We start from the raw sequence: 54,401 nt of genomic DNA on the forward strand, positions 1-54,401 counted from the left end.
GAGGATGATGTGTTCGTGTTCTTTGGTACGCAGAGACATCACAATATGCAAATCAATCATAATCATTTTTTTAATACCACCTCCCTGCTGATGTCCAACCATCTGCGTCTCACCGCTATCAGAGGCACACTGCTCAGCTCTCCCTCCTGCCCTGCCTCTAAACCCATACATCACCCAGCGCCCCCTCCCAAACTATTCTTCCCATCTTTGAGCACTTTTCAAATTTGAGCTGAAATCAGGGGGTTTATTGGTCCTTTAAATAGCACTTATTTGCATGAGTCAGAGAAGATTACATTTTTTTTCCTGAAATGTTGTTTGCAAAAGGCAAAAAAAAAAAATCTATACAAAATTGGAACAGAATTGGTTTCAATTATTAAAATTCCACACATTCATTAACCCTTGTGTGGTGTTCGGGTCTGTGGGACCCATTTTCATTTTTCATCAAATGATACTAAAAAATATTTTTTCTAACTCAAACTCAAACTCAAATTGGCATTGGCTCATTTTTTGTGAAAAAAAAAACATTTATATTACATACAGTATGTTTGGCTAAGGGCTAATAAACATTGCTTCATTTGTAAATTTGAAACTAAACAAATTTTCTACTCATATCTTGAGTTTAATTCATTTTCTTTTACATTTTATTAAAAAAACTAATAAAAAAAGAGTAGCACTTTTTGAAAGAAATGTAACATAAGAAAGGTAAAGGGCAAATATTAACCATGTAAGCTGTTTATATTGCTTGCAATTTAGGTGAAGCAAGCATGTGTAAAGCATTTTAATGTAAAATTGCTTAATTTTGCTGAATTAAATACAAATAACAAAGTAAACGAGTAACAAAAATATGAACACCACACAAGGGTTAAGCCTTCTCTGAAGACCTCTACTGCCTAAATGGCAGATTTATTACACAATAACTTTGTCAATGTAACAAGATTTTATTGCAAAAGTATAGCTGGATCTCTCCGCAGGGAAGTTACCAAACACCAAACACCTCTTTCTGCTGCACTCAAACATCTCTAATAGTTGCACAAGCATGAAGAGCCTATCTCACAGCCTTCTCCCAACATGTACCCACACGTCCACACTGTCCCAAACTATTTTCAGCCCTGGCTTCCCTACCAGTGCGTCCTTCACCTTCTTCCGCTGGAGAAGAAGCTCTAACCCTGCATTTAATAGGATACACATCTCCTTCAAAGAGATTAATCCACTATGAAGGAGATCACAGAGGACATACAGAAGATTTTTGAAGAAGCACCAGGAGCCAGGAAGGCTCTCCTCGACAACCACAGCAATCTCAACAAGGTGGCCGACTACTGCGAGAACAACTACCTGAATGTAAGAGGCATTTTACAGGTTCTGAGCTCTGCTTTAGCATGTGTCTATATACAGTATATACAGTAGATTTAGACTAGTGTTGTTCAGATTATTTATTGTCCTAAAAATTATTTCAATGAATGATATTTTTGTCATTTTAGTCATTTTATTACATTTTATTCCACTGATATCATAATAATATAAATAATAAAGGGCATTAAATAAAAATAACTTTTTGCTTGCAATACATATTTTAAGGTTGATGATGGATAAACCTTTAAAAACCTTTAAACAATCTTTATTTAATATTGCCTGATAGGCATCATGGGTAAGTGTTGAAACTGAATTGAATCTGATATTGGAGCTCTTAATATTAATTATCATTATTATTTAAATGCTTCTTTCTACACTGCAAGACCAACACAGTACACCCTATAATAAATATAATACAAACAGGATATACATATATAATTTAAGTAAAGTTTAACACAAACTTCAATATTATAGAAAACAATTAATGGTGAATAAATATAACATTTAAAAGTTGGAGATTAACGTTGTTACAAACCTTTTAAAGAGCAATAATTTTTATTAAAATTATTAAGAATATTCAGAAAAGGAAATTTAAAAATATCATCCATGAATAAAACCTAAATAAAATCAAATCACTTTTTTAACTATGAGACCCAGACGTTTGCTGGTTGTGCATTTTTTATTTATCCTACATATTTGTGATTAGTAGGATCTAACAAATGTAACAAAAATCTAAACTTTGATCTTTTTGTAATTTTTTGCAAAAAAAAAAAAACTTTCTCATATAGCGACAGTATTTTATTTTAACATTTAACATCAAAATTATCCTTGCCATTTGGGATCAGAAGGACCCAATTAGTCCAAAAACTAACTACAGAACTACCGTTCTACAGTAAAGTAAATAAAGTAATTTCAAACATAAAATTGGATGAGAATTTTTACCTGGCCCATGTTTTTGTCTGAGCTGGCTGTAGAAACCTTTGACTGGGATTTCCACCATCCTGTTTTCAATCAGTTGAGTGTAATGTTGTCATGTGACCACTAGACAGTACAGGCAGTGTTTCCATATGAGGCCAAAGGGTCAATGTTTTAAGTAATTAAGTATCATGTTGCAGAGAATCAAAAATATAATGTTCTTGTATAGAAAAATAAAAGATAAAATATTAAGTAAATATTTAATACTAAGGTTGTGTATTTATATATATATATATATATATATATATATATATATATATATATATATATATATATATATATATATATATATATTACAATAAGTAAGTAATGTAAGTAATTATGACATTCTCAATGTAGTCACTGAGAGCCAATTACATGTTATGTTTAATACATTATAATTTAATTGTTAGGAGTGTGAATATGAATTTAAACACAGTATAAGCTGATTTCACAGTTTCGCCTGCAGACATACTTTCTGGACTCACACCCTTCTTTCTCTCTCTCTCTCTCTCTCTCTTTCTCTTTCTCTCTCTCTCTCTCTCTCTTTCTCTTTCTCTCTCTCTCTCTCTCTCTCTCTCCTCCGCAGTTTGTATAGATTAGACTTATGCAAGCCTGAACACAGCAGGCCTGCCCAGGGCAGAGCATTTCTGAGATATTGCTGTTCCAGACATGCCCGTCTCCTGTGCTCTCAAACTTTACTCCAGGGATACTGTTTGCCTTAAAGCCTTACAGTGCATTTAAAAATCATTATTATACTGTATTTATTTTATTGATGTCTGTGTTAGCATGTTAACCCATGAGATTAATCTGGAAACGTTTTTTTTATATAAATTGTGGTGTTTCCCAAAGAGAATCAGTGGAAGACATTGTATTGTTTTTAGGAAGCTCTTTATTTTACTGGCCTACGTCTCACTTACAATACTTAACCCTTTTATACCCTGTGTTCATTACAACGGACATTATAAATTTCTTTTTTTTTTTTCAAATGTTTTGTTGGCAATAACCAACAAAAAAAAAACCTGAGACCTGTTGTGTTAATTAGAATAGACTATTAACGAGCCAATGAAAAAGTTTACAGCCAATAAAACAATAGCTTAGCCGCGACCACTGCATTGGAAAAACAACAGCACTAGAACAAGAGGCAAATTAAAAGAGATATTTTTTACTAACTGTATGTTATTTTTAATCACATTTTTTTATTATGTTATTTCAGTGTTTAGGGATGTCTTGTGAACAAAAAGGTCAATATCAAATCTAAAATCTAAAAAAACTGGGTTTAATGCTATACAGATTTTATATTAGAATATTAGCATCTTCCTTTGTGTGCATTACAGACAGAACACAGCATTATTATTATTTATATTTTTCCATCACTGGCAAATAATTCAGGTCTGGTTAAAAGGGTTAAAAGCACTAAAAGAGAAAGACCAACAATATCTAAACAGCATCCAAACCCAGCAAGGTGGACAAACCTGCCATGCATCAACATTATGGTTGGCACTCAAATATCTATCAACATGAATATCTATCAACATAACAGATTTAACATTGATAATTAGAAGAATCCCTCCCAATAGACCTGGGGGAAAGGCCCACAATGCCTATGGAAACACACACAAATACACACAAAGTATATATATTTGTTCCAAGGTGTTAAGTGTGTTTTCCTATTCTTTGTGCATAAAATTAATAGAAAAAGGTTATCATGACCCATAAACGTTGCTTTTGTGGTGAGCACAATGATAATTTTACAAATATTCAATATTTAATATTAAGACTTAATTAAGACCATGAGAAGCTTCTGGAACTGTGAGAACTAGCTATCTTTTTTCTTTTTCAATCATCTGTTTATTAATTTTCACAAAACAAGAACAATTATACAAAACATTATTCTTTATCAAAGTCTACTTTTTATCCGCCAAACTAAGCCAAGTGTGACACAATAAATATGTGTTAAATTAAATTAAATAAAAATACATTTAATGAAATTAATGCTCAGCATAAGCCAAAACAGAATCACATAGTTATTTTTTTCAAAATGAATATGTAAAAAATATCTCTTATCAAGAAAAAGCTGACTTCCATTAAACAGGCTTTAAGAACTGTAAATACGTTTCTAGAACTGCCCAGAAATGTACACGGTATAAATACAGTTACAGTTATCTTAAGCTAACTAATTTTACTAATGTTCTGCTTAATAAGTGAAGTTGTGTACAGCTACAGTTCATTCAAAGGGACATTTTAATCCATCTGTGGCCAATTTATAAAGGCAAGAGTTTAGAAGTTCGGAGGTAGATTACTTTTTATTTATATTAAAATATCGATTAAATATTAAGTTGCTATGTTTCCTACTCTCTCTCTTTTCCTCTTCTCCTTAAAGAGATTCCTTCTTCAATTTTTTTCATATTTTGCATTGATGTTTTTTGCAATTTAGTTGGTACTTGAATATTTACTTTACAAATTACATTGAATAGAAATTAAATCCCATTATTACAAATATAACTAATTCAGTTATACTTGCACAGATGGTTCGAACAAGAAAGTAATGCTCTTATGACAGCCTGTCCCAATACTGTACTGCAGGTGGAAGATACTACAAAAGCAGTGGAGGAGTCCAAAGCCTTAACCACGCAGGCTCTGGCCAGCGTCGCCTACCAAATCAACACACTAGCATCAGCTGTACTGAAACTGCTGGATGCTCAGACCAGCCAACTCAAAAAGATGGAATCCTCTGTCAATATCCTGACCAGGGTAGGTACAAAATTCTATAATATTTCAATTAAACTTACAGGAACACATGCAGAATTATTTAGTAAAGTAAAAAGTGTTAAACAAACCAGAACATGTTTTATAATTTAAATTATTTTAAGTAGCCACATTTAGCTTAGGTGACAGGTTTGCACATCTTGTCTGAATTTTCTCAGTCAGATTTATGAGCTAGAGTCATCTGGAATTCAGGCTTTCAGTTAACAGCTGTGCTGAACTCATCAAGAGTTAATTACTTGATTTTCTTGTCTCTTAATGTGTTTGAGAGCATCAGTTGTAAAGTAGTGAAGAGGTAGAGTTACAGGTATACAGTGAATAGCTCTATTTGAGTAATGTTCTAATCCATATTATGGCAAGAACTACTCAATTAAGTAAAGAAAATAATACTTTAGGAAATGAAGCTCTGTCAATCCAAAACGTTTCAACAACTTTAAAAAGTGTCTTTAAGTGCAGTCACAAAGACCATCTAAAATGTTATGTTGAAACTGGCAATCATCAGGACTGCCCCAGGAAAACAAGAGCAAAAGTTTCCTCTGTTGCACAGGATAAGTTCATCAGTTACCAGTTAACAGCTCCCCAAGATAAGAGTTAGAGCTTAGATCAGGCAAAACCAAACAGCCCGATTTAAACCCAACATGTTCTTAGTAAGTAGAGCATTAAAACTGATCATGAGCTAAATCTGTTTAGAATGTTAAGATGTTTGTTAACACTGCAACACTGAAAAAGCATAGACCTATTGTTTATGAACATGAAAACTTGAAGTTGAAGAGTTGCATGAATATAACACTCTAACTTAAAAAAAAACAGTTTAATTTGTTAGTAAGCTATTTTGTGATTATCATGCCATAGCTTTATGTAAAATAAAAATAGCATAAAAAAAGCCTATGTTACAGACATAGCCTTGGGTCAGGTCGGGTTCGGGCAGAGAATCGGGCAGATAATCTAGAAAGCCTAAATGCGTTACAGAGTGTTTTGGTTTGTTTAACACTTTTAAGTTACTACATGATTCCTTAAGTGTTTCTTCATAGTCTGGGTGACTTCAGTATTCATTTACTATTGTTGGGAAAACCGCACTACCCTCCAGTGCGTTCCCCTGGATTCTTTTTTTTTTTTTTTTTTTTTTTTTACTTTTTTTTTATTGGAGAAGTCCATCAAAGAGAAACAGATAATACAAAAACTTTCATTATGCTCTCAGTGTCCATACATCTCGATCAATTGACAATGTTGCACAAAATAAAATAACAATGGTAATACAATTTAACAGTGTAATCTGACTTCCCTAGGATGTAAATCACCATTTTTTAATCTATTTATTTATTTATTTTAAGGCAAATAATTATTTACAATAAAAGTGGGGAAGTTTCAATACAAAAAAAAGAAAAGAAAGATCCAAGTCAGAGGTCATAGAGTCTACAAAAAATCAGGTCGTTGGGGTCTTATATAAACTAGCCATTTAGACTAGATCCGATTGAATTGATCAATCTGGATTCTTAATGAATAAGTTTTTCCATTATAAAAATTCCCCTGGATTCTTTTGATGGAAGCCCGAAATAGAGATAAGTTATAGAGAGACAGGATACTTGATCTTCAGCAAAATAACAATTTATTAAAACAGAGCTCTGGGAACAACTTCCACTCCCAAGGAGTTCAAGAGAAGAAGTTCCAAGATTATTTCACAGACATAAGCATTTATAGACAAACCCCATCTCAAGGTCACGGAGGAAGACACCCTAGACAGTTCCCTAAACACTGGTTCTGGCTGGTCTTGATCAGAAGTTGTCTGTCTCAATTAATTTCTGTCTTACACATACAATTGGCCTAACAACAATTTGCTAACGGCCAGATCTTGCAGGTAACTGACAGTTAAAAAAGAGAAGTATTTTGGAGTACTCAGTGAGTTTGTGTCTACTGTCTCAGTTGCCTTCCTCCGCTCTGCCCGTAACATGTCAACATCTTACCTTTAGCTGGACGGACTCTTGGTCAGTGGGGCAGACTTTATATCAGGTCATGTTGCCTACCATAGTATCACACCTTTATTCACAATGCATTTGATTATACTTCCTTAGCTTGATTAATATTTGGATTATAGTAATGCGGTTGATTATACTTCATTAGCTTGATTAGTACTGATTATAGTAAAATTAATGATTATAGTAAAAAATTTAAGCATTTTTCCCACATTATGTAGGAAAAACATTGAATTGCTATTTGCTAGGAACCTGGGTGTTCTGGTTGATGACCAGCTCTCCTTCACGCACCATGTGGCCTCAGTTGCTCGATCCTGCCGCTTCGCGCTTTATAACATCAGAAAAATTTGACCGTTTCTGACGCAACAGGCCACCCGACCCCTGGTACAAGCAGTCGTCATCTCACGACTCGACTACGGCAATGCCCTGCTAACTGGCCTCCCGGCCTGTGTAGTAAAACCACTCCAGATGATCCAGAACGCAGCAGCACGTCTGGTCTTCAATCAGCCAAAACGGGCTCATGTCACCCCGCTGCTCATTGAGCTCCATTGGCTACCAGTTGATGCTCGCATCAAATACAAAGCTCTTACAATCGCCTACAAGATGATGACAGAACAGCTCCTTCCTACCTGCACTCACTCCTGAAGACTTACGCTACCTCCCGGCCTCTGCGCTCCTCCAATGAACGTCGCCTTGCTTTACCAAACAAACATTCACACAAAGCAATCCAGACTGTTCTCATACCGAGTTCCCCAATGGTGGAACAAACTACCCTCCACTACCAGATCAGGAGAATCTCTCACTATCTTTAATAAACTCCTGAAGACAGAGCTCTTTAAAGAGCACTTACTCTCCTAACACCTCTAACTAACTACCTTCTACTACCAGATCAGGAGAATCTCTCACTATCTTTAATAAACTCCTGAAGACGGAGCTCTTCAAAGAGCACTTACTCTCCTAACACCTCTAACACACTAACTACTTCTAACCTCATTTCCTCCTTTCCCTCCTTCACTCCTCTATCCCACTATTTCCCTTCGACCTCCTTTAAGCCCTATCTAAAGATGTTTTTACCTTTAACTTCTATTACTTTTGTACTTCACTATTGTAAGTCGCTTTGGACAAAAGCGTCTGCCAAATGTAATGTAATGTAATGTAATGAATGAGAATGTGTGTCCAAACTTTTGGCTGGTACTTTATGTATATCATTTCCACATTCAAATCAAATGCATGTCATGGAGTTCTTTTATACCAGTCAGTTTAAAAGTGTGTAAATGGTCTGTTTCAGACAGTGGATATATTTAAGGAAAAGGCAGCGCGGCATGAGATCGGGTTGTTGACCACGCCTCGGAAAATGACCTACGCCCTGCAGATGTCTCCTCCTGAGATCACAGAGAAACCCATCCTCGAGTACAAGCGCGTCCCAATATCCTACAACAGCCTGGACTCACTGGGACATGGACACTGGGATGGCACAAAACCGGTATGGATCATTTAGTCCAATTTATTGCATTATTTTGTGATGTAACATTTATGTTTACGCCCTCAGAAGTCGGTTATTGATGACAATTTGCTATACTATTTGAACGTATTTTTACAAGCAAAGTATTACAAGTACTATATATATATATATATATATATATATATATATATATATATATATATATGTTTTACATTTTGAACTAAATTACTGAAATAAAGTAACTTTTCAATGATATTTATATTAGTATTATGTGTACATTAGTATTAATGTACACATACAATGGGCTCAATGGGCACAATAGGCTCTTAGACACAAGCCAAATTGCAGTTTTTTGTATTATTTATAGCAAAATGCTTTTGTTTTTGTTGTGTTATTCTGTGCATCCTGCATAAAATGTGCTACAATTGTGATTTCCTTTTTATTTGATACACATATTAAACGTCAACAACATTATTTAAGTAAATCCTGTAGATCAGACTTTTAATGTTATGTATTTCTGAACTTTAGTCACAAAAGAAACCTGAAGCAGAGGCACCGACCCCACAACTGAGTACCCTGGAGGGAGGACATGTACATGGGTATGTGCTCTTAAGCATCTCTAAAGATGTTACTTGAGCTTTGTTCACATTACAAGACTGAATAACTCTGACTATGATCTGATTATCTGTTTTATAATGTGATGCATCTGATTTTTTTCAGAGCTGAGTGAACATGTCAAATCTTTCACTTTCATGAGTGGTTCTAGATCAAATAAGTATCTAATTAGTGAACATGTGCCATTGATGTGAACAGTCAGATTGGATTTCTTGCAGCTTTCATGCATTTTTCGCCTGTACACATTCAGTACGCATGCGATTTTTTGCTCAGATCAGATTTGTCTATCTGCAGCAGGATGATGTTGTAGATCTTTGGAGCTGGTCTGTGGGTTGACTATGACTGTTCTTACCATCCTTCTCCTCTGCTTATCTGATATTTTTTTGTTCTGCCACTTCAGGCCTTAACTAGAACTGTGTCTGTGGTTCTTCCATTTCCACACTCTGTTCCTCACAGTGGAAACTGCAGCTGAAATCTCTAAGATTTGAGCTTCTTGTATTATTCCTCTAAACCATGATGTTGAACAATCTTTGTTTTCAGATCATTAGAGAGTTAAGTTTTGAGGCCCCCATGTTGCCGCTCTTCAGAGAAAGATGCAAAAGAGGAGAAAAACTTGCAATTGAGGCCTTAACCCTTTCTCATAATTGGATCCACCTGTGTAGAGTATGTAGGTCAAGGGTCAATAATCTTAACAAACAAATTTTGTGTTCCAATAATTAGTGCTAAATATCCCTGTGTTCGTCTGCTATATGATATATTTAACTGAAATTGCTGATCTGAACAACCAATGATTTATAAAGGAAAACCATGAAAAACCAATGAACAATGCAAAGTTGTCGGATGCAGTTGTGAAAAGCACAGTGCCACTGGACTCTACAGTAGTGCGGTTTGATTGAGCAGGTGTGAAAACAGTAATCGCACTTGGCTGCGGATCAAAAGACCCGGACCGTGACCACCTAGAGTCCCAAGCGAACTCTGGAACGGTTTGCTTGTTGTGAGAACGTGATTCGGTTACGATCCGACCCAACTATTAAATATACTCCTTTTATTGGAGCTAACTGGCTGATAAGGCGCAGTTTAAACTGATATATTAGCCAGATAACGCTAATTACCACAGCTATGAACAAACGCTGCGTCCATGCATGCATGGTCTGTGCTGCGTTAACTGCGTTCACTGCTCACTGCTCGCCGCGTGACTCGGTTTCCTAGGCTCAGTTTACTACATCTGCGCTGCACGTTCAAACCCTGTGTTTGAAAGCGTAGCGTTTCAGCGTTCAGTGTTAAATTGATATATTCATATTTACTCCCACACCAGACAGCTCTAAACCAATGAGAGGACACAGCCTGCTTGCATGGTTTATTGGTGCGCATTTTGGTGCGTTTGGATTTTTTACTAAAACGCTCCAAGTAAACAAACTCATCAACTGATTCGGACTAGAGAAACAAACTACAGGTGTGAAAACCCCCTTAATCCTCACAAATGTGCTTCTGAAAGAACAATCAAAAATTCCCATAAACACACTCCTAAACCTTGTGGAAAGCCTTCCAAGAAGAGCTGTATTATAAGACTGTCTCTGTTGTCCATATTTCACTTCCTTATTAAAGCTACTCACATTCTTTCTCTCTTTCTTTATATCTCATTAATAGGTCTGGCTCAGGCATTGCTGTTCCTCCTCCATCAGTCCCCAACTGGGTAGGCCTAAGATCCACTGCTCCCCAAACCTGCACCACCCCTCAACCTTCTCCTTCAACCATGGCCATCTCCTCCCTACCTCCTCCAAGTTTCTCTTCCAGCGCTGCACCTCCACCACCTCCTGCTCCACCACTGAGCACTGATCCTGGAGCCTTTCCACCTCCATCAACTCCGTATACCTCAGCAGCTCCTCCTCCCCCTGCACCTCCTTCTCCATCTAACCCTGCTTTCAGAGACTCTTTCATGCTGCCACCACCTCCAACTCCTCAGTCTGACTTCATGGATTCCCTCCCACCTCCTCCTCCACCACCTCCTTCTGAGAACAGTTCCATGATTGCTCCTCCACCGCCTCCTCCTTCACCTCCAGGCTTTGCTTTTGGAGGCTCATCTTTGCCACCTCCACCACCTCTATCTCATGCCTCCATGGCACCACCTCCTTCCCCCCTCCTCAATCCTAGTGCTGGAAGAGGTCATGCTCCTCCTCCTCCACCAGTTCGTTCCAATAATACTGGTATAGGATGTCCTCCTCCACCTCCACCTCCTTCTGTTTTGCCTACACCTAGCTCAACCTTAAGAGGCTCACCTTTTGCTCCACCACCCCCACCACCACCTCAAAACACTTCTTCAATTCCACCACCACCTCCTCCACCTTTCCAGAAAACTTCTTCAATCCCACCACCTCCACCCCCACCTCCTCAGAGCACTTCTTCAGTTCCACCACCACCTCCTCCTCCACCTCCAACTGGAAAAGGTCAAATCCCACCCCCACCACCTCCACCTCCTCAGAACGTGTCATCAATCCCACCACCACCACCTCCTCCTCCACCACCACCAGCTCCTCCTGGAAAGGGTCACATTCCTCCACCTCCTCCACCACCATTTTAAATATTAAAGGTGGTGTTTTTTGGAAAAGGAACTTTTGGATCTATTATTATTAAAACATCTACAATTAAACTGTTATAAAATTCAAACATTATTTACATTGCAAGTATGTGAAAAGCCATGAGGTTGAAAAAGTATTCATACTCCTTGAACTTTGTCACGTTGTATTATGTCACACCCACAAACTTGTAAAATGTATTTTATTGTGATTTCACAGTAATAGTCAAAAGTTTAAACCTTAAATTCAGTGTTTTTTCATTATTCTAAAATGTTCTGCATGTTAGAATAATACTACAATCATCCAAACTATGACGAAACAGTGTCATCATTTAGTAAACAAAAAAGTGTTAAACAAACCAGAATATGTTTTATTTTTTAGATTCTTCAAAGTAGGACCTCTTGCTTAGATGACAGCTTTACGCATGTTGGCATTTTCTCAGTCAGCGTTATGAGGTAGAGTCACCTGGAATTCAGGCTTTCAGTTAACAGCTGTGCTGAACTCATCAAGAGTTAATTAAATGTCTTGAATTTCTTGTCTCTTAATGTGTTTAAGAGCATCAGTTGTAAAGTTGTGAAGAGGTAAAGTTACAGGTATACAGTTAATAACACTATGAGTAATGTTCTAATCCATATTATGGCAAGAACTTCTTAACTAAAAAAGAAAAACAATACTTTAAAAAATAATGGTCAGTCAATCTGAAAATCAGGAAAATCTGAAATAAGGAAGAGAAAGAGTTCCCTCTGTTGCACAGGATAAGTTAATCAAAGTTACCAGCCTCAGAAACCACAAGTTAACAGCTTCCCAGATAAGAGTCACCTAGCATTTTGGTTTGTTTAATACTTTCAAGTTACTACATGATTCCTTTTGTGTTCCTTCATAGTCTGGATGAGCTCAGTGTTCATTTACAATATAGGAAAAACTTTGAATGCAAAAGCATTTGACAACAATTGTATGTGATGGACCAACACAAGATGTCAAGTAATACGTACAGTATACAGTATGTTGCAATTACAGCTGCAAGTCTTTTGGGGTATGTCTCTACCAAAATTGTGCATCTTTAGACTGAGATTTTTGCTCATTCTTCTTTGCAAAACAGCTGAAGCTCAGCCAGGTTGGATGGAGAGCTGTTTGTCTGTGAACAGCAATTGTCATGTCTTGCCGCAGAAGCTAAGTGGTATTTAGGTCAGGACTTATTTTAGGGACTTATATTAGGGCATTCTAACACATCCACTGTAGCTTTTGCTGTATGTTTAGGGCTGTTGTCCTTCAAGAAGGTTAAGCTCTGCTTAAAGTCTCAAGTCTTTTTCAGCTTCCAACAGGTTTTCCTACAGGATTGCCTTGTATTTAGCTCCACCCATCTTTACACCCAACTCTGACCAGCTTCCGAACTCTGTCCCTGCTGAAGAATCCCTCAGCTGGATACTGCCTTCACCATGTTTCACAGTGGGGATGGTACCTTCAGGGTGATGTGCAGGGTTTTTTCTCTAGAAATAGTGTTTTGCACTCAGACCAAAAAGTTAAACTTTGGTCTTATTGTATCTGACATCTTCTACTTGTTTGCAGTTCCCCTTACATGGACTGATTGCGGTTTGCTTTTAAAAATGTCTTTCTTCTTGCCATATAGGCCATAATTATGGACTGCATGACATAGTTGTCCTGTGGACAGATACTCCCTCCTAAACTGTTGATCTCTATAGCTCCTCCAGAGTGACCATGGGCCTCTTGGCTGCTTCTCTGTTTAGTGCTCTTCTTGCCTGGGCTGTCAGTTTAGGTAGACAGTCACAATTCACAATTATGTGGTACTCTGTGTTGATCTATCACATGAACATCCCAACAAAAAACATACAAGTTTGTAAGTGTACATTAAAAAACATGTGGAAAGTGATATGAATACTTTTAAGGCACTGTACAATTTCTTATTTGTGTTGATTATGCTATTATAATATAATCACAGTTAGAATGCACAAATAACAAATTGTAATGTAAAATAATCTCAGAACACAAAGTATAAATGTAGTGTAAAAAGTATAAATCTGCATATATAAAATATATATATTTCTATTGAATCAATAAAACTGATATATTAGTTCTTTCCAAGCTCATGTAACCAAACAAACAACTTGTAAATAATAAATGGCTTATAATTAAAATTACTTGATTTTTTTTTTTTTTTTTACAAATTACCCATTACACATTTTGGGTAGTTGTTTTAGTATAAGTGTTGAATCACATAGATATGAACGTGCATGAATAAGTCAATTCTAAAATCAGAGATTGGCATTTCCTTTCCTGGGGCGGTCCTGATTTCATCATAACGTTTTTGATGATCTTTGTGAATGCACTTAAGGATACTTTCAAAGTTCTTGAGTATTTTTTTTTCTTTACTTAGTTCAGTAGTTTTTGCCATAATATGGTTTAGAACATTACTCAAATTGAGCTATTCACTGTATACCTGTAACTGTACCTCTTCACAACTTTACAACTGATGCTCTCAAACACATTAAGAGGCAAGAAATTTGAGTAATTACCTCTTGACAAATTCAGCACAGCTGTTAACTGAAAGTCATTACAGGTGACTCTACCTCATGAAGCTGACTGAGAAAATGCTCCAAGATGTGCAAAGCTGGCATATAAGCAAGAGGTGCTACTTTGAAGAATCTAAAATATAAAACATATTCTGTTTTTAATGTTCCATATGCTCCATATGGAAGCTGATCATAAAGCAAAAGTGTTACAAATGCCAAATGCTGGGGAGTGAGCGGTCAGAGAGATTTGGACACAGTAGGTGGCAGCAGTCAGCAAGCCTTTCAGTGCTCAGTTCTGCAGCTCTGAGTGGGAGAGATTCATCCATCCATCTGTAAAGGAGAGAGAGAGGGATAGAGAGAGACTGGAAGAAAGAGAAAGGGATAATAGAGAGTCAGAGAGAGAGAGGCTGGAAGAAAGAGAAAGGGATAATAGAGAGTCAGAGAGAGAGAGAGAGAGAGAGAGAGAGAGAGAGAGAGAGAGAGGCTGGAAGAAAGAGAGATAATAGAGAGTCAGAGAGAGAGAGAGGGGCTGGAAGAAAGAGAGATAATAGAGCATCAGAGAGAGAGAGAGAGAGGCTGGAAGAAAGAGAAAGGGATAATAGAGAGTCAGAGAGAGAGAGAGAGAGAGAGAGAGAGAGAGAGAGAGAGAGAGGCTGGAAGAAAGAGAGATAATAGAGAGTCACAGAGAGAGAGAGGGGCTGGAAGAAAGAGAGATAATAGAGCGTCAGAGAGAGAGAGAGAGAGGCTGGAAGAAAGAGAAAGGGATAATAGAGAGTCAGAGAGAGAGAGAGAGAGAGAGAGAGAGAGAGAGAGGCTGGAAGAAAGAGAGATAATAGAGAGTCAGAGAGAGAGAGGCTGGAAGAAAGAGATAATAGAGAGTCACAGAGAGAGAGAGGGGCTGGAAGAAAGAGAGATAATAGAGCGTCAGAGAGAGAGAGAGAGAGAGAGAGAGAGAGAGAGAGAGAGAGAGAGAGAGAGAGGCTGGAAGAAAGAGAGATAGAGAGTCAGAGAGAGAAAGGCTGGAAGAAAGAGAGATAATAGAGCGTCAGAGAGAGAGAGAGGCTGGAAGAAAGAGAGATAGATAATAGAGAGTCAGAGAGAAGTTTTTCTTCATTCCTGGCTGGAATGTACAGTAACACTCAGTATGGAGCTGCTCCACTGTGGTGCGTCTCCACTGTGTTGAGGGAGGTGACGGAGGAACCGAGCGGGGGAGTGTAGCTGCTGTAACTGCAGTTCATTAGTTCGGTTCAAATAGTGACTCGGTTCTGCTCGCTCTGAACGAATCCTCGGCTTTACTGCAGTCAGTAGGGCTCCACAGAGCATGGTGAGGTGTGCTGAGGTGGGACCCCGGGGTCTGTACAGACCGTAGCCGTGTGTGAGGGTTTACCGGCGGGGCTGGAGGAGCTGGAGGGGCGGCTGTGTGCCCGCCGCCTGTCCGGGAACGGTCTCACCGTTCTGGGCGGCGCCGTTATGGAGAGAGCCGCGGGCGGGGAGCCGAACAGGCGGCTGTTCGAAGCCTGCAGGAGCGGAGACCTGGAGCGGGTCAGGAAGCTGCTGAACGCCGCTAATGTGAACAGCAGGGACACGGCGGGCAGAAAGTCCACCCCGCTGCATTTCGCCGCAGGTAAGTGTTTTTTATGTTTACATTAGTGATGGAAATTCCTGCTTTTTTTAGAGAGAGTCGGTTCTTTTGACTCGGCTCACTAAAAAGAGCCAAGTGGCTCCTCAGAATATTTGTTGCTAATAAATTAAAGTTCTTAGAAATGTTTCAGATTGACTGACCTTCATTAACAATTATTACTTTAAATAGACCAGAAAAATAAACTACAAAAATAGATTATACAAAATTATTTATAAATATGTAATTATTTGTAAATATGTATTTGCAGTGAAACAACACACATCCCTCTGTTTACTTCAAAGAGTCGGTTCTTAGAACCGAATCGTTCGCGACCGACTCACCACTACTGTTTATATTAGCCTGTTAGATACGCCCACATACACCCGAAAACACAGCGCGTGCCAAACAAAGCGCCGCACGCGCCTTCTGGTGTTGATTGATACCCTTCTATATAACACACACACACACACACACACACACACACACACACACACACACACACACACACAAACACTGTCGTTTTAGCATAAATTACACTAATGCAAATTACACCACACAAAAACAATTTACATTACAGATCTGTTAAGCAGTTTCTTTATTATTTATTATCTCTTTATTATTTATTATTTTTAGAAATCAGATATAATATTTGTACTTGTAATAATATTAAACATACTGACATTTATGAGTAGTCATATATTTTATCGTTGTTTTTTTTTGTAATTTCACTCTCTATTAACTATAAAATCATTCTATTAGTAAACATTCCTGTTACAGATATCGGTAATTACATTTTTACTAGTATATATCCACACTGTTATTCTAACAAGCATATTATGAGAATGTAATTCTAACTCTAGTGTTATTATAAGTGTAGTTTTACCAAATTGAAAACCTCTGGAATATAAACAAGAGAATGATGGATGATCACAAGCCATTAAACCAAGCTGAACTGCTTGAATTTTTGCACCAGGAGTGGCATAAAGTTATCCAAAAGCAGTGTGTAGGACTCCAAGATTCATGAAAACTGTGATTAAAAGCTAGTTTTTTTTCACCAAATATTGATTTCTGATATCTTGAAACTTATAAATATGAGCCTTTTTTCTTTGCATTATTTGTGGTCTGAAAGCTCTGCATCTTTTTTGTTATTTCAGCCATTTTTCATTTTATGCAAATAAATGCTCTAAATGACATTTTCTTTTGAAATTGGGAGGAATTTTGTCTGTAGTTTCTAGAATAAAACGACAATATTCATTTTACTCAAACATAAACCTATAAATATCAAAATCAGAGAAAACTGATTCAGAAACTGAAGTGATCTCTTAATTTTTTTCCAGAGCTGTATATTAGAGATGTTGAAATCGATAAAAAAAGAATCTATTAATTACAGACTGTGATTAATATAAATTAATCACTTTTTCTAAGTAAGTATTTCAGGTGAATTTTATCTTAGGTTCAAATGACATAGTCATAGTGGTTCCTTGTGTAACAGGTTTTGGCCGCAGGGATGTGGTGGACCACCTCCTGAAGCACGGGGCTGATGTTCACGCCCGTGATGATGGAGGCCTCGTCTCTCTACACAACGCCTGCTCCTTTGGTCATGTTGAGGTGGTCAGCCATCTGTTGCGGCACGGAGCTGACGCCAACTCAAGAGACAACTGGAACTATACACCTCTCCACGAGGCTGCTATCAAGGGCAAGATCGATGTCTGTATAGGTAAGTTCTGCCAAAAACTGGAACCAAGAGTAATACTGTTATGTTCCATATGGTTCCATATGTTTTATCCAGCATGACTGCCATAAGAGAGCAACAACATTAAAACAAATCTGCATCATGTAGTTCATGTATGTAGAGCCGTGGTGTCTGCAGAGTTTAGCTACCCTCACACACCTCATCCAGGTAATTAAGGCCTTCAGGGACATGAGAACCTTTTAGACTGTGTGTTAGGTGGATATATATTCAGTATTCACTACTGGTCAAAGGGTTTAGAGCAGGGGTGTCAAACTCATTTTGGCCGAGGGCCACATTGGCATATTGGCTGTCCTCTGAGGGCCAGATGTAACTTATAAATGTAAGAAAATGTAACCAAATGTAATATAAAATGAATGTAATTACTCCTTAATGTTAAATAACTCTCAATATATTATTTATTCAATCAAATATTACAGTTGCATGGAAAAAAAAATTGCTTGTTGCTCTATTAACATAAATCCTTTTAATTTGTCATGTTATGAAATCCAAAAACTCCATCAATCAAGAACCAAACTATTCAAGTGAATAGAAATGACATCAAATACACGTTATATTAACTTTGATCAAAACGTTTGATACTGAAATAAGACTTAATAAATATAAAATCAAAAATTGGGGGCTGTTAAGAACATGTGACAGATTTAGCATTTCCTCAGATTTAGCAGTTCCTCATCCAACCACTAGTCGGAGCTGCAGCAGCAGCACAAGCCCGCAGTCTTTACTTAGTCAGAGCTACAGCCCAGCCACAGACTACAGGGCTCAGCTGAGCCAGTCTGGAGCGTTTTTAAAATTTCTTCCGTGTATGAAATAAAGGTTTTAACCCCACTAACCGGATAATACAGCTCTCTACAGTTCATCTTTCAGCCCAAGCAGCTAACAGCAGCAGTTTAGAGCAGCCGTCACGGAGTCACTGCTGGGATTACATTATAAACAGGTCAGTTAGCGCGCTGCTAACCTCATGATGTTTATAACTATGGAGTTTAGTGGACACACCACGGCAGCAAGGTTAGACTGTTGAAGGCTACTGAAGACTATTAAAGGCTATTGGAGGTTATTGAAAGGGTTATTGGGGGAAGAAATCAGTAAAGGCTGGTTAGATAAGTGATTCACGTCTTCGTCCTTTGCTGCGGTGAAACTGTGACTAGCGCTGTCACAGTGATGTTTATTAACATCATTAAAACAGATTTTGTCAGCTATTGTCTTATAAATATTTACACAGAACTTATATCTCTCCTAAAAAGCGTTTATTTTGATCAGTAACACTCTTCGTAACACAAAAGGCATACCGGTCTTTCGCCGTCCATCTGCATCAACTTCTCTTTTTCTGGACATTATGGGATAAACATTTGTATGTCTCAATTCCACCCACGAAGTTACACCTTCCCTCCGGCAGGGTTTCCACATTAATGACTACACTGCTGTGTAGTGGCAGTAAGCCGTAACTTCGTGGGTAATAAAATTGACAAGCATTGTGGGAAATGTAGTTTTTGGTCAAAGAACGCTTCTGACCTATTTATTATAGACACTAAGATTTTACAAGCTCTCGCGGGCCTTGTGTTTGACACGTGTGGTTTAGAGCACCCCTATTGTTTATTAGCCAAGCTTTTTATTTGATCATCTTAGCAATGACTTTATTACTACACTTTACCTGTCAGACCTCTGATTCTTCTCATCACTGCTGAAACTGAGAATCAGTCCAATGTTAATCTGGCCAGATGGGACTCTTCCTGTAGCAGTTTTCTCCAGTTTCCAATAGTCTTTTGAAGGTGTAGGAAACAGTTTTCACCACTCTCTGGCTGTAATCATCTGTACTTTCTCTAAAGAAAAGACTTCTACTTTTAATAGTTACTCTGTGTAACTCTGTGTTTCTGTGTCTTTTTCGAGTTATTATGATGTAAGTGTGAATGTTCTGTGTGTAAGTGTGTTGCAGTTGAGAGTAACAGCAGAAACACACTCTGTTCCAGCACTGCTTTACTACAGACAAAAGCTTATTTTGGTCCCACTGTATAATAAGTGTCCCTAAGTACTATGTAGTGACACAGAAACAATCCACGTAACTACAGTGTAACTACTGATGATGTACACATTGTTACAGATTAACTACAGAGGTACAGGTTATGTAATTACACATGTGTATTAAGGTTAATTTTGACTTGTGTAAGTACAAATGTGTACCAGGGTGAGTGTACTTACACACGTTTAATAGTGTGTGTAGTAGACAATAGCTGTTGGAACTTATTACACACACACTATTACACATGTGTAATTACACACACATGTGTTAGTACACTTGCTCTATTACTTGTGTAAGTACACTCACCCTGGTACACATGTGTACTTACAACAGTGGCGGATGCTGATCTTTCAAGGAGGGGAAGCTCAATTTCGGCCTACATCTTAACATATGTAGTTTTATTTATACGTAAATTCTACTCTCCCTGAGATTTTTTGTAAACAAAAGGCATTATTTTCAAGTTTTCACTACACAACAAAAAGGTACCCATTCTTTACATTGAACAATTACATAAAAAAGACGCTATGACATGAATAAACATAAAATGATCAGTAAAAAAAAAACACCACCAAATCTTTAAAGTTGGTAAAGGAAAAGATGCAGGTAAATTTATTTCCTTTTTGGACAGTTTTAATTTCCTTAAATAATCCCTTTATTAATTTAAATTATTTTAATGATAACACAATACGTACTACTGGCCCCTGTTCATAGTTCATAGTCCTGAGATAGTTTCATCAAGAGGAATGACCACATTTTATTTGTTACAGCACTTCCAGTCAGCCAGCTCACTTTATCATACCAGAACAGCTGAAAATACCTGTTACTTTTCCCACTTTTACACCAAATTAATCTGATCAGTTGATCTGCCCTGCTGTGTTTTACTTCATAAGGAAGACTATCAAATGGCTTCTCCAAAACGGATTTGTACACTAAAAGATCGCTGATTCGCTCATTTTGCTGTCAATCAAAAAGGGACTCCGCCTCAGACAGATCATCCAATCATCATGCAGAAGCTGAGCGTCCGGGCCGGCCGAGGCCAGCCCACTGCTCCATAGACCCCCAGAGATGCTGAGCGTCCGATGGGCGGGACAAAGCCCAGCGTTTATCCAATGACTCGTCTCGTTTCGCCGCGCGCTTTGCTCCGCTATTGAAGTCTGTAGGCGCTCAGCGTCCGCACTGTTTAAAGCAGCGCTGTGAAGCTGCGGGAATGAGTGAGAGGAAAGCTGCGTCGTTACCAGTGATAAGAAGCTGATTCTGAACTAAGTTCAGCGCGGTGTAGCGCATATTTAATCAGTGACATGTACACATAATAGTATATATTTAATCACTTATTTTTTACATTTTAGGGGAAGCTGAGCTTCCCTTGCAGTCTTAGAGCAATCGCCACTGACTTACACAAGTCGCAATTAACCTTAATACACATGTGTAATTACATAACCTGTACCTCTGTAGTTAATCTGTAACAATGTGTACTTCATCAGTAGTTACACTGTAGTTACATAGATTGTTACTGTGTAACTACATAGTACTTAGGGACACTTATTATAAAGTGGGACCCTTATTTTATTTCCATTGCTACTTACAAGGTGTGAACTGTTAACCAATTGTTGTTTTTAAACATTTTATTTTGTTTTTACTTTTTTACCTAGAAGTATAGTATATATAGTAAATAATTCACTATAAGGGTTTTGATCAAAGTGTAGATTTATATCTGTAATTCAAGGAATTTAACTAAATATTAGGGGTGGGCGATATGGCCCTAAAATAATGTCACTGTATTTCATGATATTTCCTCGATAACAATACTCTTGGCGATATGACAAAACACTGAATTTAAAAAAAATATTTCAAGAATACACTACTGAAACAAAATGAAAATAAAATAATTGCATACGATATGATATGGAATACCCGTTTATCAGATTTGTAACAGAAGTCAATAATCCAGAATTTCATGATATTAATAATGCACTCCACATATCTCCATATATCCAGGATTAAATTAAATAAATGATACTGGACAGATATAATCTGTCTCTAGTAGATATACTATGGGAAATGAGAACAGTGTGAATTTTTATTTTGCTAAAAACAGCAAAAAAGTAGTACCCTGATGTAATAATTAGGGGTGGGTGATATGGCACATATTACATATAGCTATAAATAATATAAGTATTTTTAAAACTCGGATACTAATTCTTTGCATTCTGTTACTAGTTCTAGTAGTAGTCCTAAATATATTAGCTGTAAATAAACTCTAGTAGGGTCCTGATTTGCACATTCATGATAAAAGGTTATTGTAAATGCTTTAACAGTAAAGTATTTAGGCTGGGGTATATCTTTAGTATGTAGGGTAGAGGTCTGTGTGTATTCTTTTATAATATGTGGGGTTTCTCGTTGGCCTGTGGTCTAAGGTGATGTTCAATATTGTGATTTGTCAGTGTTGCTGCAGCACGGGGCTGAGCTAACCATCCGAAACACAGACGGGAGGACTGCACTGGACCTGGCTGAACCTTTCACCAAGGCTGTTCTGACTGGTGAGTGACCAGCCCCCCTCCTTTCTGCAAAATCTCAGATTTGTGATATATTATATTGTTGTTGTTTGCAATACATTCTCAATATGTGATCAAATATGATTTTTTCATGGTTAAAGACTAGTACATCCCTCCTCCGACACATGTGAAGTCGGACTCCACCCCTTTATGAACTATTTGCGGATGCAGCATTGCCGAGTGTCATCAGAGGAAAGCGCAGCGACTGGGTTCCGATACATAAGCTCACAGACACCTTGTGCTGATCGACATCACCTTTTGGAGTGATGAGGCGAAACGCCATCTACCCACCCAAAGAGAGCAAGGACAATTGTGCTTTTTCAGGGCTCCAGCAGCTAATGTCAAGCTGCATAACCGGGATTCGAACCAACAATCCCCTGATCATAGTGGTAGCACTTTAGAGCACTGGACCACTCAGCGCCCAGATATTTTTATTTTTATTGAAACATAGATGCTCTAAACTCCCTAAGGTTCATTACTCCACATGGTGGCACTAATCAAATGAATAGGGTAAACCTGTAGTAAATAATATTGGTTGTTAATAGTGAAACTGACACGGCTAAATCCCTAAAAACACACAGTATTTCTAGTCAGGTGTTAAAAATGACTTGTGAGATTTATGCACATCATGTACACACGTGGAGGCAATGCTTTGACACAACGCGGCTGTAGAAACTGTTCATAGGTTGCCAGGTCTGTAAGATAGATTGCCAGTTAAATACAGAACCTTCCCCCTCACTGGGGGTCTGAAGAGACTGATGTGAGATCATACAGGAGAGAAGTTGTTTATGGTAAAACGCATTATATAGTCTGTAGTCTATAGTCCTCACAATATTGTTATTTTTATTGTTGAATATTTTCCGTTTTTATTTTGCTAACTCTCGTCTTTCTTTCTCAGGAGAATACAGAAAAGATGAACTTCTGGAGAGTGCAAGGTAACATGTTCTCCGTATGTCATTATTTCTGCAAAGGATCTGAACATGGAAGTGACTTAGACTTTGTGTGTGTGTGTGTTAGATTGCTGAATGCATTTAGTTAAATATGGATGTTGATTTGTGCAATTCAGCAATATTTGTGTCTTTCCTCCTCAGGAGTGGAAATGAGGAGAAACTGATGAGCCTTCTCACTCCTTTAAATGTGAACTGTCATGCCAGTGATGGAAGAAAGGTAAATGCAACCTATAAAAACATTTGACAATATAAATGAGCGAAAACGTAAAAATGTGTAAAAAAAAATAAAATTTTAAGATTTTAAAAACATTAAAATCTGGAATGCACTTTAATTATGTCTAAATTGTTGTATGATTTGTTTTCATTTATTATCTTACATTGTGAATTAATACTGAAGTCATCCAGACTGTGAAGAAATCATGTAATACATTTCAAAGTGTTTAAAAAAACAAAATACTCTGTGAAGCATTTAGGTGGGTCTTATCTGGGGTTCTGTTAACTTGCAGTTTCTGAGCACAGCTGTTAATTTAAAGCCATTCCAGGTGACAACCTGTAAGTAAGAGGTGCCTGCTATGAGAAATGTAAAATATAAAACATATTCTGGTTTATTTAACATTTTTTTAAATAAATAATTTCACGTTTTTCTTTATAGTTTTAATGACTTTAGTATTAATCTACAATGCAGAACGTTAATTATTAAAATTATTACAATTATTAAAACATAAACATTAAAATAATGAAAAAGCACTGAATTTAAACTTTTGACTGGTACTGTATATAATAATTGATTAGTTTAACATCACAGGGTCACATTTTGCAAAAGTTGATTTATATGTTACTTTTTTGTATTTTATTTTATTTATTTTTTTTTCAGTTTTTTTTTTTCTGAATCCCAATATATTTGTGTATTATTATTTGTGTATATATTTGTGGTAATAGTATTCAAACAGTAAAGCATTACTGCATGCACACAACCTTTGCTGTCACATTACATTAGTTTTTTCTTGGTTGCTTTCAGTCAACCCCTCTGCATCTGGCTGCCGGCTACAACCGGGTGAGGACAGTGCAGCTGTTGTTGCAGCACGGCGCTGACGTCCACGCTAAAGACAAAGGGTACAGCACTTTCATTCAGAGCACAGTAACCAAGAGCCTCTCTCAATTCACCATTCTCTACAAACCCAATTTCAATTTCTTATTTTTCCCTCTCAGTGACCTTGTGCCTCTTCATAACGCCTGCTCATACGGCCATTATGAAGTGACTGAATTACTCGTGAAGGTATAAGTTTCCTTCCTGTGTCCTGTGTTTTAATGTTTAAAAGTTGTAGCCAATTAAATATATTCAACCTCTAAACCATCATTGATTGTGGAAACGTCACACTAGATCTCAAGCAGTTTGGACTGTGTGTCTCTCCACTCTTCCTCCAGACTCTGATCCCTTGATTTACTAATGAAATGTAAAATTTACTGATGATCAGTGATGGTTTGGAGAGACATGTCATCTGCTGGTCTTAGTCCACTGTGTTTTATTAAGTCTAAAGTCAGTGTAGTTTTGTTTTCCCCAGAAAATCTTACAGAACTTCATGCTTCCCTCTGCTGAAAACTTTTATGAAGATGTGGATTTCATTTTCCAGCAGGATTTGACAAACTGCCCACACTGCCAAAAGTACCAATTGGTCTTATATAATATTCATATTTTCTGAGTCACTGATGTTTGGGTTTTCATTGGCTGTAAGCCATAATCATCAACAATAAAAGAAATAAACGCTTAAAATAGATCACTCCGCGTGTAATACATCTATATAATATATGAGATTCACTTTTTCATCTGGATTACTAAAATAAAATAACTTTTCAATGATATTCAAATTTTTGAGATAATATTTTTTGAGATAATAAACAGTGCTTGATATCACATGTATTGTGCTTGTCTCCACCCTTATAATATTGGGAGCATTGCAAGTTATACAGGTCGTCCTAGTGAGTGGGTTAATTAGCACAGCTAAATTGGGTAAACATTGGGGTAAAAACAAAAGCTATACGATAAAACATGTAATGTGTAAAACATATTCTGGTTTGTTTTACACTGTTCATTTACAAAATAAGTCTGCATGTGTTCCTGTATAGCTTAAATTTACAATGTAAAAAAAATCATTAAAAGAAAAAAACACACTGAATGAGAAGAGGTGTGTCCAAACTTTTGACTGATAATGTGTATGAGAATGTTGTTAACTCTGTAAGCAGTATGTTAACATTGACTTCCTGTTTCTAATCTAGCATGGTGCCTGTGTGAACGCGGTGGACTTGTGGAGGTTCACTCCTCTACATGAAGCTGCATCTAAGAACCGGGTGGAGGTGTGCTCTTTACTGCTCAGCCATGGAGCCGACCCCACTTTCCTCAACTGCCACAACAAGAGTGCCATCGACCTGGCCCCTACCACACTGCTGAAAGAGCGCCTGGCCTGTAAGAGCACACGTCACACCTCTTTAAAATGGATTTAATTTTAATCAAACAACAATCAGCCATAACATTAGCACCACCTGCCTAATGTTAAGTAAGTTATACTTAAACTTTCTGCCCAATATCAGGGTCCCCGTGGGTCCTGAAAAAGTCTTAAAATGTCTTAAATTAAAATCTTGAGAATTTAGATTAAAATTGTCTTAAATTTACTGTAAATTTGCTGTAGGTATTACATTTTAGATGGTGCGTTTAATGGCAGTGGGAAAGCACAAACTAACATTAGCAGCGAGTTACTGGGGAGAGAACTATGGTTAGTGGAGTGCTAGTTAATATTAGCCTCGAGCTAGCTAACGTTACTAGGGAGAGAACTAAGGTTAGCGTAGAGCTAGCTAACATTAGCCGCAAGCAAGTTAATGTTACTGGGGAGAGAACTAAGGTAAGTGGAGAGCTAGTTAACATTAGCCACGAACTAGCTAACGTAACTAGGGAGAGAACTAAGGTAAGCGTAGAGTTAGCTAACATTAGCCACAAGCTAGTTAATATTACTGGGGAGAGAGCTAGGGTTAGTGGAGAGCTAGCTTAGATTAGCTGCAAGATAGCTAACATTACTGGAGAGAGAACTAAGGTTTGCGGAGAGCTACCTAACATTAGTCGCGAGCTAGCTAACGTTACTAGGGAGAGAACTAAGGCTAGCGTAGAGCTAGCTATCATTAGCTGCAAGATAGCTAACGTTACTGGAGAGAGAATTAAGGCTAGTGTAGAGCTAGCTATCATTAGTTGCAAGCTAGTTTATGTTACTGGGGAGAGAAATAAGATTAGCAGAGAGCTAGCTAACATAAGCTGCAAGCTAGTTTATGTTACTGGGGAGAGAACTAAGATTAGTGGAGAGCTAGCTAACATTAGCTGCAAGCTAGTTTATGTTACTGGGGAGAGAACTGAGGTTAGCGGAGAGCTAGCTAACATTAGCCGCAAGCTAGTTACTGTTACTGGGAGGGAACTAAGGTTAGCATAGAGCTAGCTAACATTAGCTGCAAGCTAGTTAACACTACTGGGGAGAGAACTAAGGTCAGCGTAGAGCTAGCTAACATTAGCTGCAAGCTAGTTTATGTTACTGGGAGAGAACTAAGGTTATCGTGGAGCTAGCTAACATTAGCCGCAAGCTAGTTAATGTTAATGGGGAGAGAACTAAGGCTAGCGTAGAGCTATCTATCATTAGCTGCAAGATAGCTAACGTTACTGGAGAGAGAATTAAGGCTAGCGTAGAGCTAGCTGTCACTAGCCACAAGCTAGTTAACGTTACTAGGAAGGGAACTAAGCTTAGTGTAGAGCTATCTAACATTAGCCGCAAGCTAGTTAATGTTACTGGGGAGAGAACTAATGTTAGCGTAGAGCTAGCTAAATTTACTGGGAAGAGAACTAAGGTTAATGGAGAGCTAGCTAACTTTAGCCACAAGCTAGTTTATGTTACTGAGGAGAGAACTAAGATAAGCGTAGAGCTAGCTAACATTAGCCGTGAGCTAGTTTATGTTACTGGGGAGAGAACTAAGGTTAGCGTAGAGCTAGCTAACGTTTCTGAGGAGAGAACTAAGGTAAGCGGAGAGCTAGCTAACATTAGCCACAAGCTAGTTAATGTTACTGGGGAGAGAACTAAGGTTAGTGTAGAGCAATCAACATTAGCGGAGAGCTAGCTAACGTTACTGAGGAGAGAACTAAGTTAAGCGTAGAGCTAGCTAGCATTAGCTTCGAGCTAGTTAACATTACTAGGGAAAGAACTAAGGTTAGCGTAGAGCTAGCTAACATTAGCATTGAGCTAGCTCACGTTAACGGGGAGAGCTGTACCAAGTTTGCCATGCATCTATGTGGCATTAATATGGCATCTAGACCCGCCCTCACTCTGTATCTACAACCTGCCCCAAAAACACTGAATGGTCCATTTTTAATTTTCACAAACTGTGCCTTCAAAAACACAACTTCCTTGTGGTTAAATTTCTGTTTTCTTCGTAAAAATGAAACCTTAAATATGGTCTGTGGTCGTTTTTTCCTCTAGATGAGTTCAGGGGGCACGCGTTGCTGAAGGCCATCCGCGAGACAGACTTCATACGCATTAAAAAATATCTCTCTTTAGAAACCATCAACTTCAAACATCCTCAGACCCATGAGACTGCACTGGTAAATGATTAATTACAAATGTAATACCATAAAACACTGACTACTGTTAAAGAGGTTCATTAAAAGCTGTTTTTAATGACTCCTTTTCCCACATTTTTCTCAGCACTGTGCCGCATCATTGTCAAGCCCCAAGAGGACACAGATATGTGAGATGCTTCTGAGAAATGGTGCCAATATAAATGAAAAGACTAGAGAGTAAGTCCTCCATTCTGCTTCACTCTGTACTTACATACAATCTAAACAGCTGTCCTCTAAAGCAGCTTTTTCAGTTTTTTCATTATTAAGTAGTGAAAGACGTAAGACTTTTCTCATTAACGTGTTTCTGTGTTTCCTTCTAAAAATACCGCCTGCTGTAACACCTTTCGATTCGTTGTAGCCTCCTGACACCTTTACACCTCGCTGCTGAGAAGTCCCACAAAGACGTCATCGAGGTGTTAATGAAGTACGAAGCCAAAGTACCGGTAAGCACACTCTCAGCTTTCCTCCATACTTTACACTAATAGAGCCAGAAATCTTGTTCCTAACTGTCTCCCTGCCTGAACATTTTTTTGTTGTGAGATTGGGGGTGTGCCATATTGTATTTTTCACAATAAAATTGCAATCATAGCCTAAATGATAAAAAAGCTGTGTTTACATTTCACAGAATTTTTTGTAAAATATTTTAATTTGTGCATATGCACTAAATAGTCTGCATTATGGTTTTGTGGTTGGTTACATGATTTTAATGTTATTTTATTGTTACTTCATACAAAATTGGTAAGTCTTGGTAAGCACACAGAAGTTTACATATTACCTGAAATCAAAGTTTAAAATTTAGTATAGTTTATATTCATTTTGTTCTTGAAAGTAATGAAAATAACTTCTAAAAGTTCTAAAAAGTTCTAAAATAAAGTCTTCAGTGTCATATCACCACAAATATTGCCATCACAACATACCCTGAAATATTGTGATATTATTTTAGGGCCATAATGCCCATCCCTAATCTGGAGCTACAAGGCAAATGATAATAGCTACTAAAAGCTTTTACTGTTGTCTGTTACTATACAATATCTGCATTTAGCTGAAATAACCTCAGCTAGACTTTTCCTTTAACCATCTACCACTCTGACATTGACTGGCACAAAAGTTTTCCTACTCCTCTATGCAGAATTCTTTCAGCTGCCTGATTCTAATTTTACAAATTATAGTATTAAAGGTATTTTCCTCACAAGAAATGTTCTTTTTTTCCTTATATTTTTACAAGTATTTTCTTCAGTTATATTTGTTTAGTTATATAAGCTCCATCTATTAATATGGTTCAATTGATGCCCAGATGGTCAGTGTAACGTTTAGCAGTTTAATTTTCTGTCTGTATCAAGTTAAATTCGAAATGAAAAAAAAATGGGTTTTCATCCAGTTTTTTAATCATTGCGTTTTTCATTTTAGCCTTTTGCAAACAGAGTTTCAGATTTGTCCATTTTTGTATCTTGTAACACAAATCTGTTCGTATAATCCAACTTGCAAAATGCAAAAAAAATTATCAATTAAGTTTTCCTGAAATTACAATTTTGAGGGGTAGAGATGGGAAGAGTAAAATTTGGAAAAATGGATGAAAACTTATTATTTGTACAGTGTACTGCAAAAAAAATTAAATGAGTTTTTACATGCAATTTTCTATTTTTGCATTTAGCCTCAAACGGTCAGAAAATGAAATGAATAAACTGACCCCAGATTTCCATATGATTTAAACATATCTAAAGGGTTTTCATGGTGTCCTACTCTATATTGCCAAAAGTATCCACTTGACTGCAGTGTGTTTGGAGCTGCTTAGCCATGTAAACCCTCTATTCCATAAAGCTCTTTACACTCTACTGTTCTTAATCTAAACTGAAGTTATATAAAGTTTAAAGGTGTGTATTTTTTTAGAAATCAAACCCGAGCTGATGTTTAATATTCATTTCATCAGTTTGTATTTTTTCATTTGATTCCTAAATTTAGTATTATAGTATTGTAATAGTATTGTAATTTTTAATTAAAAGACTAGATTTTGGTTTTAATTTCTTAATTTTTGTTTTATTTATATTTTATTGTAACAGGTAAAGACAGTGGACAGTCAGGGTCAGGCGCCGCTGCAGCGTGTGGCTCAGTGCGGTCACCTCAAGAACTGCAGGCTACTGATCGGCGCCGGCTGTGACCAACCTATCACCTCCCTGCAGGGCTTTTACCCAGCACAGCTAGCCAACCAGAATATACAGGAGAACCTGCAGGGTGAGGAAACATGCACAAAAACCTACATGGAAATACAATACACGTGAAAAGTTTGGAAACACCTTAAATTCAGTGAATTATCATTATTTAAAAATGTTCACCATTGGATTCTGAGTGGTGCAGTGGACTAAATCGCTGCCACTATAATCGGGAGATCGCTTGTTCGAATCCTGTTCATGTAGCTTGCCATCAGCTGCCAGAGCCCCAGGAGAGCACAATTGGTCTTGCCAATTGGGTGGGTAGATGGTGCTCTCTCCCCTCATCCCTCCTAGGGTGATGTCGATCAGCACAAGGCATCTGTGAGCTGATGTATCAGAACTGAGTCGTTGCACTTTCCTCCGAGTGCACTGTGATGCTACTCGTCAATGCTGCATCAGCATACACCTTGAATGGCTTTCAAATACTCTGTGAAGCATTTAGGTGCTCTTATCTTGGATGCTGTTAACTTGTGGTTTTTGAGAGATCTCTTGCTGTTACTTTCCTAATGAGAGCCAGTTTAAGCATAACACTTTTTGTTGTATCGTTTTGTCTTTTTGACAGCATTTGAGAATACTTTCAAAGTTCTTAACATTTTTCAGATTGACTGACCTTCTTTTCTTAAAGTTCTTAAAATTTCTCTCTCCTCTGCTAGAGGGTGTGCTGGTGGGAAACTGTGATAAAGACAGGCACCTGCTGGAGGCTTCAAAGTCAGGAGACCTGGAGACAGTCAAGGTAACAGATTTATTTTTGTCTGGAGAAATGTTTTAACTACATTTACTAAGTTCTTTTTGAGATATTGTCCTCGAATAAGAGCTCTAACATTAATCTCTGGGTTTTCTAGTGTTATTTAACACTTATTAGGCTTGCTTAGTGTTTTTATTTGTACTGTTACATACTCCCTCTGTCTAAGTTAATGCTTTCAGTTATTTTTTTACATATGTATAATTAGTCAGAAAAGCAACTCTTATGTTAACTGCTGTAAAATAATAAACTGAATACAAAATAAAGGAAAAAAGGAGTACTATAATTTGTTAAATATGAATATATTGGTAGTAGATTAGATTAATTGGCATTCTGCATAGTCTCATCTTTTTTTTGAGAGAGAGAGATAATTACATTTCACATATACCTATCTTTTGGGTTAATACCAACTACTTTGTATACTATAGTCCTTTCTGTGTTCTGTGCTTTTACTGTTTGCAATTTAGCTAAATTGGGTGGTAAAATCGATGTGGACCAGATGAGAATTTTTAACTGTATTGGGTTCTTCTCTATGTTTCTTTTGATTTTCTTTGCCACTAATTTACTAATTCGGGTCTCTAATATCTGTAAAGCAATCGTTGTTTAAAGCCATGTAATGAATGTGTGTATTTACAGAAACTGTGCACACTGCAGAATGTGAATTGCAGGGATTTGGAAGGCCGACAGTCAACTCCACTCCACTTTGCGTCTGGGTACAACCGTGTGACTGTGGTGGACTATCTGCTGCAGCATGGAGCTGATGTGCACGCTAAAGACAAAGGGTGAGAGCCCTGCAATCCAAATTAACATGCATTTAGGTTGATTAATGTTTTCAACCTAAATGCAAATTAGGTTTACCTCAAAGGGCCTATTGTACACCTTCTTACACCCTGTTTTAGCTACACAGATGCGCTGTGCGTGAGGCACGCACTTTTTTTACATTTGTAATTCCACTTGGGTCTCAACTTCCCTTATAAACACTCTAGGCGCGGAAATCCATTTGGATGCTCACTAAGAATAGAGCTGATAAGATCTCTTTATGTGAGAGATTTTAAAACATGTTCATGAAAGAACTTCATGAACATGTTTTGTATAACCCATAGACCTATTCTAACTATCTAGTCCATCTCTCTTGTTAAATGAATTGCTATTATAAATGATCCTGGGCTTTTTTTTTTAAAACTTTGCTACATAAATGGCTGTTGATTAATTTTAATCAGTCATTTTTATTATAATCTTAAAGACACAGGGAAAAACTGTATAGGAGATGAAAAACGTGCTCATATAATATTGCATTTTCGACCTAAGCCTCTTTATTATTCGACCTAAACTATTAAACTATTAAAATTCTCCACAAAACCACCACCATTCTTTGCCAGGAGAACAAAAGAGCTTAATCTGCCTGCTCTCTCTTAGTAGATAGGATGATTAGATGATTGTGGTGTAGTGTTTTTCTAGCCAGCATTGGTGCCTGACACTTGGCAGTTAGCCTGCTAATTCTCATGTAGGTATGTTGTCCTATCACAGTACTTGGTTAATTTGAGTGTTTTCAGTGGGGTTCCCATGAAGGAGAAGATTAATCGGGGGTATGTTTTATGTTTGTTTGTTTGTTTCTTTTCTTCTTTCTTTCTTTCTTTCTTTCTTTCTTTCTTTCTTTCTTTCTTTCTTTCTTTCTTTCTTTCTTTCTTTCTTTCTTTCTTTCTTTCTTTGTACTCCTGTTACAGAGGCTTGGTGCCTTTGCACAATGCCTGTTCTTACGGTCATTACGAGGTGGCTGAGCTGTTGGTAATCCATGGGGCGGTGATTAACGTGGCAGACCTGTGGAAGTTCATGCCCTTACACGAAGCTGCCGCCAAGGGAAAATATGAAATTTGCAAACTACTGCTTCAGGTAGGAGTATTTCTTAATCTCTAATTTATATCATATAGTGGTCTCATAAACCACAGTGATGGAACCCATGGGGAATGCAATATGTGTGTCTCCAGCATGGTGCCGACCCAACCAAGAAGAATCGTGATGGGAACACACCCCTGGACCTGGTGAAGGAGGGAGACACAGACATCCAGGATCTCCTGAGGGGCGAGGATGAGCTGCTGGATGCTGCCAGGAAAGGCTGTCTGGCCAGAATCAGCAAAGTCTGTAGACCAGACAACGTCAACTGCAGGAACTCTCAGGGACGCCACTGCACACCTATACATTTGCCAGGTTCGGTCTGCTTCCTTCACACTCCACATACATATTTACATACTGTACATACAAGACCTAGGGCTCTATCTTACACCCCGTCAACAGTCCATTTTTTTTTTTTCATAAATGAGCAGCTCAGTTTCCTCTGCTGTTAAAAATAGCTATTCCTATATAATAGTAATTTTTAAATGCTACATTATTGTTACACTGCCCAATCTCACATAACAGTTAGCACACCTTATGTTTATCTGCGAGTAAATAATGTCATGACTTTTTAATCTCTTTTTTCTTTATCAGCTGGTTATAAAAATTTTGAGGCAGCAGAGTATTTGCTGCAGCATGGAGCTGAGGAGAACTCGCAGGACAAAAGCAGACTCATTTCCTTACACAATGCTGCCTCCTACAGAGTGAGTGACTTGTGCTATTCACACACTGAGAACCTACGAATACAAATACAAATATAAAAGGATAAATACCGTATTTTTCGGACTATAAGGCGCACTTTTAATTTTCACAAAAATTGACAGTGCGTCTTATAATACGGTGCGCCTTTTGTATGGATTTTACTCGTCAGGTTGTAAGGAGCAGTAAACACACACTCCGTGCAGCGTTATAGAGAGTTTCAGTGCTATACAGAGTCCAGAGCCGTGCAGCTCCGAGGCTGGAGCAGCAATAGCATTAGCTAGATGCTAACCGCTAAGCTAGCTAGCTTATTCACTGAGATCAGTATTATCTAAATTTTACTCGTCAGGTTGTAAGGAGCAGTAAACACACACTCCGTGCAGCGTTATACAGAGTTTCAGTGCTATACAGAGTCCAGAGCCGTGCAGCTCCGAGGCTGGAGCAGCAAATAGCATTAGCTAGCTTATTCACTGTTCAGAGATCAGTATTATCTAAATTTTACCCGTCAGGTGTAAGGAGCAGTAAACACACACTCCGTGCAGAGCCGTGCCGCTCCGAGGCTGGAGCAGCAATAGCATTAGCTAGATGCTAACCGCTTAGCTAGCTAGCTTTTTCACTGTTCAGAGATCAGTATTTTCTAAATTTAGCACTTTTAATACTGCTGGAGCAGTATTATTAGAGTTAGATGCTAATCGCTAAGCGTTCACCGTTCAGAGGTGAGTTATCGGCCTGTAAGTCTGTGCTGCTTTGCCTGGCTAGCATTAGCTAGATGCTAAGCGCTAACTCTCTCAGAGGTGAGTTTTATCAGCCTGTAATCTGCTTGTTTACCGTGTTAAAACAAGCTACGGGGGACGAATCGCTAGCTAATATCTCACTGTCTTACCAGAACACGCAGGATTACTCAGTGTAACGCTGTCGTTTAAGTTTGGGTTAACTTTACTAGTTTAGGTGACTAGCTAGCGTGCTAGCGGATAGCTATGCTAACGCTGGTGCAGCAAGCCTTAGTGGACATCTGGAAATCTAAGCTTACTGTAAATAAACTGAAGCACGTTACTCACCCAAATAAACAGTTTTCAGGAGAGGAATCTGTGTAGATTAATATCCAGCACTCGTTTGACTTTGAAAGAGCTAACGTTAGATTTGTATACTGAGACGCTCCACCGGCAAGCGACCACCCCCGGTGGGGGAAGGGAAACATGGCGCCACCCCTGTTCACTTTGATATAGGCACCCTTTCTAGTGTCACTTAACGCGCCTTATAATGCGATGCGCCCTATGTATGGAAAAATAGCAGAAAATAGGCGTTCTTTGATAGTGCGTCTTATAATACGGTGCGCCTTATAGTCCGAAAAATACGGTAATTGTCTTTATTATTATTTAAAAAAATAAATCTAAAAAAGCATTTATAAGCATATATAAATAATTTAGCTTATAAATAAAAGTAAATGAAATAAAGATTAGCTTAAAATGGATTTTAAAGTTGCACAGTACAATAAATCTTCACCGTCCAATGAAAAACAAGTATCTCCATTTTTTGTTTACCACACAATTTGAACACAAAAACTGTTCATTTACACTGTATCAAAATTTCTTGGTGAATGGACCAACAGAAATTCTCCAAAATTACCTGAAATAAACTCTTTTTACATTAATTTCCATTAAGAGTTATGAGAGTTTTATATCTCTCCTGTAAAGTTGTTGTTTTGGAGATGCATCTTTTTTTATTGGACAGCAAGAAATACACCAGTATGTGTCAGTTCTAAATATTTGCCAGATCGGCCGATGCTTAAGTTTTTTACCAAAAGCAATTATCAGCCCCTTTTTGGAGGCAAGAATGTGTGAAGTCATTACGTTGTTTTTTTTATATAGCCATATTAAATACAGAAAATATAATCTAATCCTTTGACTAGGATTAGGTTTAGTAGAAACATGTCTTGGCAGATTGACTGACTGTGTTTTGGTTAAGAGGATAAATTGTAAGGTAAAGTAGTGTTACTGATCTCACCCTCTTCTTATTTTGTTGTCTTATCAACTGCAGGTGAATGATGTCCGTGCCCTGCTGACTGCAGCCATGCCACCGTCTGCATTACCAACCTGCTTCACACCGCAGGTCTTCAGTGTATCTGCCTCTGCTGAAGCGGTGTCTTCCTCCCTGGCCTCTAACTCCTCAACACATCCCTCCAGATCCAGTATGGAGGCTTTTCACAAGCTGTTGGGGACCTCTGGGGATGAGGGGGCCATGAGAGTGGAGAAGACAGAGGAAGGTGAGGACTGTTTTAATTTTAATGGTTTTGGATTGTGCCGGTTCTTTGCTTTACAGGTGATGAACAGGGTGATAACGTAAGTCATGTAATAATAGAACTACAGCTGATAAGATGGACAGTGAGTGTAGAAATGTGGAGAAGGTGTAAATGAAATGTATAATATACTGCTTGGTGTAAATTAGGGGTGTAACCGTACAGAAAATTTATGGTTTGGTTCACACCTCGGTATATAGCCCACAGTTCGGTAAGTTTTCTGTGCGTTTTCGGGGGGGTTGGTGGAAAAAATAAAGAGGCTGGGCGTTCTGTATAGCCTCTCCTTTATTAATTTCATAATAACGATGAATCTTCATTGTAAGCGTGTTTTGTTTTTTGGAACAGAATGTTGTAACAGGACTCGAGCTCTTTTATAGAATGCTTGAAGCCAGGGTTCTCTCCTACTGTCATCACGTACTCCATCTTTTCTTTTTAATTAATTTAATTAAATTATAGTCGTGGTGTCAATCCCTTAAATCTTAGAGAAAGAGAGAGAGAGTGAGAGACAGACAGAAAGTGAGTGAGAGTGAGAGGGCATGAGCGAGCAAGACAGAGAGAGAAAGAGAGAGAGCGCGTGCGATTAAGCAAGCCAGAGAGAAAGAGTGAGAAAGAGCGAGCAAGAGAAATCGAGAGACAGCACAAATGAGAGCGTGAGAAAGAGAGAGAGAGAGAGAGAAAATAAGAACTTCAGCGCAGGCTATGGGCTAAGTCAGTAGCGAGTTGCTAATAGCAACAGTGCTACAGCTACACTTTAGGGGGGTACGTTCATTGCTTCCACAAGTCTTCTGTAGGCTTAAGTATTCTGCGTGCGTTTACGTGTACCAAACCGTGACCCCCATACCATGACCGTTCATAAAAAATACACGTACCGTTACACCACTAGTGTATATGCTTCTTTTATAAAATGTATTTTTTTTTCCAGAATTCTGAAATTTGTCTGTGCGTTTTTCAATTTTTAATTTTGCTTATTTGGACATCCAAATGGTTGATGAATACAGAATATTTGGAGAAAGTATGTATTTTTTTTTTCTTTTCTCAGGTGTGGCTCCAGATATGAGTATCAGTCAGTTCCTTCAGAAACTTGGTCTAAAGTATCTTCTCGAGATCTTTGACAGAGAACAGGTTTGTGTACTTTTGAAATTTGTCACTGTTGCTCTTAAAATATTGCTGGTATTGAATATAAGGGCGTTTTTACAGCAGCACTATTTGGTTCAGTTAAAATGGACTCAAGTAATCACACTTATATGCAGACCAAAACAACCACAAAGTACTCTTTTTAGTTAAAAATGATATGACAACATTTATTTTTAGAATTATTTTGCACATTTGTATACTATTTTTTTTATAGGACATTAAATCAAATTGGGAAATGTGTTCATTTGATGCATCTTATTCTTTTATATCTGCTGGTCCTGTCTTAACCGAACTCTTATGAACTGTGTTTGAAGATAACTCTGGACGTTCTGGTGGAAATGGGGCACAAGGAGTTGAAGGAGATCGGAATCAGCGCTTATGGCCACAGGCACAAGATCATCAGAGGAGTGGAGAGACTCATTAGTGCTCCTCAGAGTAAGTGCTGATGTTGTTTCAGAGCTTTTGCTGTTGATGTGCTTTAAGAGAAGCTTTAATTAGAGGCGGTGTCCATGCAGGTTTAATTGCTTTAGTTGCACTTTCTGGTGATTCTTCTTCCTTTTTTATGCTGGAATCAAATATTTTTTATACTTTGCCACTTTATCATCAAAGTTGCATTTTTTTTCTAATAGTACTATATTAGTTAAGCCATTTTTATGCATTTGTTTATATAAATGAATTATTATATAAAATAAATTATGTAGGGTGAGTGAAGGGTGATTTGTGGAAAAAAAATAGCCAAAACATTATTTTTCTCTTAATAGTGAAGATGTTAATATTTTGGATTCGCAGCTAATTCTCAGCAAAAATATTAGTTTTTCTCCTTTGTGGAAGAAAATAAAACTTACATAGAAAATGTGTTCCATTTAAACTTATGTACCAATCACATTTAGTTCACTATATATACTAGTGCATATCAAAAAATTAGAATATCACTGAAAAGTTACTTTATTTTAGTAATTCAGTTCAAAATGTGAAACTTAAGCATTTATTTCTTTTATTGTTGATGAATATTGCTTGCAGCCAATAAAAACCTAAAAATCAATTGGTACTTTTGGTAATGTGCCAAGTCCTGCTAGAAAATGAAGTCTGCGTCTTCATAAAAGTTGTCAGCAGTTCTGGTTTGGAGAGCCATGTCATCTTCTGGTGTTGGTTCACTGTGTTATATCAAGTCCAAAGTCATATAATATATAATATAATATGAGTTTAAATTTTTCAACTTAATTACTGAAATAAAGTAATATAAAGTATATACACGCTGTGTGCATTATTATGATAAACACAGCATCTTTCACAAAAAAGTCTGATTCCTGTATTTTTTAAGCTTTTGGATTTGTTGATTTTATGTTTAAAGTAAATTAGGCTGCAATTAAATTAGGCTGCAATTCAGATGTGCAGTGTCTCTCATTGATTTTTAAATGCTCAAAAATGAATAATTTATTCTTAATATTGCTAATAATTGTAATAATTTATCATGCAAATCAAGCAATAGTGCACACTAATATTCACATGCACTTCAACCAGACATTTATTTTTGCATCAGTGGTTGTGAAATCAATGACTCATATAACTATGCACAGTTTTAATGGTGGTCAGCTTTGATGAAAAAGGGCCATTGTGTGAATCTGTGCTGAATGGATTTATTTCATTAAAGCGCTTCTGTGATCTCCTTCAGGTTTGAACCCCTACTTGACTTTAAACACAGCCAACAGTGGAACCATACTGATTGACCTGGCCTTGGATGAAAAGGAATTTCAGTCTGTTGAGGAGGAGGTGCTGTGTTTTTCTCTTTAATGACTGATTGTTTCATCTGCTGTATCAGATTATATATTATATCAGTCTCCACAGGTCATCAAAAAGTCTTAAAATGGCTTTAATGTGTTTAGGTAAAAAAAATTCTGAATTTGCATTTTAAATGTCTTAAAAATGGCAAGAAAGACATTAAATGTGCTATTTCAAAGAATAACCATAAATCAGCCAAAAGTTTGGACACCTTCTCATTCAATGTTTATTTTTTTATCCTGCATTGTAAATAATGTAGTACATTTAAAAGTGTTAAACTAAGCATTTAGGTGCTCTTATCTGGTGAGCTGTTAAATTGTGGTTTCTGAGGCTGGTAACTCTGATGAACTTATTCTGAGCAACAGAGGGAACTCTTGCTCTTCTATTCCTGTGACAGTCCTGATGAGAGACAGATTGATCATAACGTTTTTTGATGGTCTTTGCAACTGCACTTCAGGATTTTTTCAAAATTCTTAGTTTTTTTTGATTGACTGACCTTCATTTCATAAAGTATTTTTTCTTTACCAAGTTGAGTAGTTTTTGCCATAATATGTATTAAAACATTACTCATAGTGTTATTCACTGTATACCCGTGACTCTACCTCTTCACTACTTTACATCTGATGCTCTCAAACACATTAAGAGGCAATAAATTCAAGTAATTACCTCTTGATGAGTTCAGCACAGCTGTTAACTGAAAGCCTGAATTCTAGGTGACTCTACCTCATAAAACTGACTGAGAAACTCAGATGCTACATTGAAGAATCTAAAATATAAAACATATATAACTCCATGTTTTGTTTTCATAGTTTTGATGACTTCAGTATTAATCTACAATGCTGACAAATATTAAATAATGAAATTATTACTATTACTTATTATTACTGAATTTAAGGTGTCCATACTTTTGACTGGTACTAATTATAATCTAAATAAAGCAGACGGAAATGTAAATTTAATAAGAACCGATTGGATATCCCCAATTCTGCAGTGGCCCATTTTTTTTGGTTTGTTGGTTTGACAGAACCTTCTTACCATGAAGTCTGTAAAATGAATATTGGTGTTGTGCACATTTTTACCATTTTTGCAGTTATTTTAAGAGTTCTTGTGAAAGCGGTCTTTGTGTTGTGTTGTTAAAAATATTAAAGTCTTATATTTTATTTCCTTATTTCTGCAGATATCCTGGTAGTAGTCATCTTAATGCAGTTTATTTGAAAGTCAATTTTAATCTGTTAAACTGACTCTAGCTAACTGCTTTATATAAACAGCCGTTATCTGAACCTCAGAGTAAAAAGAGAGGGTTAATTTTACATAATCTAACATCAGTTCATTCGAGTGTCTGAAGCCTGAATCATTTACACATCAAGGACATCACACATTACTTATCACGCAAGAAGCCTTTCAACGAAGTTTGACCCTTTCATTTTTGTTATCTCTGAATAGATGCAGAGTACAGTAAGAGAACACAGAGACGGGGGATTTGCTGGGGGGATTTTCAACACATACAGGGTTCTAAAGGTAACATTGTTTTTTTTTTATTGCTGATGTTCTGAAGAGAAGACAGAATTTATGAAAGTTGTATCACTGCATATCCTCACAGCGAAACCCTGATATTGTATTCAATACAGATCCAGAAGGTTTGCAATAAGAAGTTGTGGGAGAAGTACACTCATCGCAGAAAAGAGGTATCTGAGGAGAACCACAACCACTGCAATGAACGCATGCTCTTCCACGGTGAGGATTCCAAGACATTCGTTAAGAGTACTGTTTTTTTTCTAAGATAGAAAACCAGTAAAAAGTTTGAACACACCTTAAATACAATAGTTTTTCATGAGTTTTAAATGTACTGCATTGTATATTAATACTAAACTCATCCAGAATATGAAGAAAAATATATGGAATTATTTAGTAAACAAAAAGTGTTAAACAAACCAGAATATGTTTTATATTTTAGATTCTTCAAAGTAGTACCTCTTGCTTAGATGACAGTTTTGTACATCTTGGCTGGATTTTCTCAGTCAGCTTTATGAGGTAGTGTCACCTGGAATTCAGGCTTTCAGTTAACAGCTGTGCTGAACTCATCAAGAGTTTTTTTTCTTTCTCTCCAATTTATCTATGCCGAATGCATTGACTCGGTTCTGATACATCAGAACAAAGAGGCCTTATTCACCTCTCCCTCCCCGTATCCCTCTTAGGGTGATGTTCGCAGCACAGGGCGTCTGTGAGCTGATGTATCAGAACTGAGCGCGCTGGCTGCTCGGCAACGCTGCATCAGCAGCAGCTCGAAAAGAAGCCAGTGGTGGCTGACTTCACATGTATCGGAGGAAGCGTGTGTTAGTCTTCACCCTCCTGGTGTGTTGGGGGAGTCCTAATGAGTGGGTTGGGCAGTGTAAATTGGCGAGAAAATGGGAAAATTTAGAAATAAAATTATTAAAAAAAAAAAAAAAAAAGAAAAAAACACTTTTAGAAACACTGCAAGTTAACAGCACACCAGATAAGAGCACCTAAAAACACTTTTAAGTTACTACATGATTCCTTATGTTTTCCTTTATAGTCTAGATTCCTCCAGTGTTCATTTACAATAAAGACTGATTATTTGACTTGTCAACTCTCAGGTAGCAACCTTAGAGGCTAATAATGTGAATAAATAAGGGCCAGAACTTTACATTGTTAAACCTGCTTTTGTATTTGCAGGTTCTCCATTTGTAAATTCCATCATCCACAAAGGCTTTGATGAGAGGCATGCCTATATTGGAGGAATGTTCGGAGCTGGAATCTACTTCGCTGAGAATTCCTCCAAGAGTAACCAGTACGTTTATGGAATCGGAGGAGGCACAGGATGCCCTCTTCACAAAGACAGATCGTGCTACACGTGTGAGAGGTGTGTTTAGAGGCGTCCTCCTTTCTGATGCTGTGTTGGCTGATCATATTAGTATTAGACCTGCTATTTTAACAGCGTTCTGAATCATTTCTGCAGACAGCTGCTGTTTTGCCGTGTGACTCTGGGGAAGTCGTTCCTGCAGTTCAGTGCTATGAAGATGGCCCATTCACCGCCCGGCCACCACTCAGTCTCTGGTAGGCCAAGTGTTAATGGCCTCGCGCTGGCTGAGTACGTGATCTACAGAGGAGAGCAGGTACCTGATTCTTCACTCTCTTCTTCAGAAGGATCTCTTGTTTTGTATGTAAATTACATCAGGAATACAGATTTGACTGCCATATAGATATTCAAAGTTGTGTCTCTAAAAATGTCTAAACACACCATTTAAAGCACAAGACAACAGCTGTATTCACAGGGGTCATCAGGTGAATACAGCTTCCCTTTATCCCTTTTGAGTTTCTCTAAATTAGACCCGCAACACTTCCAGAAAGCTCAGCAGTAAATTCTGGCATCAAAGACTTACTCCCCTCCTAGACCACTACAGATAAATAAATGAAAAAAGTACTTACTGTGTTTTTAGTTTATGCCAGTTGTTAATAAGCAATTTTACTGTCAATATAATTCAAAATGTCAAATATAAGGGCACAGAGTGGTCTATCTAGTCTAGATTGCTGATTTGAATCCCGGTTATGCAGCTTGCCATCAGCTGCCTGAGCCCTGAGAGAGCACAATTGGCCTTGCTCTCTCGGGGTGGGTAGATAGCACTCTTTCCTCTCTTCACTCCGAAGGGTGATGTCGATCAGCACAGCAGGCGTCTGTAAGCTGATGTATCAGAACCGAGTCGCTGCGCTTTCCTCCGAGTCTGACTTCACATGTGTCGAAGGAGGCGTGTAGTAGTCTTCACCCTTCTTGTGTTGTGGGATCACTAGTAATGGGGGGTATACAGATAAGTAGCAGCTGAATAGGTGAATGGGACAATTGGCCTAGCTAAATTGGAGAAAATGAAAAAAAAAAATAAAGGTCTTAACAAATTCTCTTAATATTTACATCTCAATTAAAAATACACTTAAGTATGCTACAATTCTCTGAAAACGTCAGTATCCAGTCTGTGTAAATGTCTTTTATATTATGCAAAATTGTTCTAGGCCCCTAAAAATGTAGCTGTCAAGCCGGAGTAAAACATGCATTGACTCTTTAAGTCTTACCTTATAGAAAGCACAAATTGAGGGCATGATAAAAAATAATCATGATTAATTAACTAATTGAAAAAATAAATCAGCAGATTAATCGACTACTAATAAGAAAATAGTCATTAGTTGCAGCCCTGCTTGCAGTTATTTCAATTGCAACTGTGCAGTCAAAACTAATATGAGACTGTAATGTTATATTAGATTATATTTTTGAATTCCTGCTATTCTTATAGATCTACATGCAGATCTGTGTAAGAGTTTGCTTTTATTTGCTTCTCACTTTATTACATCATGTCTTTTTTTCTAGGCTTATCCTGAATATTTGATTACCTACCAGATCATCAAACCAGATGGGACTGCTGAGTAACCTGGCATATCTGACATGTCTATGTAGGAGGAGTCTGCTGCATGCACATACTGACATTTTCATCTACTGTATAAATTGTCCTTCCTACTACAGCCTAATCTACTATTTATTACTTTGCAGTGTTAAAACTTTCTGTAGTAGCTGCTTAGTTCGGTGTTCATCCAGCCTGTTTCTAACCTTGTAAATAACCAACTTTCAGGTTTCAATTTAAAATTTAAAGTGGCTTATTTATTTTACAAAGACTACTGTGTATATAACTATTGTTTTGTATGAGCATGTTAATTTATGAATATTTGTATTGTAATAGAGTTCTATGCTTGAAGGATGACTTGACATGTATGTGATTTTCTTTGTTTTGTGTTTGTGATACGGAGTGCTGTACAATGCTCCCAGTAAAGCCAGTATAAAGGAAATACACTGCATAGTGTTAATCTGTTTATGACAACAATACACTGCCACTCTAAAAAAAATAAAAACAGTTGACTTTAAAAATAAACTAATTCATAATATTTTTAGAATAAAAGATACGGTATGGCATTTTGGAAATAAAGTTGAAATATTTTGAGATTAAAAGCGTAACATTTTAAGAATCAAGGCAAAAATAATTTACTGCCACACTAAATAAAATAAACACAGTTGACCTTGACAATAAACTCGTAATATTTTAAGAAAAAAGACATACCGTATAGCATTTTGAGAATAATAATATTGTATTATATTTTAAGAATAAAAGGGGAATATTTTGAGAATCATATCATAATATTTTCATACATTCATGGTTGTAATGCCACATCATTCTCGAAATATTATGAATTGATTCTTCAAGTCTGACACTTTTTTTGCGATCTATGCTCTGTAAATGGGTCTAGAAACTCCAAGGGTCTTATCTTACACCCTGCGCAAGGTGCGTTGGGATGCTTATTGCTATCTTATACCCCACCAACAATGTGTTCAGGTAAATTTCTGGTGTATTGCTATCTTTGCAACAGAAAACACAGGTGAACCACTGACGGACGTCAACAGTCAGGCGTTCATTGCTATCTTGGCAGTGAATTGAATGCACACACGGGCACGAAGCAGTGCACAAGCCCATAGTGTGTGCCAGTTCAAGAGTCAAGTCAAGAGGCTTTTATTGTCATTACATCTGAGTACAGGTACACAGTGTGATGAAATTACGTTCCTCCGGAACCATGGTGCAACATAGAACCACAAGCAATAGACAACATAAAGTGCAGGAGTGACGACAGTGCAACATAAAATTATAAAATTATAACACTAAATAACAATAAATACAAAAGACGAGACAATTTAAAGACAGGACAGTGCAGTACCGATACAGTATAATAAAGTGTATAGTGGGGATAAGGTGCAGAGATGTGTGACATACTGTAACATATAGAACATATATAATCACAGCAGTTACTGAGGTAGAGTTTATAGTTTTTAAGAGTGCAGCAAATAAAGTCATGTCAGCCTCTGTGTGCTGACTGGGTGTGTGTGTGGGTGAAGTTCAGTTCTTTGTGAGTGTAAAGGGGGGGGGGGGGGTGTACAGTTTAGTTTTGTGTAAAGGGGGGGTGTACAGTTTAGTTTTGTGCGAGTGTGTTGGGTGAGTGGTGGGTGGGGTGGGGGTTCAGTTCTGTCTCTGTGCGTTGAGAAGTCTGACTGCCTGGTGGATGAAGCTGTTGCAGAGTCTAGTAGTGGAGGCTCGGGTGCTCCTGTATCTTCTGCCGGACGGCATCAGAGCGAAGAGTCCGTGTGAGGGATGGGTGGGGTCGTCCACAATGCTGGTGGCTTTGCGGATGCAGCGTGTGGTGTAGATCTCAGTGATGGAGGGAAGAGAGACTCCGATGATTTTCTCAGCTGTCCGCACTATCTGCTGTAGGGTCTTGCGGTCTGAGGTGTTGCAATTCCCAAACCAGACGGTAATGCAGGTGCTCAGGATACTTTCTACAGTGCCTCTGTAGTTGGCAGCTATGCAGAGTTTTACAACAATAAACAGAATGAATGAGCAGGTCAGTGACCTCTGCTGATTTGCATTGGACATGTTCAGGTAACTGCGCCCCTAAAATAGCAATCCGCCAAAATCAGAGCTCACCTGGCTCTTAAAGGGAATGGCGGGGCGCCGAGTGGTCCAGCGGTCTAAAGCGCTGCCACTATGAGCAGGAGGTCGCCGGTTCGAACCCCAGCTCATGCAGCTTTGCCATCAAGCTGCCGGCGTTAGAGGGAGCAAAATTGGCCCTCTTTCCCCACATCACTCCTATGGTGATGTCTGCAGCACAGGGCGTCTGTGAGCTGATGTACCAGAGCCGAGCCGCTGTGCTTTCCTCCAAGTGCGCTGGCTGCTCGGCAATGCTGCATCAGCAGCAGCTCGAAAAGAAGCGGTGGCTGACTTCACATGTATCGGAGGAAGCATGTGTTAGTCTTCACCCTCCTGGTGTGTTGAGGTATCACTAGTGATGGGGGAGTCCTAATGAATGGGTTGGGTAATTGGCCGTGTAAATTGGGGAGAAAATGGGAAAAATTAGAAATAAAATTATAAAAAAAAAAAAAAAGGGAATGGCAAGTGATACGCCGATTGGTTTATTTCACGATATACTCAAAACATACCCCGGACTGATTAAGAGAATTAGTACATGCCTTTTGCACAGCCTAATTTTAAGCCATTATAGGCTTGTCTGTTTACTAGTCAGCCAACACTGGAAAGGTTAGAGCACTATTTTAGAAACATAGTTAACACAACAATAAAGGTAGAATTTCAATAAAGGTTCATTAGAAAAAAAAAATTATCAACTAATCAATAATTATCAATTAACAGGATTTAAATATTTTAGTAATTGTTAGTTAATTGTTAGTATAACAACACTGGAAAGGTTAGAGCACTATTTTAGAAACATAGTTAACACAACAATAAAGGTAGAATTTCAATAAAGGTTCATTAGAAAAAAAAAATTATCAACTAATCAATAATTATCAATTAACAGGATTTAAATATTTTAGTAATTGTTAGTTAATTGTTAGTAGTGTTGATTGTTACTTAGGTAAGATATTACTTAACTAGTTAACAATGTTTATTACTATTGCCCCTGGGGTTACCAAAAAGATTTAAAGTGACTGCTGATACCTATAGCCCAGTACCCATTCAGGGCTTAAACTGAAGTAGACACTTGGGACAAAACAGTAATTCACTTCCAAGAGGGAATTTTCATTATTTAGGTTCTGTTTGAGAACATGAAATGCAGAGGAAAATGTAAAAAAACAAAAAGCACCTGTTATATTTGTAGTTTATAGTGTGTGTATGGATGTTGTTGATATAAATCTGTATTAAATTTGAATATTTTTTGTTTGTTTGTGATAAAATAAATTAATTTAAGTCCATCTCAGAGTAATATTAATATTTTAATATTTTATTAATTAATATTTGATGAAATGACACATAAAATCACATGCTTGCGCGCTGTGTGCGCTATGGAGTTTGGCGTTTGGAGTTGGTTTTTTTTTTTGGTGACAGCGCAACACGTGGTTACGGATTGGCATGCCCCTCCCCCAGCCATTAGGAGACCAATCAGGGCAAATTACGTAACAGTGTTTTCCTCTAAGGGTGGACTATTGGTTGAAATAGGTGTCAATCACTGTGACGTGGAGAAAGACTATTACCTGATTTGATTGGACAGCCCTGAACACCAACGCGGTCCAGCGCTCACGCCATTGGTTCAAAAGACGATCACTCAAGAAAAGTAGTTGTTTGTGGACCAATAAAAACCACAGAATCTAGAAGAAGACACCCTTAGCTTTGTATTCACGTACAACTTTACGTGAAAACATTACATTGTGTGGTCGCTAGGAGCTTGAGAATATTACGTTTCAGCTGCGCTGAAAATAAACGCATGTGGGGTGAGGAGGAGTGAGCAGGCGAATAAAGGACTTTTTGGATATTTTATCTGCGGTTCAGTGCTGTATTGTGGATGCTGTGATAGTAAGTGAATTTTCTATAATATAATATGATGTTATTTTATACACTAATAATATTTTATAAGGCTATTTTTGGGGAGGCGTGTTCCTCATGTAAACAATGTGAAAAAACAGGCTGTTTCCAGTTGGAGATTTCTGGCGGCTGGTTTCATATAGATGGTTGTAAATGTGCATGCAGGTAGTTAAAGTAGTACTAAAGAATATGAGTCGGTGTGTTTAGAATATTTGACGCTTTTAAGCATTCTAATTTATATAGTCAGAACGGGCCCGCCGGCGGGCCCGCTAGAGGTCGCTTCTACAGTATTAATATACGTGTTTTTTTGTAAAAACAAACTAAAACCTAATCTGACTCTGTGTGATAAATAGGCTTTCAAGGTGTTTAAGAAGATGTTGCAAAGAATAGAGCTAATATTTCATTTGTCCCAAAACCAATGGAAGGTCTGTTTTATTGTTGCAAATCTAGTAATTTATAATAATGAGCCTTGCCTCTTTAATGCTGTCTTTGCATGATGTCTCTGGTGCACTTGTCTTTCATGCATGTTAATTCTCATTATTTCATATTCGACACTTGTTTTTGCCTTGTTATTCTTCAGTGTTTCACTGGGAAAGAATAAAAACAGATAGCATTTGATAAAGACTTTGTGAGTATGTGCTCGATATAAAACTACTATTAAGGTTTTTGCTGAATGAATAAAATTCAGGTTTCATCAGATTTATTTCAACACATTTATGCTTCAACTCAAAGTTCAATTTGAGTTGAATTGAATATATTCAATATACATCCAGAAGTATTTGAAAAGGAAGCATCTGAAAAAAAAACTAGTGGCCAAAATTCACCCATAGGAAAGTACTGAAAAGTGCCTGAATTCTCAAAAATATTCATCAGACATACATGGCACCCCTTCTCTGTATTACTCTCTAGGAGAGTGTGTATGAAGGAGCAATTTTTGTGATTTCACCTTACTTATTCATACATGCCATTTTTTTAACCCAAACTTGCTCTTGTAAACACAAAGGCACTGTTTTTAAACAGTTTAGATTATTTTTCTTTTAAATGTTTATTTTTTTTATGTTTTTCAAAATCTTTTTTTAAGTTAAGTCTGATATAAAGTTATATGACTATTATTCATGCTTTGGAATATAAATATATCTCCCTTGCCAGTCAGCACAAAACAAATACACGGACATCTACAATCGTCATTTGTGTTGGACAGCACCTTTAACCCCTTCATGCAGTGATCCCACAAATGTTCACTAGTAAGCACACACACACACACACAAATACACACAGAGTGGACAGTGAGCACACATGCAAGGAACAGTGTACAGCCTCCACTGTGGCACCTTGGGAGCAAAGGGTGCCATCCTCCTAGACCCAGCAGTAGCAAGCAAAATGCAAGGTAAGTGGGCAGAATACCAGCCAATCAGCTTTAAGCAGTCAGAATGCCAGGCAGTCTGCATTAAGTAGACATGCCAGCCAATTAGCACTTAGTAGCAATAACTGCCTGCAAATCAGCACTTAGTAGAAAGATTGTCAACCAGTCATTTAATAGTAGGCAGAATGCAAGCCAATCAGCACAAGGTAGTCAGATTGTTAGTCAATCATAACTCATTAGCCAAAACGCCAGACAGTCTGCATGCAGTAGACATGCAAGCCAATTAGCCCTCAGTAGCATTGATTGCCTGCAAATTTAGCACTTAGTAACTAGACTGTTGACAAGTTCGAACTTAGCAAGTAGACAAAATGCCAGCCAATCAAGCTCTGGAGACACAATTACAACAGTAACCCACACTTAACAAATACATTTGCAACAATTATCCACATGGTGCGGTTCTCTCACATGGCCTTCCAGATCTGAACTGAGGGCAGTTTTTACACCTGTAGTTGGTTTCTATGATCCAAATTAGTTATTATGTTTACTTTTGTTCTGATGTCAGAATCATAGACTGTGTGTAGCTGGACGGAGCATCGTCTCTCAAAAGTGAAGCCTCCACAGGTTGGGGGCTCCCTGCTGTTCGGTTTTAGAAAGCTGTGTAACCCCACCCATCCCCATAGGTTTCAATGGAAAAACAGACAATTTTCAATCACGTTTTTTTTCCCAATATACTGTAATTCTACCCCCATTATTTAAATGCAACAGCTAGTGTAACCTCTGCTTATAATGTCAAATTTTTATATCCCCACAGAATTCGTTTTTTAAAAACGTTATTCAGCTCTATTCAAAAAGGTGTGGTTATGGGCGGGACCAATAACAGGCCGTCAGTTCCGCTCCGCTCCGCTCTGCAGCCTGTGACCTCGAGGCAGCCCTCAGGGGCGGGGTTATTTAAATGAGTAGGCTGTCTCTCCACAGTCTTTCTCCCTCCTCTGGTCTCTACTGCACAGACTCGGGTATCACAGCACAGGCCGCACGTGTAAACAGCATGGAGCAGCAGAGACAATGTTTGTTCACAGCTGTGGTAATTAGTGTTATCTGGCTAATATGTCACAATAAACTGCACCTTATCAGCAGTTTACCTCAAATTAAAGGAGTATATTTGATAGGTGGGACCAGATTAAGACAGGATCCCGTTTTGACCACCGATTGGGACCAGACCAAGACCACCACCACTAGCTAAACTTTTTTTTTGGTCCACACCTGAGTGTGATTGCTGTTTTCATGCCTGCTCAATCTAAATGCACTAAGGGTACAAACGAACCAGAGTCCCTTTTATCCGAACCAATAAGTGCTGGTGTGAAAACGCCCTTACAATAAGTTTCCTCAGTGTCAGTCCTGGAGACCCCATGCTCAGTGTTCTCCACTCTAAAGGGGGCTCTTTACTTTCATACATCCTTTGATTTTTGCTGGACTTTCAGACTGTTTAGTTTGGTCTGAACTAAAATAGCAGGTGTGAAAGGGTCTGCCAAACAAAATTTGGATCTACAGAACCATGGTTTGGTTTGTCTGCAGTGGGAAAGCACTTTTGTAGATGACGATAGGATGTAGTAAAGTTCTTTAGTCTATTCACTAAACTGCAGCGTGAAACCAAAACTAACTGGACCCAATTTACGCAATTTACACAATATACCAAACACACAAACTTTGATGTGGACTCCAGTCCAGATTTTCAGGTGTAAAAACACTGTAAAATATCTGAGCCAGTATAGAACCTTCTTTATACTTTCTTTACTTTAACACACCTGACCCAACCCTAATCTAACATTTAACGAATATGTTTTTTTTTTTTTAGCCAATGTATTTTTTCCACAGTACAACAAACAAAACATTACTTTCCAATTAAAATGTATAAATATGTAAAGTTTTTTAAAGGTTAATTTCTGTTTTTGATCTCCAATGCTGATATCTTGTTGTTACTGGTGTTAAAAGGTTTGTTTACAGTTCTATATACTTTATTACACAATACATTTAGTGTAGGCAGAAAAAGATCTAATAGAGTAAAGTTTCTTTTAGTATACAAAATGAGGACATATCACTTAACTCACAATGTCACTTAAATGATAGCAAAATTATCTTCAATCTTCTTTTGCTTTATAACAGATAATCACTCTTTAATTAAAAAAGAATGAACACAATTACACTCAACTACAAATTAAAGATCCAGTTAAAGCATGTAAGAGTGAACCTATTGAGATAATCACAAGTGGACAATTCCACTGGTTACAGTGTCGGTGTATGTAGTTATTTAATATACAAACAGAGGCCACACAAAGCAGGTTTAGGTTAAACTTATCAAAGTTTATTGAGATTTTTAGACAGAGTTAAAACTTTTAAACAGAACTGTTGCTTCCTAAAACAGGACAGATGCCATGAGGAGGGCCCTGCTGCTGCCGTTCCCATTTCCACAAGCGTTCTTTAACTATAGAGGAGGAGGAAGCATCCTTTACATCCAGCGAGATCTTATTATACGTTACTTTACTTTAGTGCCTCAATATAAATAAATTAAGATTATTAATTAAAGTTTATAAACGTGACAAAACTTTTTTAGTTGGTCTGTTTAATGTAAAATAAAACTAAATAGCTAGGTCCGGGTCCGAGCCCCTTTTGAGCAAGCCAGTGGCGACAGTAGCAAGGAAAAACTCTCCAGATAAAGAGGAAGAAACCTTGAGAGGAACCAAGACTCAAAAGGGGAACCAGTCCTCCTCTGGTTGACACCGGACAGCACAACAGATTAATATATACTAAATATAAGCTGTCAAATAAGCCTGGTCCAGTCCTATCCAAGTGTCCTGCAATTGTGGTTTAATTTGAAATATCAACTTATAATAATTATTCTAATAATTGGTCTTACTATTTTTTTTTTACATTTGATGTCATTACCTACTTGTTTTTTAATTTTAGCTTCAGATCTGTTTAGATTCATTGCCTAATACTGCATTGAACTGGTTTTAAATCTAATACTAAACAGTGTTTCCTAGTAAGCGATTTAGTAATAAATAGACAGTTGTTGGATCTGTATTAGAGCTGTAAGATAAATCCTATCGTTATCATTATCGTCATATAAGTCTTACGATATACACATCGAAAGAGTTGCAGGAACATTGTGAATAAACACAAACTCAGCATGCATTACCTGCATGCAGAAACGGGGAGAGGTCTTCATGCTGCAGACTGTGATCACATGACGTAACGAGGCTGAAGGTAGAGCCAGGTTGAGTAAGGCAGAGATCCACAGTGAACGAACAGAGCAAACAATTTCATATCCTGGGAAAATTTTATACAGCCAAGAACCGAAGTGCCGAAGAACCGGTGAGGAGCTTAAATGAATTCCACATTAGTTTCACACCAACCAACCAATATTTTCTACCGCAGGTTTACCCTATTTATTTGATTAGCGCCACCACATGGAGTAATAAAGTACTGACTTTAGTAAGCTAAATTTTGGGGACGGGTCGCCTGTGTTTTAATAAAAATATCGATATTTGACGCCACGTATCGTTACGATATATCGCAATATTGATATACTGTCCCACACCTATTTCTGTCTTCTCTATTTATCCTGTTATTCCTTCTTTCCTCACAATCTTCTAATCGTCTGTCCTGTTCTTCAGGTCAGCGAGGACCTGGGAGAAGAACTGCGGAGAGGTGTTGATCAGCAGCATCTTCTGGCTCATGCGCTTGGTGATGTCCAGAGTGCGCTCCCAGAAGTCCTGCCTGTTCCTCTCCAGCATGAAAGGCCGTGCGGGGTAGCCGAGCTGAGTGCCGATGTAGGAGCACGCAACGAAAAAGCAGGTGAGCAGCTCAACACACATCTCGTGCTCGCTGGACACCTCCGCTGAGATGGAGTCCCGGCACACCATGTAGAGGAAGACCACGCTGCCCGGGCAGAGGAAGGGCTTCCAGTGTCCTCTGGCCATGACCAGGACCATGTCCACGCTGCGCAGCCACTTCGTGGAGACCTCAGGAGTGAAGTCTTCCAGGCGTCTGCAGCGGCGGCACAGGAACTCGCCTAGCAAGTCCAGCAGCTCAGCACACCAGACGTCCTTCAGCACCGTCTCGTGAGTGAGAGCAGACGTGGCCTGGCAAAGCACAGCACCCGCAGGTACCGCCGTGGAGGAGGACGATGATGATCCATCCCTCAGGTAACGTGTAGATGCAGACTCCTGGATCTTCTGCTTCTTCACTGCAGGAGGTGCAGGAGACAGCTGGATGGAGGATCTCTTCCTGCTCCTCTTCAGCGTCTTCTTTTCTTCTTCCTGGTGAACGATGTCCTGGATGGGCCGAGGTGAGCTGGCCATGATGTTGATGATCCTGTTGGAGAAAACTGGAGAAGTTTGTGTGTGTGTGTGTGTGTGTTTGTGTGTGTGTGTGTGTGTGTATATGGAGTGTGCGTGTGAATGTGAACGTGAATGGAGTGTGTGGATATGAAAGTGGATGATGTTGAAGTGTAATGAACTGTAGATGGAGTGGATTGCAGGTGAGGTTGAGTTGGTACCTGTGCAGAAAGAAAGTACAGTATCCTGTCAGATTAGTAACTCAGTAATATATTAGAAACAAATGCTGACACTCCATTAATTGACTGCATTAAAAGTGTAAAAAATAAAGAAAAATAAAACTGCATAAAATAAAATATTAAATAAGAACACGTCTATATAAAAATATTAATAATAACAAACAAATATTAAATAAGAATAGCAAATATTAAAATAATAAAACAGTGTTGAATAAAATAAGGTTTTAAATAAAAACACATATAAGACAATTATTATTGGTATTATTATAGTACAGGTCCAACCTATTTGATGCATAAAAAAAGAAAATATATAAATATATCAAAGTTTTCTTTGCTATTTTAGAGAAATACACGATTCTGCTTTCCAAAATTAAAGTAATAATCTGGACAAGTGGTTAGTTACTATTTTAATTTTGTGTTTAAACTGGTTATCTCCATTCACCCCCATTCATTTTGGACCCCCACTAGCGATTACAGTAATGTACTGATAATAAGCGGGGAGATAAGCGGCAGTGGGCGGAGGCTGTCAGGTGTGGCCTGGTATTAATTCACAGCCCTAATCCAGTTAAAACATGATAAATATCCACCAGATCCGATTCAAATATCAAAATTATCTCGCTTCGCTTCACATGAAGTTAATTTACACACAGATAACTTGCTCAGTTACACTGAACTAAGATATTTTAATCACTTTAAGGAATTTAATAGAAATACTGTCGACATAAGTCTTCCCCGCTCTAATAGAGTAGAGTTTTATTAGCCTGTCATTCGCCTGTAGCGTTTTGTTTACGGGTCGGTCAGATAGATAAATAAATAAATGTAAATGATATAAAAGTGTATTAATACTCACGGTGTTGGGTGGAGCACCAGTAACTCCAGTAGAGTCACTGGTGCAGTGGGTGAAGGTGTGGAGCAGCTGGTAAAGAGAGCAGTAGAGCGCAGTGAGGATCAGCAGGTCCGTAAAACTCTGATCTTCTGATCTGATCCAGAAACGCAGCTGTTTATATAGCGTTACCTGGTGACATGGAATTCTGCACAATTCCACTGTTTATATTCAAATATTGTAATAAAAGTCCCCCAAATATAAATACCATTACATCTTTTAATGCATTAGAACAATAATAAAAGCATATTATTATTATTATTATTATTATTATTATTATTATTATTATTATTATTATTATTACATAATTTCCATGATAACAGAAAACAATAGTAATAATAAAAGTCCCCCAAATATAACTACAATTATAACTTTTAATATATTATAACAATAATAAAAAACATATTATTATTATTATTATTATATTTTCCATGATAATAAAATAAATATAAAAAATTAAATTAATAAAAGTCGTTCATAAGATATAAACTAAAATATAAAAAAATATACTATTATGGTTGTTGCTATATTTATTAGTGTGTTTTTTTTACCTTTATTATGTTATATTATAAAAATATAGTATAAATGTTATAACATGTTTATTATTATTATTATTATCATCATCAATAATAACAGTAATAATTTACTTAATATTACTTACAATT

At 37.6% G+C, this 54,401-nt stretch overlaps 3 protein-coding genes across 3 annotated transcripts; 2 read left to right on the forward strand and 1 right to left on the reverse strand.

Moving 5' to 3' along the window:
• The first annotated feature begins 1,050 nt into the window (after positions 1-1,050).
• abi3b (ABI family, member 3b) lies at positions 1,051-13,827 on the forward strand. The gene is made up of 6 exons (XM_049465056.1): positions 1,051-1,338; positions 4,891-5,058; positions 8,329-8,523; positions 9,031-9,101; positions 10,765-11,740; positions 11,783-13,827. Exons 1-5 carry the CDS (start codon positions 1,213-1,215, stop codon positions 11,693-11,695), a joined length of 1,491 nt encoding a protein of 496 aa, XP_049321013.1. The 5' UTR covers positions 1,051-1,212; the 3' UTR covers positions 11,696-11,740; positions 11,783-13,827.
• A 1,323-nt stretch (positions 13,828-15,150) lies between these two features.
• LOC103036789 (poly [ADP-ribose] polymerase tankyrase-2) lies at positions 15,151-43,410 on the forward strand. Its single transcript, XM_007232870.4, has 26 exons — positions 15,151-15,842; positions 17,332-17,556; positions 22,048-22,143; positions 23,057-23,093; positions 23,250-23,325; positions 24,127-24,221; positions 24,318-24,384; positions 25,383-25,569; positions 27,614-27,735; positions 27,839-27,930; positions 28,112-28,196; positions 29,811-29,982; positions 30,614-30,693; positions 31,339-31,484; positions 32,427-32,592; positions 32,688-32,907; positions 33,187-33,296; positions 35,329-35,554; positions 36,627-36,709; positions 37,036-37,156; positions 38,394-38,491; positions 39,944-40,018; positions 40,129-40,234; positions 41,195-41,381; positions 41,478-41,634; positions 42,876-43,410. Exons 1-26 carry the CDS (start codon positions 15,689-15,691, stop codon positions 42,933-42,935), a joined length of 3,243 nt encoding a protein of 1,080 aa, XP_007232932.3. The 5' UTR covers positions 15,151-15,688; the 3' UTR covers positions 42,936-43,410.
• Positions 43,411-50,669: 7,259 nt separating this feature from the next.
• LOC125781290 (cyclin-dependent kinase 5 activator 1-like) lies at positions 50,670-53,924 on the reverse strand. The gene is made up of 2 exons (XM_049464913.1): positions 53,704-53,924; positions 50,670-52,835 (listed from the first exon to the last, which is right to left on the reverse strand). Exon 2 carries the CDS (start codon positions 52,636-52,638, stop codon positions 51,928-51,930), a length of 711 nt encoding a protein of 236 aa, XP_049320870.1. The 5' UTR covers positions 52,639-52,835; positions 53,704-53,924; the 3' UTR covers positions 50,670-51,927.
• Between the last annotated feature and the right edge of the window lie 477 nt (positions 53,925-54,401).

Source organism: Astyanax mexicanus, chromosome 15 (assembly GCF_023375975.1).
Source record: "Astyanax mexicanus isolate ESR-SI-001 chromosome 15, AstMex3_surface, whole genome shotgun sequence".
In the NCBI taxonomy this organism is placed as follows: domain Eukaryota; kingdom Metazoa; phylum Chordata; class Actinopteri; order Characiformes; family Acestrorhamphidae; genus Astyanax; species Astyanax mexicanus.

Coding starts and splice junctions, on each gene's coding strand:
- LOC125781290 (XM_049464913.1), bottom strand. CDS start 52,638: ATGGCCAGCTCACCTCGGCCCATCCAGGACATCGTTCACCAGGAAGAA.
- abi3b (XM_049465056.1), top strand. CDS start 1,213: ATGAAGGAGATCACAGAGGACATACAGAAGATTTTTGAAGAAGCACCA. Junction 1,339..4,890: donor GCGAGAACAACTACCTGAAT/GTAAGAGGCATT, acceptor ACTGTACTGCAG/GTGGAAGATACTACAAAAGC. Junction 5,059..8,328: donor CTGTCAATATCCTGACCAGG/GTAGGTACAAAA, acceptor GGTCTGTTTCAG/ACAGTGGATATATTTAAGGA.
- LOC103036789 (XM_007232870.4), top strand. CDS start 15,689: ATGGAGAGAGCCGCGGGCGGGGAGCCGAACAGGCGGCTGTTCGAAGCC. Junction 17,557..22,047: donor CAAGATCGATGTCTGTATAG/GTAAGTTCTGCC, acceptor GTGATTTGTCAG/TGTTGCTGCAGCACGGGGCT. Junction 24,222..24,317: donor GTCCACGCTAAAGACAAAGG/GTACAGCACTTT, acceptor TTTCCCTCTCAG/TGACCTTGTGCCTCTTCATA.